At 42.3% G+C, this 69379-nt stretch overlaps 8 protein-coding genes across 10 annotated transcripts in view; 5 read left to right on the top strand and 3 right to left on the bottom strand.

Annotated features, from left to right (window-relative positions):
* Nucleotides 1-12645: 12645 nt before the first annotated feature.
* On the top strand, nt 12646-21682 carry prkacbb (protein kinase, cAMP-dependent, catalytic, beta b). 2 transcript variants are annotated; one of them, XM_062404552.1, is made up of 10 exons: nt 12646-13079; nt 16566-16627; nt 16702-16830; nt 17424-17522; nt 17607-17689; nt 17782-17908; nt 18003-18098; nt 18285-18407; nt 18496-18660; nt 20104-21682. In XM_062404552.1, the coding sequence occupies exons 1-10, from the start codon at nt 13034-13036 to the stop codon at nt 20227-20229; spliced, it is 1056 nt and encodes a 351-aa protein (XP_062260536.1). In that variant the 5' UTR covers nt 12646-13033; the 3' UTR covers nt 20230-21682. The 2 variants fall into 2 exon arrangements, with proteins under 2 accessions (XP_062260536.1, XP_062260537.1); XM_062404553.1 differs by having other exon boundaries at nt 15883-16627.
* A 625-nt stretch (nt 21683-22307) lies between these two features.
* On the top strand, nt 22308-23864 carry exosc4 (exosome component 4). The gene is made up of 3 exons (XM_062405335.1): nt 22308-22530; nt 23104-23310; nt 23405-23864. The coding sequence occupies exons 1-3, from the start codon at nt 22360-22362 to the stop codon at nt 23762-23764; spliced, it is 738 nt and encodes a 245-aa protein (XP_062261319.1). The 5' UTR covers nt 22308-22359; the 3' UTR covers nt 23765-23864.
* A 484-nt stretch (nt 23865-24348) lies between these two features.
* Nucleotides 24349-29283, top strand: gpaa1 (glycosylphosphatidylinositol anchor attachment 1). The gene is made up of 13 exons (XM_062403711.1): nt 24349-24455; nt 24812-24932; nt 25459-25638; nt 25770-25881; nt 25979-26126; nt 26351-26452; nt 26594-26790; nt 26877-27073; nt 27178-27331; nt 27444-27515; nt 27597-27790; nt 28131-28301; nt 28384-29283. Exons 2-13 carry the CDS (start codon nt 24859-24861, stop codon nt 28625-28627), a joined length of 1845 nt encoding a protein of 614 aa, XP_062259695.1. The 5' UTR covers nt 24349-24455; nt 24812-24858; the 3' UTR covers nt 28628-29283.
* Nucleotides 29284-29788: 505 nt separating this feature from the next.
* LOC133967974 (ranBP-type and C3HC4-type zinc finger-containing protein 1-like) lies at nt 29789-37924 on the bottom strand. Its single transcript, XM_062403713.1, has 9 exons — nt 37445-37924; nt 34156-34330; nt 33429-33521; nt 33204-33345; nt 33014-33104; nt 32631-32916; nt 31279-31385; nt 30780-30878; nt 29789-30679 (listed from the first exon to the last, which is right to left on the bottom strand). Exons 1-9 carry the CDS (start codon nt 37712-37714, stop codon nt 30626-30628), a joined length of 1317 nt encoding a protein of 438 aa, XP_062259697.1. The 5' UTR covers nt 37715-37924; the 3' UTR covers nt 29789-30625.
* Nucleotides 37925-38478: 554 nt separating this feature from the next.
* Nucleotides 38479-44237, top strand: LOC133967973 (alanine aminotransferase 2-like). The gene is made up of 11 exons (XM_062403712.1): nt 38479-38747; nt 38855-38944; nt 39040-39148; nt 39444-39577; nt 39682-39925; nt 40012-40091; nt 40196-40332; nt 43295-43469; nt 43583-43738; nt 43837-43949; nt 44086-44237. Exons 1-11 carry the CDS (start codon nt 38619-38621, stop codon nt 44174-44176), a joined length of 1458 nt encoding a protein of 485 aa, XP_062259696.1. The 5' UTR covers nt 38479-38618; the 3' UTR covers nt 44177-44237.
* A 39-nt stretch (nt 44238-44276) lies between these two features.
* Nucleotides 44277-51743, bottom strand: dhx30 (DEAH (Asp-Glu-Ala-His) box helicase 30). The gene is made up of 19 exons (XM_062403709.1): nt 51552-51743; nt 51097-51233; nt 50905-51015; nt 50529-50795; nt 50290-50439; nt 50060-50212; nt 49474-49944; nt 48412-48795; nt 48216-48294; nt 48019-48123; nt 47747-47922; nt 47403-47609; nt 47227-47308; nt 46917-47110; nt 46649-46808; nt 45720-45877; nt 45503-45606; nt 45264-45403; nt 44277-44857 (listed from the first exon to the last, which is right to left on the bottom strand). The coding sequence occupies exons 1-19, from the start codon at nt 51721-51723 to the stop codon at nt 44598-44600; spliced, it is 3510 nt and encodes a 1169-aa protein (XP_062259693.1). The 5' UTR covers nt 51724-51743; the 3' UTR covers nt 44277-44597.
* Nucleotides 51744-53400: 1657 nt separating this feature from the next.
* On the bottom strand, nt 53401-60171 carry wrnip1 (WRN helicase interacting protein 1). Its single transcript, XM_062405276.1, has 7 exons — nt 59525-60171; nt 58117-58311; nt 56767-57005; nt 56021-56244; nt 54746-54901; nt 54186-54265; nt 53401-54072 (listed from the first exon to the last, which is right to left on the bottom strand). The coding sequence occupies exons 1-7, from the start codon at nt 60128-60130 to the stop codon at nt 53791-53793; spliced, it is 1782 nt and encodes a 593-aa protein (XP_062261260.1). The 5' UTR covers nt 60131-60171; the 3' UTR covers nt 53401-53790.
* Nucleotides 60172-69159: 8988 nt separating this feature from the next.
* mylk4a (myosin light chain kinase family, member 4a) overlaps nt 69160-69379 on the top strand; it is a 10334-nt gene continuing 10114 nt past the window's right edge. For both annotated transcript variants that reach the window (XM_062405295.1, XM_062405294.1), the window contains exon 1: nt 69160-69379. This exon is cut by the window's right edge and continues 545 nt beyond it. The gene's annotated coding sequence lies outside the window, so the exon portion shown is untranslated.

Here is a 69379-nt window from a genome sequence, read left to right as displayed (position 1 = left end):
TTGTTTCCAGTGAGTGATTGCCGAGTGTGAGGCATTAGTTATGCTGACTGCAGCGCCGTAAATAATATTTTACTGTGGCGAGGACGTGTGTGTCTGGGAGCATGACATCTGGGTTTTAATTCTGGGAGGAAAAATCCCGTATCTGCATGATCCTACTAACGCAAGCCATCTGAAGAGAATACAGATGAGAGATGGTCGCTCTCCTCTCCCACAACCTCCTTCTACAACAGTGCATGGCAACACACGGTGACCTTGGCTGATTAAACATTCCTCTCTGGTCTGTGTTTTTCAAAACCCAGCCTGCGCTCTGCGTCTCTATACTGTGTATGAACCGAGCACCTGCAAATGTGCTGGACCATGAGAAGGGATTTGAGATGAAATATTCTAATAGTGGTCCGGCTTGTCTAAGAGCTTATTTGTGGTTCTGTATGCATACATGCGCTTTTATGCATACATGCATGTGTTTCAAGATCAATATGATTTCAGTGCACGTGGTCTGTGGGGTTTATTATCACTCATTTTAATGAGGTAACAAGTGATAGGGCAACAGCATCACTAAGAGTAATGATCCACTAGGAGAGTGCAAAGACCGCCACCAGATGGCTCGGTGGGGAATGTCTGGAATACCAAACAAGCTTTTACAAACAGAATCCTTTCACTTGCAAGGCTAGGTAGCATAGTGTCGGCCATGTTTACAGAAATAGACTTGAAACAGCCTATGAGAGGGTTTGAGCCAAGAAAGGGAAGCAAAACGGATGATGTCGCTCGCTCTGGTCCACGCCACACACTCAGGAAACACATCATGACTTACACACACTACAGACGAAATAACTCTCTCACACGATTGCCACGGCAGGCTAATATCTGCAGGAAAATAATGATGTTCAGGGGTCTCTAATGTGGGGGTGCTAAATGTCCGCATCACAACATTTCTCATTGCAGTGCTGGAGATATCGTGTGGGAACGACTGATCTCTGGTTTAATTTCATAGCAAATTGTTGGCTCTTTGAAGCCTCTAGTCGCCACATGGTGACACTGGGAGTGGTCTGTTCAATACCTGTTATATTGTCACTAGAGCTCCGAGTCCTCCAGCAGCCTCCAGACCTCTGTGAGATTGGAGAGGAACAAAGGGAATATGAATTAAGTCTGTAACTGAGCTGGCCCCTGGCATACGTCTGAATTCTGCAGTGCTTTATGAGCCTTTCATCTGATCCCGGTCTGATAATACTGGGTCTTAATTACAACGGTAGCAGGCAGACCTAGGCTCCAGAGAAAGACGTTGAACACAGGAAGCAGAGCTATCAGGAGAGTTGAAGAAAAAAAAAAAAGATGGGCTGAGAATACCACTCCCACATTCTTGATTTATAAAGGGAAAGTTGAAGTGAAGCTGAATACTGAAAGATCAGAAAGTTTCCCTGGAATCTGCAATGTCTTGTGCAATACGTGCGAGACGCCCCTGCCGACTCCTCAGCTCGGATTCTGTGCTATTTAACAAGCCATTCCCTGCTGAACACTGGTACCTGGGGCCAAAACTGTCTCCCATGTCTGAGGCGAAATTTAGAGCTATTTGAAAAGTGTAATAATGTGAATGGAGTTAAAGTCCAGACACGGTCACATCTTGTTAAGGCAGACGCAGAGCATGAACTGCAGGGCTGCAGTGGCTAAATATTTAGAGCAGAGGCAGCGCTCGCTTTATGTGCATGAAACACGACCGCAGTCTGATGCCAGAGAGTCATTTAATCAGTGCTCGGAAAACAAAGGAGTGGAGGAAAAAAAAAAAACGGAATAATACAAAAGTTAGAAACCGAACTGTCACATTGCGTAGAGACTCATTTCTAAGACTTACGGTGAAAATAATACAAAAGAAAGCAACAGCTGCCAGGAGGCACTTTTAAGAATATACAGGATATATAGAAAACAGCCTGATAAGACTACAATCGTGTGTGCGTTCATTCTTAGTCTGACCTTTCTCCAGCAGTGTCTCGACGAACCGGCCAACAAACCACTTAACCTGTATCTGGTCTAATCGAATTGTACATTTAGGTACAATGGAAGCTCTGGTAACACAATGATAGGCTGTAGACCAGTTTTTATCCACGTTGGCATGAGATGTACAAGGACACACAAAGAGGACAGACACTACTTCAAACAGAATGAGAGTTCCCCTCAGCGGGCTCTCACAGAGGCTCTGCTGAAGTTGCTGTCTGTGGATTCGACAAGCAGAGCCAGGTCAGGTATTTGATCTCAGTCGTTAACACTATGATGCTTTTAATTGATACAGGTCCGGCCCCGGCGGCTGGTTCAGGTGAAACATCACATTTATCCCCTCTGTCCCCGAGACCTGCTTCTGAGTCGCCTCCGTCCCTGAGGGGAAATCAAACATCTGAGAGTGCAGACTCATATCTAAGGTGTTTTTTTCTACAGGTCCATACCAGCATTTTTGTGTATTGCCCATTTTTCTGCAAACTATATTCTGCTGCAAACCATTTTCCAAAGCATACAACAGCATTTTAGATGAGCCACTGAAAGTTTTATCCTTCGTGGGAGACACTGTCTACTTTCAAGAGGAAAATAATATGGTAGAGATTTGGAATTTAGATAGTAAATCCATTTTTCCCCTGTAATTTATCAATTACTGCGTTATATTAGTTGGAAACTTCAAACCTGAAAGACGAACATTTATGCAAACATAAACATAACCTTGTCATTGCTCTTAATATTCAGAGCTTGAGTAAGCTCCTGGTTACTGTGGCCGCCCAACTAACTCTGAATAAATGATAACTCCAAAGCAGAAAACAATTTCGCTTAAAGGGATTAAACAATGGAACACAATTTGTATTTTTTTTAAATATTTTACACTATGAAAGCTTTATTCTTTTCATAAAAATGAGATATAGAATATAGCTCAGCGTGTGTGTTCTATAACATGTAAATAACACGTTATAACTAAGGGAGTAAAATCTGATTCAAAAACACCTTTGATTTAAAGGTTTAATACTCCATCAAACAATATATCACTACGATGGGGCAACACAAATACAGCTCTAAGGCATTAGGTGCTCATCCTGTTGTTCTAGCTAACATAGCACAAACGCAAACTGCCTAGTCACTGTTCAAATGAGGCTTCCACCCAGCAACATCCAAGAGGAGGGTTTATTTATGAACCCAATACATCTTAGATGAGTATTGAGTCACATCAAGCTATTGTTTTTGTCCACAAATATCTCGGTTTTCATCTCTAGATTTTTCTTCACCAGTACGAGTTTACATCAGCTCTTTGCCATGTACTCCTGGCAACCAGTGTACAGGCCTAAAGTTTGATTTGTTTTTTGCTGGAAACAGCTGCTCATGGTTTTAAAACACAGGGTCTGTTGAGAACAGAGAGACTCAACCGCACAGTCCACACACAGACCAGAAAACCAAAATCACGAGCTAAAAATGTCTGCGAGCTGCGAGCTGCTTGGCTGGATCGTATTTCTCCAAAATTTGAATTCACTTCACTTCACTGAAAATGTGAATTCGGGAGCTTTCTGCACGTGAACAGTTGCTGAGATTCAAAGAAGCCTTCGCTCACTGGAGCTTCCTCTGAGCACATGAAAGCATTTTGAGACAACCCTTTTAAAGTGCATTGCCACGCGACCATTAACCCAACATTCTGACAAAGAATAAATGATGAATAAAAAGTCGGTTATGATGGATTACCTTTCTCGGGGGTAGGTCTCTTGATGTTGAGTGTCACAGCGTTTTGGAAATGAACTGAAACCAATGGCTGTCTGTGAGGTGGAAAACCTGCATTCATCAATCTACAAACATATGGACCAAAGTCAAGGAGGTAAAAGGTCAAAGGCTTAAAAGTCAACCAGGCTTGACTTTTAAGATGTATGGGGAGGTGTCAACAGACTTCCACCGCCTGCGTTACACTGCGTCGCCTGTCGTCTGTGAGAAAGCGGTTCGAAACACTGACCCTGGTGTGCAGAGCCCTGTGGTCGTCCGCTTTCATGTAAAACCATACATGAGTCATGACAAGTCGTTTGTCACGGCGATCGTATATAGCCCGAAACCACGCCATAAACGATTATGACCAGTGTCATGTCTTATCAGTTCTGGCGTTACACAGGTTTGACAGCACCACTGCTTAGGTTTAATATCATCACAGGCCATTTACTCCTCTGTTTGCGTTGCTTTGAAGGATTTATGTCTGGACGACTCTCTGTCCAGTGCTCCTGCAGCAGGGGCTTATGTCGGTCCCGGGAGTGCAAAGATTGGGGATGGAAACAGTTGACTTGAGGGTAACACTCTCACTCGGCCGGGGCAGGGTGGGGGGAGGCAGACATTTAAAAGAGCTTACTGCTGTAGCTCTCACTCTGGCTTTGATTGTCTTTGCTTTGATCTGGTTTGGGGCGGCCATGTTGTGCAGTGTTATCCTCCCATAATCTGAAACGCTGCAGTGGAAAAGACACTGACTGGATTTCTGTGTCTCCGCGCTGCCTCGACCAATACCCCCCCCCCGCAGAAAGCATGAATCACCTTATCTATGAAATAAAACTGGAGACAGATCTTCTGAGGGAGCGCTGAATACATTATAAATAAAAAAAAAAAACACTTGATTCAGTCTGTCAAGTAGGAAAATGATAGTTATTTGAAATCAAATATATAAATACGACACTCACAAGGTGACTCAGACCACTTCTTTTCTGCTGTACTCGGTTTTTCGACTCCCTCGTGCGTGCAGTGCTTTGTTAATGAGCCGACCTTCCTCTTTATAAAATGCAACATTACCTTCCTTTCAGCAGCTAAAACAGTGAACCGCAGAGAAGCTGGTATGTGCTGTTTTCCAAGGGGGGGGGGGGGGGGGGTGTTTTGAAGTGCGAGCACTAAAGCAGAACTTCAAAGGGATATTGTGCATCTTTCCCAAATTAGCTGCCTGAGCAACTGTCTGAGCACTTTTAGGCCGTCCTCTGTTGGTAAGAATACATTATCCTGCGGTTTTGAAATTATAGGCATTTATGTTGTAGTGCGCCACTGAGCCTGCCACAGGACAAAAAGGCGTAGATATTCCCTGCATGGAGGCACAAAGGAGAATGGGTGCAGAGAATTGAAACGGAGTAGAGTTATGTTTTTCAGATCAATATTTCCAGACAGACGTACAATATATGTGTATGTGATACCTTCTCCGTGTGCAGAGCTCACCCAGCTTGGAGCCAATATAAGAACCTCGCTTGAAAGTACAAAAAAAAAAAAAGAGGGGGAAGCAAAGATATGAGGAGTGTTCTGCGCGGCTCTTGCTCCAAGTCAAATTCTTAACATCTTAATAAAAGCAGATAAAAAATGAACTACATGATAGTTTCAATAAGACTTTAGGCCTTTGCAATGGGTCATTTGAGCCAGTTGGGCCGGGGCCAGAGAACATATGCAACATAAATATATTCGGCGAGAGAGCTGTCACGCGTGTTGACAACATTTGGAAGACCTTCTGCAGTTCGCACATGATTTGTATCACCTGCATGTCATTAAACCGTGAGCATTGGTTAGCAGTGTGAGCCGCGATAAAGACAGGACCTACATCACGCTGAAATATCTGATCGCTCTGCAGCTGAGGACGATGCAACACAGTCCCCTCGGTGCTGTGAGGGAGTTTTTTTTTCTTTTTCCATCTTAATTACATAAACAAATGCATGATTAAAAGTTGTACTGAAGCTCCGCGCCAGCTGTGTGAGGCGAGCTGACACAGCTGTATACATGTGTCTGTGCACACTAAATCAAATGTCCCATTGTGCTCATCTGGAATGAATTAGACTGCGGGAGGGGGGGGGGGGGGGGGGGGGGGGGGGACCTGGAGGCTTTGATATACCGAGGAGGAAATGGGTAATGTCCTGGAACCACATGCAACATCCTAATAGGAGCTGGTGACTGATAAGAAGGAGATAACCAGATCATCACTGTCATCTGCAACCTGTAACCTCTTCTTTCCCACTCGCACAAGCTCTTGTTTTTTTGTTTTGTTTTTGCACAACCTTGAAAAATTGTGCTGATATTAACAAATTAACGTAGATACAATGGGGACCAGTCTGAGACTTTCCTAAAAAGCCTGAGACCACTTTCCTATAAGTGGTCTCAGGCTTTTGGACTCCTCTGTGCATTACATCAGTTCGCTCTCCCTTTTTAAAATCAGCGACACCACAATACATCATGTTCAGCAGTCAACAGCCTCATGCAGGCACCGCCACACCCACCCTGCGTGCCCAGGGTCCGACGGTTGTGCTCTCCAGGCCTCAGTACTCTAAAAAATGAGACCCAAGAATTTTCCATTATCATTTTCCTGGTTTGAATCTCAGCGTGAGGATGAAAATGTAGGGATCCAGTGACAACTAGAAGCTGGATAACTGCAAATATCAAACGGCTCACTCACTATAAATTCAGTTGATGTGCTGTGGAGGAGAGCACTTCAGCCCCAACCACTGGAGTGGAGTTGGTCGGCCGCCAACAGAGGAAATCTGTGGTTCTAGCTCCTGTGTGAATGTGTATGGCAGGGTGTGTCTGAAATACAGCCGCCCCACGCAATATTTCACTCGCCTCCACAAATAAAGGCTTAAAATTGCGTTAAAGTTACAGGATGTTTCACGCTAACCAGCTAGATTCGCCTACAACGACAGAATGTTCCCAATTATCGCCCCTGCGATTAAATCAAGTTGGATGAGTCAGGCTGAAACGATCCATGGTTACGGCTCCAAACAGACAGGATCAGAAAACAGGAAAGATATGGCTTTTCATTCATTCATTTAAGCACATCAATCATTCCCTTTGAAGAGCAGCCCAGTGTGTTTGCAAGGAACATAAGAAAGCCAATATGGAGAGCAGCTGGTCAGTCGGGATGAACACGACATGCTGTTTGCCGGGAAGAACACAGAGAGAGACGGAGATATGAGGAGATAAAAGAGTGAAAACAGATGAGTGTCCCGCTCAATAACAGAAATACCTCCTCACAGGCTCGCACATATTCTTTTATGAAAAACAAAAGGAGGCACTATACTTTATTGGCTGACATAAAACCTCTTGGAAGACTGGGGTTACATAAAGCTCTACGTTTTTTTTTTTTTAGCATGAGCATACCACAGCTCTTACAAGACAATGGGGCATCATGTGTTGGCCCCAAAAAAAGTGCAACCTAATTAGAAGAGAAATGCTCAATTCACCCGGTTGACAACCCGCACGCTTACATCAGCCAAAAGCCCAAATATCCTAATGAGGACATCTGAGCAGAGAATTCACAGCCGAAAAAACAATTGATTTAAATTATGAAATTGCATCCAGTCACCGTGACTGTGGCCAAGGCTCAGACCTCAGTATCCACAGAGCTGGCCCACGTTTTATCCACGGATTATGCAACAGAGATCTGCTGCCCTCTTGTGTACTTCAGTGTAATAGCACCTGATGCGAGCACATCGACGTCCGTCAATAACGTTACAGCGGTTTACATCACGCTTTGATATATCAGGCTGACACGAGAAACAGTACGAGAGGGTTGTTACTAAAATAAATGTTAATGTAACATACCACAACATGCAGTTCGATTTAAGTCTAAATTGTTCACAGCGGGTGGCAGCAGGGGGATGGGAGTAAAAAACTGTATTTTTTAGACAGTGTTTTAGAGAACATTCATTTTGTTTGTCTCTAAAAATCAGAATCTTCTTTTAATGTGAACATATTTCTTCCGAATAGCCCCATTTTTATATTACTAATTTTTTGGTAAATTTGGCTGCATATCTGTATTTATGTGTTTATGCAGGTTAGTTTATATGTTTGAGACTAATATGTACCATGATTGTTTTTATATTTATTTAATGTTTATTTTTTTTATTTTGTGCTTGTAAAGCAGTTTATAATCTCTGAAGTGCTACATATATAGGCTTATTATTAGCATTATGGTAAGGAGACATTTTAAAACTCCAGATTTAATACCAAAAAACTATACGTTCAAAGTTGGAGAATGCACACGTAAACCTATTTGAGCAATAGTGTACCAACCAAGAAAAGGGCACACAGGCGATTGGGCTGTGCAGTGAGTCTGTAATCAAACACCAATCACTAGACACCTTATCAAAATATGACAGCTGGCTCTGAGTGTGTCAGGGACAGAGGAACCTCCCTTCCCACATAGTAACGATAATAAGACCCACGGTATCTGCATGAGGTTGTGCAGTGACCTTAGCCTTCACATCCACCTCCTAGCTAGCTGTACATTAGCTGCACACTCTTACAGTCACTTACACATCATAAGCAAGCAGTCGTAGAAATAAATAATCTTAAATTGTACTATTCTTTTCTACTTGTGAATGTTAAAGAGAGTACCACAGTGTAAACAATAATAAACTCATGTACCAACAGAGCGAAATACCATTCAAATAAGTACAATTTTAAAGTTTCAGTGTGTCGAATTTAGTGACATCTAGTGGTGCTCACCCTCCCCTTCCAAACATGACAGTTGTCTTCAGTTGTCATAAAACTCAAAAGGTTTTTATTTTGTCCAGTTTTGGCTACTGAAAAAAAACATGGTGGCCTCTGTAGAGAGGAAACGCTCCTGATCGTAATATAAAGTATTTAAATATAAAGGGCCCATCCTCGGGTAAAGAATTTCGATGATGACACACTGGAAAAAAACCTCAATAAGATTATTTCATATTCAATTTCTGCCAATAGATCCCTTTCACTCAAATCTTACACACTCGACCTTTGAAGCATTCAGTTTTATTTAAAATCACTTTGGATTTAACTGGATATTCAACTTTAGTGATTATAATACTACAACAACAAATAAAAGCATGATACATAAAAACTTAATGTTGACAGCCTCCACTCTTCAAGCAATATTACACAAATTAAATAAGGTTGTAAAAAAGTCTTGCTATTTAAAATACATTTTCAGGAGGGAATTCAAGGGAGAATCTTTAACCCAGTCTCCAAGAAGAAAAGGAACAAGATGGTTGAATAAAAGCTCTCACATGAATGTAGAGAAACAGTAGATTTCCATCGCTGGTGTAACGGAGTAGAATAATAAACCTGGTATTTCATCAGCAGCAGTTGGTCTCAGTTGAACATTCTGTTGCTATAGCAACCACAACACGGTAGAGTTCCACGTCAGTAACATTTCAACTGACATTCCTACATCCACCATTATGTCAGATTTGTCCTTCAGTGCAAATATTGACAGACATCAGCTGGCATCTGCCTGCAACCTGTTCCTGTTGGAGCAGAGTCTGTGGGAAATATACCTTTTATTACAACTGTTCAATAAATGTTTATGATTTGAGATGTTAATTGAGTTTTACTAGGATCACGTGAGTGCTAATCAAGCTAGGCTAATGTGCTGCTAATTCAACATGGGTGGAGCTATAGTGTGGTTATTTAACTCCTTTTATTTGTACTCTTAAGACATGCGATTTTATATTCATTACTTTTTACAGGGACTTATTTATACTGTGTTTAAGAATCAGTGTTATTTCAATTGTACATATGTCTGTCTTGCCCTGTGTAAACATTCAATCTTATCTCAATACCTTTTATATCTTACATAGAGCTCTTGGTGTATTTCTTGTAAGGTGCAATTGAAATAAATTTGCTTTGTAAGTCAAATTGCTTTGCCCTCAGTGAATCAAGTTTTGTTTGCTTTGGATTGTATCTCATAACTTTCTGATTTGTTATAGCTACTCTAAAATGTTTTGTGTTGTATTTGTTTGAGAACAGCTTTCAGAAAACAATCCATGCCAGGCTGTCGTTAGCACTTACAGGAGAGTGTATAGTTATGATCCTACTCACATAATGAGGGCGAAGCAAAAAGCATGAGGTGGAAATATTCAAGTAAATTACTAACACCTCCAAAAGTTTCTTCTTTACTGGATTAAACTGATGTATTCTCCACCACAATATACTTCTATAGAGCAGGCATGAACACAACTTTATTAAATTGGCTGTATAGCTGCACCTGGTGGCTCATAGGGATTCAGATTTATTGAATTTTTACTGCTTGCAGTTAAATGAAGCTAAACTTCGAGTGAATATCAGAAAGACAAATTGATTTAGACTGTGCTGTTAAATGGACATTTTCAACAAAGACACCAGGATAAATGTGATTTTAGCCCTTAACCTTGCAAATGAAAAACGTACAATTCCAAATGTTTTAGCATTCATTTATTATATTTTAGATATGAAAAAGTTTTTTCACGCGTAACAACTATGTGTTTTATTGAATCAAAGAAGTGAAGATTTATGTCAAGTGGGTTATTAAATGACCTGTTGTGCCGTGTCAACTTAAACATGAATACAGCAGAACCACCTCTCAGTCTATCTAACAGTGGCCATTCAGCTGCAAGTACTTTATTTTTGATAATTTAAGGCCAAACATTTTCTGCACTTCATTTAAAGAATAATGCAGGACCTCTTTGTACCTGCATTTCGAGCTACAGTAAAATAGTACAGACATATTCCTTTGGTCTCCCGATTATTTGAAATGCATTTTTATGAAATTCTTTCAAATGGAAACACGTACCTATATGCCTAAATGCTTTTATGCCCTGGATGTGATAGCATTCAGTATGTGCGGTTATTATAAAGTGTCAAAGTTATCCCCTAATAGCAAGAGTCTTGTAATGTTTGAGCCATAAAACACACTTTAACAGCTTCTTTACCAGTGATCAAAATTAACTACTTTTACAAGCACTACGCAAAAACGTTTATAGGTATCTTTACTTATTTCACTTTAAACTTCTAACGATTCTACTTTAAGCCCTTTTCTTTAAACCTCTTCTTCTGAAAGGCGTACACCTTTACATTTATTTGCAAGATATACTTAAATAAAAAGTAAGATTCAAAACAAAAGAAACAGTAATGCTTTTCATACCATTACTTTACTTGGGAAGATTTGAGATCTTCTCTCTTGTCCTTTAAGGCAAACTTTATTTTCTGATGTTTTTTTTTAATAGATTATATCTAAACCTTTCAAGATGCATAAAAAAAGCGAATGAGATGCACAAGACATACAAGTTTCAAGGAGTGGTTAAATATGTAATATCTAAATATTTAAACGCTAAATCAAACTCGCAATAGTTAATTATTCTTTGAGCCGTAAATCACTTTTAAAAATAAATATGAATAGTTAGATAAGCAGTATTTCAGTTTATTTTAATTTACTCAACTGCTTTACATCAGAGTCTAGATTTGAACGTGAGAGTGAATGGTTGTTTGTCTCTGAATGCTGGCCCCGCGATAAGCTTGGGACCAGGATGTACCCACCTCTCGACCCCACGACTCTCAAAGGATTAGCAGTAGAGATAATGACACATTGAAGAAAGAAAACCAACTTAAAGAGGCAGATGGTCGCCAACATTCCACTAGAATGTTGTGGGAACTGTTGGATTCTCTTTCATTTTGACCTTATTATGCAATTTCAGATAATATATGTCGTGATTTGCCGCTATTCAAATAAAATTCAATTGAATTGTATTGAAGAAATTACTTCAGCTGGTCAGACACAAATAATCTAAGTTTGTTTAAAGTTAACATTAACACAGTTGGAAACTATAATTTGAATATTAAAAACCTAATTTGCGTGTAAGTCTCTACTTTAAGCGATTTCAAGATGTTAGTGTACATTTATACTTTACTTAATTGGAGTATATCATCACTCAAGCAAAGAATCTGAGTAGCCTTTATGAGATACAATTTCAGGCAACGTGAATAAATGTGTTAATTTAGTAATTTTATCATTTCTTTTTTTGCTTTCCTTTTACAAATACACAAACTTGCAAGTATATCACACGTAGAAGGAAAGTATTCTGTCTACTCTGCTAATAAACTGTGTAATTGTCATGAGATAAAACTTTATAGGAGTATTTTAAAACTAAATGCCTGCTAATTACTAGTATATTAGGTCAAAATGGAAACAGTCTGTGGCTGTTTGTGACATTTTAAAATGCTTGTGTGCAAATTAAGGGCTGCATTAGTAACAAATTACAGATAAAACCAAGTAGTTGCCTAAGATATATTTAGCCACTGATGTGTTCTTTTTTAAATATAACTTTATTCAGAATTATAAAACTAGTATAAACTAACTAATCAAAGATATATCAAGAGTACTAAATGGTGAAGTACACATTGATACAACTTAGCGACTGAGTTTATGACTTGGTATAATAATGCCAAGCAAATCAACAAACGTGTGTACGAATAAATAAGTAAGCTTGTTTGATGTTTTTGTATTTTATGATTTTAACTTTCTGATTCATATTTTAATATTGTGAAGTAAGTTTTTTAGCCAATCTTCACTTCTTGGTGAAAAATTCTGCCAAAATTTTAAGTGTAGCTGTAAAACATTTCCTTTTTTGAGGGGAAATTAAAAGTTTCACAACATAGTAATTATCACTTGTTGCCTGAGGTTATGTTTTGTGACTCCAGGTTTGACTCAGTGTGTTTTCGTGCAGAGACACTAGTTTCAGTCAAGGCTGAATGTTTATCATGACAATTCGAGGTGAGTTTCTTGACTGATAATAAAGTCCTTGCTACCGACTCCCTGCAAAATGTCAAACCCGCATCGCCAGGCGGGTAAAGAACGCGGAAGGAGGGTCTGTGCGGAGCCGGGACCGCGGAGACGTCTCCAGACCTGAACCGTCACCTGGGGAGGGCCCGGGGATGAGGACGTGCTGCGGAGGGGGGCAGAGCGGCAGCGGCTCAGTGAGGAACAAGTGACCGCTTTAGCTTCATGTCACACGGAGGGAGACACGGACGCTACCCTGCCGCTGCTAGCAAGAGGAGGAGCGGAACAGAGGGAGAGTGAGGGGGGGCTGACGGCCGGAAGGGACATCACTCGCGAGCGTTAGATCTCCGACTTATTCCGTTATCGATTTGTGTTCAGCGGTAATCTCCCAAAAGCAGAAGACGAAGAAGGAGACGGGGGCTCGGGGGATATCATCTGCTAGCTTGTAGCCTACCGCCATCTCTCCTCCGCCTCCTCCGCCGGAGCGACCGCCGTGTCTTCCACACCATGGGGAACGCGGCCACCGCCAAGAAGGGCAACGAGCTGGAGAGCGGTGAGTCCCACTCATTTACCTGTTCCTGTTTGTTATTATTATTATTATTCGTTTTTATTTGCGACTCGCCGAGCCTCCTGTGACAGTAGCTGGCTAACCAAGCTATCCCCGTTAGCGCTGTCCCATCCGGCAGCTGGGGAGGGCCGCCTGTCCCCCCCCAACACAACCACCCGCACACACACACTCGCTCTTTAGTTAGTTAACGAACAAAACAATCGTCTTTGGGGTGTTTTGTCTTTTATCGTTTAATTGCACGTTCAGCCATTAAAGGCCCAGCTGAAGTAAGCTAGCAGCGAGGAGACCCCCGTGCATGTTGTGGTTTTCTGGAGGCTTCAAGGGGGGGGTGGGGAGGGGAGAGCACTGACAGACAGTGGTCACAATCTATGAAGGCATATCATAGGGCTGCTAATGCAACGCTGATCGATCAATCACCCCCCCCCCCCCCCTCCCTCCAATATTGGTGAATTCACCTCTAAAAGGCTGTTTGCAGCTGCAGCGCAGGAGGGGATCGAGCTTGATGAACAGCTAGCCTGCTAACTTTAGCCACGAATAGGGGGGGATTAGCCCTTCCGAAGGCCCCTGTCATTGCATTGCCTCTTGGTGGTAGTGCTGCTGCTCAGGCCTGCACACACACAAACACACATACACAAACACACACACCATTAAATCCTTTGATAATGGCTAAAAAAACAACCAGTGTAGCATCAGCTCATCACATCATTCGTGGTGTCGCCCTCCGCTCATGACAATCACCACTTGCTTTTGACTTGTGTTCAGTGTTGCAGCCTCTTCCCGGCACACTTACCCCGGGATGAGACACCAACTCAAATCTCTAATGCTCAACCACAAAACCCTTGAGTGATTGTTATAAATACCCGGTAAATTTTTTACTTGCGGGACTGCTTCTGCCTCGGGCTACGCTGCCACATCTTTATTCTGGGCTTTATAAACAAAGCTGTCCCTCAGTACAGTACCCTGACCAAATATGGTGAAGAAATGACAAATGCCCTCTTTCCATTCATAAAACAGGGAGCTACTACTGTCGTCCTGGCATAGGCGCACGCACACACGCCCACGCAAACACACTTGAATCGTGTCACTCGTGTTTATTTAGAGTCCCCATTTGTGATGTCGCCGCGGTGAACGTCCACCGGGGCTCGCTTCTCACACGCAGCTTGTCATTGCCCGGGGCAGCTTGTCATCAAACCTTCGTCAGAGGATAAGGGGTATTACAAGCTTGGAAAGGTTTGACGTAATTCAGCCTAGGCCAGTGTTACTTGCACTTAAATACTTTGATGTGTGCAGCTGGTCATCACTGACTATCCCATCCCAGTTTATCACAGGCTTCCTCATTATCATGGTGTGATTGATTTTTGCCGAATCAGTTCAAATTAGTAATATATTCCCTGAATATGTCCACCTCCTTCACACACGCTTTACCCTCTTCAAACCATGAAGGGATCCATCTGTGTTCAGTTACACACTTGGTTTTAAAGCAGTCACTTTATGATGCAGTGAAACATTCCTCTGAAGTTTATTGACCTGTTGAGAGAGACCAGGCAGGTGAAGAGAACAGTGCCTGCTCGAGACGTTCAGGCAGACAGCGATGATCAGATCAGCAATACCGTCGAGCATTTGTTTTGAAAGCAGCTATGATCTGGAGATCTTGGGCCGTGGCTAACTGTTAAACCAGTTTGAGCTGACACGATGCCCTGAGCTGCAGATTTGTCGAGAGGGAAGCAGCTCTGACGACCTGCTCACCTACAGGGCTGTTTATACACCAGGCTACCTGTGTTTACTCTATTATCGCCCCCATTAGCTCGACCAGTTGGAATCGCACCAACATGGTCACACTTGGCCGAGGGGAGATTAAACAGCTGCCATCATGACACCTATTCCCCCCCCATGTCCATGTATTGTGTTTCACACTATACTTTAACAGAACAGAGACGTCCGCATAACTAAACTAAGTTATTCTTGTCTTGTTTTGGCATTGTTCTCAGGGAAGTTTTGCCAACTGTGTTGGCTTTGGACCATTTAATTTTCCCTCAGGGCACAAAAATGTTGGAGCGAAGTTTGTGTGAACAAAAACAACTCACATTATTACCGTATGAAGAATATTAAATCAGCATTGGAGTTGTGTTCGAGGCTTGCAACGATAATTTGACTTGTAAAATAGCAGAACAGAACTGAAACAGCTAATATATCAGTTAGTTTATCACAAAGATTTTTCAACATCTGATTAATAATTCATATTTTCTGTAATAATTCAAGAAACTGATAAAAAATCTAAAATGTGAAGATTTTTCACTGTTTACATAATTTAAAAAACTCTGTATTTGAGACTTAAATGGTTGTTTATGTACTAATAAAACTGTATTATCTTTTCAGTTGCCTCTCAACTGATAGAAAGTTGTTGTAATTCTTCTAAATAAGTCTAGCTCAGTTTTCAGAATTAGCTCTTCCTTGCATGTTAACAGAAACTCACAATCTACACAGTAGACAGTAAATCTTGTTTCTCTTTTGTGGATCATTATCTTTCCAGTCTGATCTAATATGCACGACTGAATTTCTACCAGTTGACATTCTGTTCCTGTTCTGACTGTCAGTCTGTTTTTTAACTCCCACAGGTGAATGTCATCTCTGTTTTCATTCTTGTTGCTTTGATCCACTACATATGCTTCATGTTTGTTGATGTGTTTTTACTTGTTGTTCTGTACATGAACTCTATGTTTCTTTCTTCTCTTCCGTATCATCCCATCCATGTGGGTGATTGTTCCTGCAAAACCTTGGTGATCAATAGAGACCTTTGGTATGCTCATTCCTCCAAAAGATGACCAGAATGGCAGAACGGCATTGGTCTCATTGTGTCAGACTTGCTAGTTGTGCTTGCTTTTTATTGTGTGCTTTGATAATGAGTTCCGTGTTTTTGTTGTCCACATTCTCTCAATCTGGATATCTGCTGTCTGCTGTGTTTCCCATACATTGGTTTGTCTCTGCTTACCATTTCTATGCTGTGTTTATTAGTTTTCCACCAAGTCGTATTAAGTGATGCACAAGACGCTCAGACGAATCTGCCCTGTAACTTTTAAGTGTTGTGGTCCCCTTCCCTTTTAAATAAGGCTACTAAACAACACCAAACATACTGAGTGTCTTGGCATGCATCACTTGTCTGCCTGTCTTGAACGTTGTCGTCTTGTGTTTGTATTTTGTCTTTTCTCTTAGAACAAAGTATGTGGTATTCTTAATATTTTATTTATATCCAGATGAGAGTTCACCTTGTCCCTTTGTCTTCTGCATTGATTTGCAATTTAATTTCAATTTACCTAAAATGGTCCTTTCCCCTCATAGTCTGATAGCATTTGGTCTTTTTGCCAGTCCCATCTAATACATGAATGTGTTTTTATACTAATAAACCCAAATAACATTGCTGAGGAAGAACAGTGGGCTAGCTGCATATTAATATGCTCTCCTTTTCTCTTTTAGTGAAAGAGTTTCTTGCCAAAGCCAAAGAAGATTTCTTACGGAAGTGGGAATGCCCACCACAGGTGAGAATAAGTAAAGGCTAAACATAATATTAGCTCTGTCCACACACAAGGCTAAAGCATTGTTATTTCCACAGAGCACAACGGGCCTCGATGACTTTGAGAGATTAAAGACCCTGGGTACTGGCTCGTTTGGGAGAGTCATGCTGGTGAAACACAAAGGAGCAGAGCAATACTTCGCCATGAAAATACTGGACAAGCAGAAGGTCAGTGGCAACCTGTATCATAAATATGCAGGTACAACTAGAATGGCCCTCGGCGGAGCACATACCCCCAGGCACAGTCCCCTTAAATGCAATCAGGCTGCAGCGGATTGCACACATCATAAGATATCCCTTTTTTCATCAAGACCCATGATTATTCCAGAGGGAATTAGTTAAAATATCAACAAAAAACTCACTAGTTAAAAGAAAGTTAAGAAAAAATCCGGGCTTTACCCTTTTGTACCGAGCTGTGCCAGAATTTAATGGGCTCTTTCTTGAAATGTCCCCTCCTTCCACATAGTTTTTTGGGAAAATGGTTCAGCAGTTTATGTGTAATCCTGCTGTCAAACAAACAAACCGACATGGGAGAAAACCTAGCAGAGGTAATAAAAGACTGGTGCCATTATATTCCGCAAATGGTTTGAAATGACATTTTAACCTGTTTTGTTGCATTATAGGATTACCAGGGAGCACAAGTAAAATATCTAAATAAATGACTCAAAGGTTTCCTCATTCCTCTCGGTGTTCTCTGTCTCTGCTGCTCTAGTTAGTGAAATTTGCTCGACAAGCTCATCTTATCTCTTTTCATCTGTCAGGTTGTGAAACTCAAGCAAATAGAACACACGTTAAACGAGAAGAGGATATTACAGGCTGTATGCTTCCCCTTTCTCGTCAGACTTGAGTACGCGTTTAAGGTATGTGTGCTTTTAATAGAATAATATAAATACATTGTCTGTAAAAATATTATCAGCCATTTAAGGGCCTTTTTGTTTTTGTAGGACAACTCCAATTTGTACATGGTGATGGAGTATGTTCCAGGAGGAGAAATGTTTTCACACTTAAGACGAATTGGAAGGTTCAGGTGAGTACATACTTAGGACATGTAATTCAGTGTTTTACTGTGCAGCGTTTCCATTGATTTGACCTTTTATTTTCTGCTGTTTCGTTTTCCAGTGAACCACACGCACGGTTTTATGCCGCTCAAATAGTGCTGACGTTTGAGTACCTCCATTCACTAGATCTCATATACAGAGATCTGAAGCCTGAGAACCTTCTCATCGACAACCATGGCTACATTCAGGTGAACTAGAACATAACGAATGAGCACATCCTGCTCCTGTGCATCATCTGTCCACACCGTGCCCATGCTCAGTATATGTGCTCCTGACTTCCAGGTGACAGACTTTGGATTTGCCAAGAGGGTAAAAGGCAGGACCTGGACGTTGTGTGGGACACCGGAGTACCTTGCACCAGAAATCATCCTCAGCAAAGTATGGAGCTTTTTGTTAAATGAACTGAAAGAAAAAAAACGAAAATCACTTTGTTTGAGGCAAATCTGCTGTAACATATGTTTGCAATCTCATGTTATTATCATCCCTTTTGGCATATGAAACACGTGGAGGTCCCTTCGTTAAAAAGCAACGTCATATACCTGTTATCTTTCTTGACTGTTTCAGGGCTATAACAAAGCCGTGGACTGGTGGGCCCTCGGAGTTCTCATCTATGAAATGGCAGCTGGCTACCCTCCGTTCTTTGCAGATCAACCTATTCAGATCTATGAGAAGATTGTGTCTGGAAAGGTGAGCAGGCAGTTGTTTTTTATTTATAACTTCTGCATGAGGGGAAAAAGATGCAACCGTCCAATAAGCTCTTCTCTCTTTTTTCCAGGTCCGATTTCCCTCCCACTTCAGCTCCGACTTAAAGGATCTGTTGCGAAACCTGCTGCAGGTGGATCTGACCAAACGCTACGGCAACCTGAAGAACGGAGTCAATGACATCAAGGGCCACAAATGGTTCGCCACAACAGACTGGATCGCAATCTACGAGAGAAAGGCAAGACACCGAATTAATTTTGTAGTGACACCACACTGAGCTACCCTGACAAAAGTTAATTAAGAGTTAATTAGATATTGATTGACTCACATTGATTATTTTTTTTGCTAGATGTGAAATTCATGGCTATGATGCTGCAACAGTTTATTTTCCTAGAAACGTGTCTGAGGACTGTGCATCATCTTTTTGTACGGTTCTGGGTTCCAGGTGTTTGAACACTGTTTGTTTTGTGTGGATGTTCACGCACAAAAGTGGCTTTCAGAAATTAGCATCTCAAGGCCATTTTGCATGTTGTTGTTTTGATTAATCAAAGTAGACATTTAGCTCCGGCTTCGGTCCTATTGATCTGTCGATTGTGTTTAACCTCGATCACCAAACAGTCATTCGATGCTTTTACCAACTTCAGACCAACTTTCTGGTCAAATGACTCCTCAGAGCCGAGCCGGCTGGTTGTGGGTTGTTGTATTTTTACATCATGTCACCATTTTTGTTACTATATGTCCTTCCCCGATTTATTGTTTCCTTTATTCTTTAGAGTTATTCAAAAATATCTGCTTCCACAAGCTCTATAACAATGTTAGATTTTTCTGTATCTCTCCACCATCATCATCGTCTTCTTTCTAACAGTCAAACATACGACATGTTTACAAAATACAGAGTTGAGGGGGGTAGACTGACTACTTAGCAGAAATAGTACAGCCATATATCACTCTGGTGTTGACCTTTAGTCAAACAAATGTTTAGATTCCTGTGCATTGGGTGAAACAAAGCAAACATGGGAAGTGCACTTTAGCCTTGAAAGTAGAAATTACATCAACATTATTTTCACTTCAGAAAGGTTTGAAATAGTTTTAACTTCAAGTGATTATTTATTTCTAAGTATTTGTCATCACAAAATATAAACAAGGACTGGGTGAAATTAAATATGAAATATGTTGCTCTAAATATAGAGCATTACAGCTCAATGTTTAGTAAAAATGTTGATTCAAGTTCAAAACAAAAGCCATGACATCAGGAACCTTTTAAAGCTGTTGTCAGACCGTATCTAAAGGCTTGAAGGTTCATGTTGTAACTGTTCTGGACGTCAACACTCAAAGCTGTGAAGCTAAACTTGCTGTCGATCAGAGGGTGAGGACAGGAGAAGTGCTCATGATTGAAGCTCTTGAAGTGTCAGCTTTGGAAACTACACAAAATTCCGACAATCAAAGTGTGGAGGCAGACTGTTTCACACACTGATCATCTGTGGAGCACTTCATTAAACACTCACTAACTCTTTAAGTTGTCATCACTCATAAGCATAACAATCAGTTCTCGCTATTTTCTATTTGTATTTTGACAGTCCTGAGAGATTTGAAGCTTTTTGATTTCTCAAGAGAAATCTGTCTCAGCAGACATTAATTGAAATACTGCATGTTGAAATATGCATTTCTCTTATTCCCGCAGGTGGAAGCCCCGTTCATACCAAAGTGCAGAGGCCCAGGGGACACGAGCAACTTCGACGACTACGAGGAGGAGGAGATCCGCGTTTCTTTAACGGAAAAATGCACGAAAGAGTTTGCAGAGTTTTAGGACGCGGGAACATGGATATATCAGGGAAAAATAAGGGGATCTTTGCACTCTTCTAAAGACTTGGGAAGGAGCAGAGACCATCGTTTTTTCAGATCTACTACATAGTCCCTTCATTCCACAGGGCTGAATGAGGTCGCCATGATCCTTGGGTGCCGATAACCTCTCACTGTCACGTACCCCTGCGTATTAAAGCAGACACACCACTTATTTGTTTTACTTTTCTTTTTTTTGTACCTACCAAATGTTTTTTTTTTTTTTTTTTACTTTGAAGCAGTTAGTCTTGGATGTTGTTATCCCCTTTTAAAATATGACATTTTCTTTGAAATTATGAGGAAAAACTGAGATAATGGCCAATAACAGTCCACACATTGTAGCTGACTTTGTCTGTGGCATTTCCACACACAAATGTGTTGGTTGAAGGGATCCCCCCCCCCCTCGTCGTCAGCAGTGTATATTTAATGGTCTGTTACAAGTCCACATCACATTGGCTATTGTGAAGTACTGGCCAGCTTTCAGACGTAGTGTTTGTCCTATGTGCATATCTGTCAGTTTTGTAAGACATTTGAACACGTCGGGTGTTTAAAGCATGACCAAATAGGAAATATTGGGTGACACAAGAAGAGAGGTTCTTTCCTTTCTTTGCTTTTTGCCTTAGAGAGCCAAATCCTCAGATCGCCCCCCCCTCCCCTCCTCACGAAAGTATCCACTCACTGTCTTCTCTGTATCCTGACCCAGGCACAGCAAGCCATTGCAGAAAAAGACAAAGGTTGTTACATTAGTCAGATGCTAATCCAGTTGTTTGTTTTTGATCCTTTTGGATCTGTGAGTTACATGTAAAATCTGTCATCTGGTATCTTCCTCTCTTCTTTTTTTTTTCGTCGCTGTGTCGAACATTATAGTCATATTGTCCCTAGATTTCAGGTCTGCTTATAAAGACCAATCGTTACGAGTCTGTGGAACAATGTGACTTCAGTAAATTGATCAGAGTGAAGTGAAATCCTTTTGAGGGTTTCCATTGAGTGTAATGTTACGTTAAGGGGATCAGTGTGAATGGTGTTCCGGCTTCGTGCCTCAACATTGTTAGTGATACCTTACAAAAAGTACAGAATTTAATAATGTATTAAATTAAGGATATTTTAAAATCATGAGAAACAGGAATGCAAAACTGTAATTTGCCATATTTTCCCTGTTAACCCCCCCCCCCAAAAAACAGATTGTTGTTTCATTCTTGTCAAAGAATGTAGATTTGCAACTTATAGGTATGCATATTTGAAGGCTTGATTTCAAGGTACAGTTTTCCTCACAATACACTGTCTAAAATAAAGACTGCTCCTTTGTATCACATGTAACCCTGTTATTGTTAAGCTCATTACATTATACGTATATGCATTGTTTCATATATGTTTTTATTTATACACATTAGAGATGCTAATAAATTTTATTTTTAAAAGTGTTGAAGGTGTGCAGCTCTCCTTGCTTTGGGACATTTAGCACGGGGCCACCAGAGATTCAACTGGAGATTGAATGAGAAGGACTAGAATCATTCATGAATGTGACAGGACACTAGCCTCCTGTCTGTGTGTGTGTGTGTGTGTGTTCGTTGGTTGTTTGACATTTTGCCAGAGAATATATTAAAAAATATATAAATATATATATATATATATATATTAAATATATATATATATATATTTAGGGGACTGATAATTATGGGTGTGTACAATTTGGTGTGTCTTGATTGTGGACTGTGAAGATTGATGACTGGTCTCCATTCCCTACCACTAACCGCATATGTATTAATAATAATGTGACATAACTAATTAAAATGTAACATTATTTTTACAGTATTTCATATATCATTATCCTTTTATTTAAATTATATTAACTTTACAGTATAAGTACAGTAATTTATATAGTCATTATACGTTTATTTACATCATTATATTTTACAGTATATTTACGGTATTTAATATATTAAATACTCGTATTTACATATATGTGCAGTATTTTATAAACTCAAATACTCTCAGAAGAGGAGAGAACTCTATCCGCGTTTCCAACTTTGCCTTCTGAACCTTCGCTGTTGCCGTAGCAGCAGACACGCGGGTTCGCTGCTGCTGCATCTGAGGAAACATGGCGGGCATGGAGCTGCTGTCGGACCAGGGTTACCGTCTGGACGGGCGGAAAGCCACCGAGCTGCGGAAGGTCCAGGCCCGTATGGGGGTGTTCGCTCAGGCGGACGGTTCCGCGTACCTGGAGCAGGGGAACACGAAGGCTCTGGCGGTGGTGTACGGTCCTCATGAGGTAGGAGTCCTGGGTGGGGGGGCCGGTTCGTCTGTTCCCATGAACCATATGAATATTATTCACCCACTTGTTTGTTGTGCGTGTGTTTAGATGATCAGCTGATCCAACCTGGTAACGTTTGTCCTTCTGTTTTTAAACCGGACTCAGAAAACAATAGGAGATTTAAATGCAAATCTGGATTATGAGCGTTTTATAATCAGAAGTTAAGAATAAAGTTACTAGAGCCTAAAAATAAACGGCTCATTAAGTCACTGCTCTGATCAAAGGTCTGTGGACACTTGTGGATTTCTTCCACATCAGAAGTTACAACACTGACATTGCCTCCATCTGTGTGGGGAAGGTTTAAGAAGAGACACAGCTCTGACCTCTGACCTTTCCTCCATCCCACACCTCTAAACTGATGTTATTATGGTAGAATGTGTGCACATCACTGCAGCTGCCTACAACTATACAACCTATTTCCACCGATTTCAGCCATTCAAGCGTCAAAAAAGCTCCTCATGATATAGATAAGAGTAGTACATGAATAAAGATAAATGTATTATTAATTGTATATATTTTATCGCCCCCTAGATGCGTGGCTCACGGAGTCGGGCTCTCCACGACCGGGCCGTTATCAACTGCCAGTACAGCATGGCCACGTTCAGCACGGCAGAGAGGAAGAGGAGACCCCATGGAGACCAAAAGTCAACAGAGATGAGCCTCCACCTCAAGCAGACGTTCGAGGCCGCTGTGATGACTCAGCTGTACCCGCGGTCTCAGATCGACATCTATGTCAAGGTCAGGGATTAGAGCGCTGAGCAGGCAAACGTGGGGTTTTGATTGGGATGTGTTTGCTTTACTTGATTCAGTCAAAACCTTTCTTTTCAAACAGATTCTGCAGTCAGATGGAGGGAACTACAGCGTGTGTGTGAATGCCGCCACTTTGGCTGTGATCGACGCAGGCATCCCCATGAGGGACTACGTGTGCGCCTGCTCTGTCGGGTTCGTGGACGAGACGCCCCTGGCCGACCTTTGCTACGCGGAGGAGAGTGGAGGGCTGAGCTCCTTGGCCTTGGCGCTGCTTCCCCGGAGTGGACAGATAGCTCTGCTTCAGATGGACGCCAGACTACATCAGGACCACCTGGAGGCGCTGATCGAAGCGGCCATGACGGCCTGTAAAGGTGTGAGCAAGGTGCTGGATGAGGTGGTGCGAAATCATCTCCAGGAAGTGTCGATGCTCACTGGAGAGTGACGCCTTGGATGGAGTGTCTTGTTTTTTTAATGCATTCATAGCAGTTACTTTGTACTTTTGTATATAAGTGGGGAAGCCAACAATAAATATGTGAACTCTGTGCCCTGTCAGTGTTGCTTATTTGTGAGTGGCTGAATTCATGTATTTGCTAACATGTACAGAAGGTGACAGATTTGTGTGGTTATTGTCAGACACCAGATCCCAGTCCAACCTCATACCAAACATGCAAAGATGGAAGAAAAGACAAATCACTTTCAAATGATTAATCTCTGAGATGCCTTCAATATGTTGTGATGACGTTTCTTTTCATCAACCATGTCAAGAAATTAAGAAAGTCAGAAAAAGCCAAATCTTTTCAATCTCTTGAATTTATCAAATTTATGTTAAACTTGCGCTCATACAAGATTAAAATTAATTTCGCTTGTTGATATCAATTTGAAATAACACCAGTAATAAAGCAATTTATTGATAGTATAGGCAACTTAGACGTCAAAGCTTTGGTATTTCACATCCTGTTTTGTGCTTCGTTTTTTTATATTTGTTGTGGATATGACGTTTTATTTTTGGACCGGAAGTTAGTCCGCCACGTCAATGTTCCCGCAGGAACAAGGAAGTTGAGGACCTTTTATTAGCTGCTGTGAATGAGCTCCACCCCAGCAGGTGGATGTGACCGGCTGTAGCCTGTAAACAGGTTGGTTTTCATACTTATTCCGTTCAGAAGTGAATCTACCTCAGTGTTTCACACAGCAATTTGAATAAACACCTTGGCTATGCAGATGGCGGCTGTGTTACCGTCCAGCGACGTGAGCCTGTTAGCTAACAGGACACTAGCCGCTGCTAACATCAGGCTAATCACAGCTGTCTACAGATGCTGCAGCATAAAACCGACACAGTCACTGATTAATACATCGTCACATTTCACTAACACTAGTGATATTACGGGTTTATGATCGTCAGTGATATAAAATAATCTATATTTCTATTAATTTGCGTATTTTAAATGATAAAGTGACAGTGTGTGTTTGTGTGTGTGTGTGTTGCCTTCAGGGTCCAGTGTGCCACGGTTTCAGGATCGTGTTACCGCAGACGACAATATGGGTCTGCTGTCGGACCCGAACCGGAGACGGGCTCTGATCAACCTGCTCACCCGCCTCAACAGCCCCATCTGGTGAGTCTGCAGCCCGAGAACCCGGGAGCTCCAGCCCCACCTTAACTGCGTCTATTCGTATTTCACTCATTACTTGGTCATATTAAATATTAATATAAAAAAATACTTGAGAGGCGACACTTCTCAAGTGTCGATATTTCCTGTCACTCTTGTTCATGGTGGCTTTCACTGTCTGTATGTCAAGTTTCAGAAGGTTTTACTGTGGAATCTTTGAGAGAATTAAATATATTCAATATGATATAATTAAATTATAGACACTTCCCCTTAAATTCTTAAAAACATACATATAATATTACATTTCATTAAACTCGTTAATGTCTTGTGTTTACATCAAATCAATCGTCAATAATAAATGTCATTAAACCTTTCCACGCCAATGACCTGTACCATAAGACCACGAATAGACAGGCATCAATTTAAAGTACCGCTGGCGTGATGGGGTTTTCACAAACAACAGACACTTTGTTTTATTACTTCAGCCGCTGTATTTTATATCAATTCTGTCATTTCCATGTCACTTCCTCAGTATGATCTGCTACATGGCGGGCGTGGCCTGGTTCATGGGTTTGGCTTTCGAGCCCTTCACTCTGCGGACGTACATGTCAGAGAACGCCATGGGCTCCACCATGGTGGAGGAGCGCTTCCCAGCGGGGGAGAGAGCGCTGGCCACCGGCAGAGAGTTCGCTGCTCATAAGAAGAAAACTGGGTAACATGTTAACGCCTGAATATAATCTGTCAGTTGTTAAATATTTAATGCTCTGTCCTGGATTTAGCTGCCATGCTAAGGCCCATAGTATTTGTTGTTGTGCTGTGGTGTGATCACTTGTGTCTCTGCAGTGGGATTCCTGTGGATTGGTTGGTGAAGACGATGCAAGCTAGAGGGTTAGAGGTGTTTACACAGAGCTTCTCTCGCACCCTTCCCTTTCCCGACGAAAACAAAGAGAGATATGTGAGTTACATTTTTGGTCTCACAATCTTCTCTTTTCACTTTTTACTGATTTTCAAATAATAATCCTACTCTTTTGGTGGATCCCCATTACATTCAGATGGTGAAAGGCACGAATGTATACGGGATCCTTCGGGCCCCTCGAGCTCCACGGACTGAAGCCCTGGTGCTGAGTGCTCGCTGCAGCCCGGGTGATGACAACAACCAGGCGGTGGGACTGCTGCTTGGTTTGGCACAGTACTTCAGGGGTGAGTGTCACTCCCAGTCTGTGTTATAGACATACATATAGTCCACTACACTACACTCTACCTGAATGCAACATTTAAAATGCGTATACTGGACAGTTGGTGCATTTTATTTATCTATTTATTTGTAGTTCATTCAGTTTATGCACTGCAGGTTAACATCAGCTTTTTGGCTTCACACAATGGAAATGAGGATTTCTTGGTTTTCCTGCTGTTTTCTTCCATAGGTCAGATTTACTTGGCCAAGGACATAATCTTCCTGGTGAATGAGCATGATCTGATTGGTATGCAGGCCTGGCTGGAGGGCTACCACCACACCAACACTACAGGTGATCACCTGCTCTCACAAACCACACCAATTAATATCCCTGCTAGCTTTAAGTTCTTCATTTACTCTCGGAGGCGGCACCATTCAACCACTTTCTTTCAGAGCTCATAACAAAACAAATTTCTCAATTGACTTCCTGTAGGAATGGACTGGTCTCCGCTGCAGGGCCGCGGCGGCTCGATCCAGGCTGCTCTGTCCCTGGAGCTCAGCCACGACCTCATCACCAGCCTGGATCTGGTGTTGGAAGGCCTCAACGGCCAGTTACCCAACCTGGACTTAGCCAACCTCTTCTATGCCTTCTGCCAGAAGATAGGAGTCCTGTGCACCATCCAGGGAAAGGTTGGCACATTTCCTCTTCTCTCTTGCGTTGCGTGGATAACCTCTGTGTTGGGAAGGTCACATTACGCTCTTATCTGTTTCTGTAGCTGCAGAGGAACGACTGGGACAGTGTATCTGGCTACAGCCACGCAGTCCAGACCATGATGCTGATGGTGATGAAGCAGGCCAGTGGGCGACCTTGGGGGGATCACGGCTTGTTCCTGCGCTACCACATTGAGGCCGCCACCATCAAGGGCATCAACAGCTTCCGCCAGTACAAGACTGACGCCACCACCGTCGGCAGGTCAGAGCGAGCTTCTATGGACATTTTCTAGTATTTGGCTTTAAAGTATTAATGTGGTTGTACACCTGATAACTGCTGTGTTTGTCCTATTGAACATCCTTTAGACTCCTGGAAGGAATGTATCGTAAGCTCAATAATCTTCTGGAGCGTCTGCACCAATCCTACTTCTTCTACCTCATGCCATCACTCACTCACTTTGTCTCCATTGGTTACTACATGCCCGCCTTCGGCCTGCTCGCCGTCATTCTGTTGCTTCGTGTATCCTTTTATAATCATTCAATTCAAATTTGAAAAGGTGCAATTACTTTCTAAAACTATGACTATTTTATTGTCAATTGTAAGTGTCCAACTTCCCTTAACAATGCTGCAGGCCTTAGACCTGTGGGTTCAACTTGTGACTCCACCACCGAGGACAGAAGATGGCGTCATTGACATTGAGCAGGTGAGAAGCAGATATTGAGTTATTAACTTCGCCAGAGCTGATAAATCACCACTTGAAATTAAATCTGTTTCCTCCCCACAGTCGAATCCAGGAGTGCTGTCTGTGATGACTCCTCTGGTGATCAGCCACCTGACTGGAGTAGCTCTGTACCTGCTGCCGATCCGTTTCCAGGAGCTTGCCGTGGAACATTTCCCGGTGTCTGAGACCGAGGCTGTGGTCCTGACTGCCATTGCTGTTTACACGGCTGGGCTGGCTCTGCCTCATAACACACACAGGTAATTTCTAATCCCTTATAACCTCTAATATCGTTTTAATGCTCTTTTCCTGGTCTGAACCAATGTATTATATGTTCAGAGATACAATGTTCTAAGACAACTTTGCAGCGTGAGATGTACAGTGAAATCCTGTTGCACAAGAAGAATAGAAGAGTGGGTTTGTGAACATGTGAGAACAGTCTCAATGTAAGATATAAGAAGTTAAATTGAACCTGTGTAGTTCAAAACTCCTTCAATCTCTAATTTGAGCAGGTGTTAATGACCATGTGCTACGTGAGCAACCTCAGGGTCACTGTGATGCAGGAGAGTGAGCTGTTCTTTACACTTCTACCTGTTCCAGGCTCCTATCGGGCGAGGGGACGGAGCAGGGCTGGAAGGTGCTGAAGCTGGTCGCAGTGCTTTACCTGGCCGTGCTGCTGGGGTGCACCGCCCTCATCAACTTCTCCCTGGGCTTCATCCTGGCTCTCACCCTGGTGCCGGTGGCCGCCTTCGTCACACCCCACGTCCCAAAGTAAGAAAGGGACACTTAGTGAGATGTAGAGGTGACAGTCCAATGGCAGTGATATTGAGGTCTCCTCTTCTTCTCCACTCAGGGTTCTGTCGGCCTTCGTCTTGGTCATCCTCAGCCCGGCCTGCACGCTCCTCTTCTCCGTTTTTTTCTTCCAAGAGCTGCAGGAAATACCCGTCAGCTTCCAGGAGGGTTGGGTGCTCTACCTGTCGGTCATCTCGCAGGGCATCTTGGACCACTGCCTGTACGGCTCTCTGGTCTACCCACTGATAGCCCTGCTGGTCTATCCTTGCTGGCTGCTGTTCTGGAACATCCTTTTCTGGAAGTAGAGACTGACGAAGCAGGACTTTGAAAGAAACCCCTCTGAGGTACTTTCAGGTTTGTCTTCAGCTGGAAGAACCGAGGTTAAATCCACTGGAGATTGAAAAGCAGATAAATATCTATTCCTGACTTGGAAAGGCTGCAGTGACTCCTCCTACTTTCATTTGTTGTTATTTGTTGAGATTTCAACTACCAACTCCAAGTATTCAATTCTTAAAACAATGGAGAACAACCAGGCCTTCTTGATAAACAGAAACTTTCTTTTTCCAACATTTTAAATATGATTTACTTAACAAAGGGAAGATTTGACATAAGTTACTACTGGGCTGCCTTCTGCAAAAAGATTTATTGTGGTTTCTGTCTTTTGTTTGTGACGCATAAGGAAAAACACTGCACTGTTTTTATGTTTTGTTGCATTTAATGTGTTTTGTTTATGGATGATAATGATATGATAATAATCAACATGTTTATTCTACGGGGGAAACAGAAAGACACCAATTGGTCAATGAACAGCCTGCAGCATGTGAGACATTCATTCACCTGCATCTGTTGAACAAACAAACATCACTACATCTAATATTTTTATACTTGTTCTGATAAATTTCTTTGTTATGTGTTTATTTTATATTTATGAATTCTAAAATAAAAGACTGGAATGTGCAAATGTTTGGAGCATTTTCTTTATTTTACTGCACTTGAATAAAACCTCAAAACTAAGGAAATTATGTCAACTTCAAAGAAGAATATCTACACTGTTCATTTTTGCTCATACATCTAGCAGAGATGTTTTGGAAGATACTTCCAAACGTTACTAGACGGAGGCACAAGAGGGAAAGACAGAAAGTCGACTCAATTCCTCCTCAGAGTGATCCCTACGGATGCGCTCGGGTTCCAGCTCTCAAGTGTTATCAAGAAATTTTACTGGAAGCCAAAAATATCCACCTGCAGGTGTTACCAGAGTAAAATTTGGGGGAACCAACAATGTCCTTGTCTGACATTCTCTGGGAACCATAAATGTCTGAACTGGATTTCATGGCAATTTAATACGTTTAGTGGTGGCTCAACCAATGGAATCCACGAGGACACGCGGCTGATTGCAATTAAAACCTGATGAAGAACAATTTGTCCATCGATCAGTGAATTGTAGAAAAATAGATCAATAGATAGAATATGATTGGTTTAGTTCCATTATGTTTATTCAGCTAATGCAAGTTTTTACAGTATTATGTACTGAAAACAGATCATTCCATCGCTGTCACAGCCCAGAGGGAATCGGGTAAAATTAGATCAACGGATAAAATCTACATCAATTATTCGACGGTTTATGTTAAAAATAATAGACTTGATACACGGTTATAAAAAATAAAAGCACTTGACAACCCTGTAAACGCAACATCGTTACTTCTGTTCATTTTTTCATCGCTCTTTTTTTAATTCCCTCCATTTTGGCACCGACAGATGACACACCTGAACAGACTGGGATGTTCCCACAGAGCTTCACCTTTCCTCTCGCTTCACAGTCGGCAGAAACTGAAAGTACGACGTCCTCTCGACTTCAGACGCAATCACACGAGAAGGAATCACTTCTCTCTTCCCTAAAATAAATATTAAATCTGACTTTGCTGTTTGCACCACACACACACACACACACAAACAAACAAACAAACAAACTCACACACACACACACACCCTGTAAAATAAATAAGAAAGAGTTCTGGCCAAATTCAGATGTATGTCAGGAGCATCATCATCATGAATGGTCAAAGCTTGATGCCGCAGTTCATCCTCCGAGCGTCCACCGTGGTCTGAGCCTGTGTCGTGCTACAGCGCCTCAGACGTCGTCGGCAGCCGGCTCGCTGTCGGACGACTCTGTGCACTCGACAGTCTGCATGGGAGTATTTTTGTCGACATGTATGTGGCGGATGCAGCATCCTCACTCGGCGTGTGTGTGCATGTATGTGTGTGTGAGTGAGATAATGCAGCAGGAGGGTGGTGATGATGGGCAGTCAGCTGCTGCTGCTCAAACCAGGCTCCCCCCGCTCCTCTCTCCTCCCTTTCTCCTTTGTGAGAGAAAGAAAAAAAAGAGGTGAATGTCACTGAGGGGTTGATGTAAAGTGGAGAAGCACAGGTGCATTGAATAGTGGAGATCTGGTGCCGTACCTGCTGGATGTGTGTGTCGGGTCGGGCTGTGGCACAGATTTCGCAGCCCGGACGAGACAGTTTGTTGATGAAAGTGCATGAGGGACACGCCCACTCGGTCTGCGGAGGGGAGGGAAGTTGAGGTGAGGTCACTTTACTTTTCTTCTTAGTCTAACAGCTCAGAGAAAACTTTATTTGACCTTATTAATGTCCGAGTACCTACGGTGGGAGGTCCTATTGTATTTCGAAGGATTTATATTTCCCTTTTTGGGCTTTTTCAGGGACTAAAAGTGATGTATTCTGGAGTAATTTGAAATGGGCGTGGCTAAATTGCTCAACAGCGCCAGTATTATAACCAGATGCACGAAAAAGGCATGAGGAAGTCGACCATTTCCCACATTTGTACTTTCAAAATTATCGAGGTTTTTAACCTGCTGCAGTCTAAGCAGAGTTTAACGTAGATCGATTACAGGATCAATGATGAACTTATAAACAATACAGACTGGTGTCATACAGTTACCTGTGTTTTACTGGCTTTGTTGGTGTGATCACTCAGGCGCAGGTTTTCTAAGTCGAGGACATCTTTGATATCAGCTGGTCTATCGCCTCCGCCTCCTCCTGCGCCGCCTAAAAAAAAGAGAGACAAGTTCTGTGCTTTGTCCTGTGTAGTAATGGAGTATTTACTATTAGTCATGCAGTATTTGTACAGAGTGGCCATTTCCTGGTGTTGACTCTGTACTCGAACACTCGTTTTAAGATGGAACAGTGAGCAGAGGGCAAGATTTACTGTTAACATCCACATCAGCTGAATGATGTGCATGTTTTATGTTTATTTATAAATTGTACGATGCACATAAATTAACATTAAATCTGACATGTAAATCTGTCAGATTTAGAAATATAGGCCAGATCAGGGCATCCCAAACTTTTCAGCCCGCCACCCCCAAAATAACGGTGCCAGAGACTGTTGACCCCCATCGGCCCTGGATGTGTTATATAATGTTGCGCACCGCCACGCACACGCACTATTAGGGCTATGGAAACATGGTCATTAATACGACACAAAAGACCGACAGCATTTCAGCCATGATGTTATTTTATAGCAATTTAAGAAATAGAATAAAACCAGAATACAGGTTAACTCCCTGTATAAACAGCAGGGCTGAGTGAGCATTTACAGTAAGTATAAAAAAGGCGCAGGTGATGTCTGTCTTCATTGTAGTATTTTATAGAAAAACTGATTTTATGTGTAGTGTAAAGGGGCGCCCCAATCTAACCTCAGCATTATCCCTATAAAAGGATAAGATTATAAACAAAAAACTAGACACAATTAACAAAAACAGCTGAGTCTTTCAGCTGCGAAATGGAAAATATCGCTGTTGGACAGTTACAGATTCCAAGACAGGGGACTAGTCATACAAGTGGGAATAGAAGTAGATCAGACTCACTCTGAACTTATTGAGCAAAGTGTTTTTACAGTACTTTGAAGTATCCTGATATGATATATTCCACAGTGAAAATGTTGGACTTTACTTTGAAAAATCTTCAAATCTAGACAGTAAAAATGTTTGATATTCAGTATGTAGGTAGTCAGAGAGGTCTTGAAAACAGGCATATCAGCCTCACTCTGAACTTATTAAGCAAAGTGTTTTTATAGAACTTTGAAATATCCAGAAATGAAGTACTGAACCAAATACATTGCATATTTTCAGACTTTTATGCCAACAATAAAACTCATCAAAGACTGACATAGCATGTACTGCAGTTTGCATACATATCCTTCACTGTAGGAAAAGAAACCCTCTTTTAGCTATCCTATTTCAAATCTTTAGCTGTTTTTTTTTTTAAAAGGTATGAAAAGATCAGGCTGACCCTGGTTGTTGTGTGGTAGCCTCGAGGGCAGCGTGCTATAAGCCCTCCAATCCTGCGAGATGGGTCCATTGCCTGGAGGGACAGGCGGGGCGAGCAGGGCGCTCTCCAGGTCCTGCTGGAACAGCTGGCGGGTAACGCGGGCCTGCCGGGCGGAGATCAGGTAGAGGTACGCCGTGTCCCCGTCCTTCTGCACCCCGTACGACGCTAGCGACCTCGGCTCGGTGCACAGACACTGACCGATCACCCAGCGCTGCACGCGAGGATGGAAACCGTACTCGAGAAACACCTGAAGAAGAAGAAGAAGAGCGGGGGAGGTCACTGGAGCTGCCAAAGCAACTATATGATGTTTTTTATCTCACTGTCAATTCATTGTTTGTTTTAACCTGTTGCTTGAGGGCAGCCACCGTCATGTAGGGGAACACTTTCACTGTGACGCAACAGGACGACGACACATCCTCCACAACCACAGACAGACTGCAACACAAATACAGCATCGTGAGTTGCAAATACACAACCAGGAAGACCCATGAGTCGTAGTTACACTGACTAACTCTTTAGCGCGAGGCCACTCACCTAATCTCCCCTTCTGCGTAGTTCTTTTCAGACAGCTGGATCGTCAGCACCGCTTTTTGTCGAGCCAGGGCGCACACGTGCTGGGAAGCGGCTTGAGTGTCGCCTGCTTCGATGGCCCTGGCGAGCTCCAAGCACAGCTCCTCTGCAAACAACGAGGCAGCGTTCAGGGGCGTCCGTTTTGGAGCATGTTTTGTTGAGAGAGGGAAGAAACGCGGCGACACTCACCAGTCACCAGCAGCGAGGCAGCGCTCCACTGCTCCATGGCTGCTCCCGTTTGGTCCTGTCTGACATCTGAGTCGTACAGGTTAATGTTTGCAACTGTCAGACAGGAGAAGGGACAACAATATCAACCGATAGGAGCGTTTGTTCTGGCTGCGTTTGGCTGATAAAGACCAAACGTGTGAGTCAGCAACACACCTTAATCCCACAGAACTTGACGTCACAGACACACAATCGAGTGATTCCTTACGTTTACTTCACTGAAGTACTTTATATATACGGCTCATGAGTGATTTACAGACATTAAATTGGTAATTTATTTTGACAAACTTTATTGAAGAATTTACCTTGATAGATTTGTAGCAATTATCATTATCTACTTATTAAAAATGTGCTGCTGCTCTTTGGTTTACACAGACAAACTAAAAAAATTGTTTGTTTACTTTTGGAAATGTCCACAGCATTGTGTTATAAATGTTTAACGGACAGTGAGAAACTAATGATATGAACATCCTATTCGCCTGGTCTCTTTGTTTTAAAGATAAGAAAATAGACAAATTTACTTCCATGATGGTGTCTGCTCACATACGGCTGTAATTTATTTATTTATTCCTGTATTTATTTTACCATCTCCACCAAGCAGGTTATGTTTTCATCTGCATTTGGAAAACAAAAAACAACAGCTCACAGACACAGCAGGTTGAGGAATAAAGACAGAATCGGTCCGACTCACCTCTGTGTGCCTCTCTGAGTGATGACATCACCACTGTGGCCCACTCCTCCGCCTCCCGGTCGCAGCGGAAGTTGAAGCGGATGCAGTCGTGTGGTGGAGCCTCGAGTCGCATCTCATGGCAGCGAGGGGACTTGACCTCATACTGCACCGAGCGCAGGTCGAACTCGGCGATGAACTGAGGGTGAACAAGAAATAAACAGATCTCAAAAAGGCGTCGTCGTATTTCTGCAAGGCCACAAGAAAGGAAACGTGGTGCATGTCATTAACTTCTATTTACAAATAAGAAATACAAATCCTTCGGTTTGGAAAAGCAGCAAATGTTTTTCTCCTAACGTGAAACACTTTTGCACGGCCACGATAAAGTGAGAAAAGAGAAATAATTGCCTGCAATATTACAGAAAGCAAGTGAAACCTTCGTTCTGACAGTGAAAGACGTGTCATAGATAAGGGAGATTGGAGGTGAAGGGATTGTCGAGTATAATCTTTTCTTTTCCTGAGGCAATGTAGAGAAACATTAGGGCACTGACGTCTGTTGTGGGTTAGACAAAGACAGCAAAGAGGGATTTGCCTCCTGCCAGACAGTGTGTGTGTATATGTCTATACATACTGTGAAATGACTGTGTATGAAAAGCCTGGCAGCTCAGGCAGACAAGCTAAAAGAAACTGGGATCAAAGCAGTACCATGCAAATCAAGAAGCATCTCGATTGTAGGGAGGGAATCTGTCTGGCATGAGATGAAAAGTTGATTCCAGGCAAAGTCAGATTTTAGGGAACAAAGCGCAGAGTGGATCCGATGAACAAAGGACTGCGAGAGTTGAGGAGGTGAGACTGGCAGAGTGCAAAAGAAGGTCAACGTCAAGAGTGATCATGCGTCTCTACAGCTGGGGTCGAAGCGGCCACAGTCAGTAATCAGCTTTGATACTGAGAGAGAACAAAGAACTTGTCCCTGAGATACAGAGAAAACAACAGGATTTTAAAGAACCTTCTTCAGCACTGCAGGGTAAATTTGTTCTCTAAAATATAGTGAACAAGCCCTGTGTGCGCTTAAAGGGAGACAAATACTGAAGAAACTCAGATACGGTGGTAAAAGGCAAGAATCAGATGCTGTAAAACCTGCTTGTAAATAGTATCCACCATGAGCAATCCACCATGAACTATACACCATGAAGTATACCCCATCAAGAAGTACACAGCATGCATTATATACCATGAAGTATTCACCATGAAGTATACACCATGAAGTATACACCATGCATTACACACCATGAAGTATACACCATGAAGTGTACACCATGAAGTACACACCATGAAGTACACACCATGAAGTATACACCATGAAGTATACACCATGAAGTATACACCATGAAGTATACTTCATGAAGTGTACACCATGAAGTATACACCATGAAGTATACACCATGAAGTATACAACATGAAGTATACACCATGAAGTATACACCATGCAGTGTACACCATGAAGGGTACACCATGAAGTATACACACCATGAAGTATAAACCATGAAGTATAAACCATGAAGTATACACCATGCAGTGTACACCATGCAGTGTACACCATGAAGTGTACACCATGAAGTATACACCATGAAGTATAAACCATGAAGTATAAACCATGAAGTATACACCATGCAGTGTACACCATGAAGGGTACACCATGAAGGGTACACCATGAAGTGTACACCATGAAGTATACACCATGAAGTATACACCATGAAGTATAAACCATGAAGTATAAACCATGCATTATACACTGTTGATGCTGCCTCAAGTGAACTTCAAGCCTCATGTGAGCAAACTGTGCACTGATGTGGTAATTAAGGTGAATTAACCTCTGAACCGTTGCAGGGCGGCTAAACGTCATGTTACACTAACTGCTGCACATTGTTAACTGAATGTAATCATTTCTTTTTGTTCTGTGTTACCGTCAGTACTCAGGAACTCAAAAGGAAGTTTATCACAACAAATACCATAACGCTGCCAAAAGCTGAGAGAGTCTTTCCTTCATTTGTCTGGTTTCATAGTTTAAAAATGTTTCCTTATCAGGTCTTTTCCACAAAGTGCTGGTTGTTGAGCAAGCAACTATTTTACATCCAGCTGGTAACTTAATTAAAGCTAATTTTGCCCACTTTGTATAACTGATGGTGTTTTACCGTGCGCATCACAATTTACATGGTTACTATACGACTATAAGTGTTTCATAAGCATCTATCAAATGCATGGGGGAGTTTGCTGTGCGTGCACTGATCTACCGCCTGAGACCAACCAGCCCCTCAGCAGAGAACAGCAGCAGCAGAGGACACATTCTCTAGAAATAGCATTTGTCATATCAGATTTTCCAAATAATTTCTAATGAAGAAACGATGTCGTGGAAATTCATGTAGTAGTAAAAAGTATATGTGACCAATCCCTGAGTCATTTCCTCCTGCTCGGGGTGAAACAAAGTGAAGGTTCTATCCTAATTCTCTAGTTCCTACTTTTCCATTTTAATCAAGTCTCATGTTGACAATCAAGTAGAAGAGAATGTGTAGTAAGATCAGTGTGTATTAAAGGAGCTGTGGCATCAGAATGTAACAGAGGCACTGTATTTGAACTGTTACGACCAGATAACATCATGTTTATATCCCTGTGGAAAGCCCAGTCTTATGGTATGATGTTTAAGGTGATGAATCATGTGTTGAACTCTATAAGGGACTTTTACAGAGACTTCTGACACGAATCAAGAGTGTGGACTGTCATAGTACATGTGTTACACGTCTGTCATGACACATGGGACAAATTCAAGGCTGAACAAAGCGGTTGTTTGTTGTGGGGACATCAGGGAAACCGAAAAGAGTCACTGTAGAACGGTTTCCTCCCCGATGTTGCTGTTATGATTCTCATAAGCGTGAAGGTGTTGATGGGAAGCGAGGAATCGAAAGTGAAACTAAAAGCGCTCTGAACTCGGGCACTTTGTAACTCAGAGATAATATAAAGCTGCAGGTTATAGAACGTGTATAAACTCGTTAGGAGCTAATCTGAGCTACTGAGAGGAGAACAGTGGACAGAAGTTAAGGTTCAGCTGAATGTCTGACAGCGAGTCCTCAAAGAACACACAAAGTGGAGGAGATCTAATGTGATTTAAAGCCTGAATGTGAGTCTGTGGAGCTGCGTGTCTGTGGCTGACTGCTCCACGAGAGGCTGTGTACGGGCCAGTGTGGATATAAAATACAATATGTGGCTCCTCACTAACATGGAGGCTGCTCTGCTGCTGCACAGGTGAACGGGCTCTCACCACACTGCGGTTTCCGCTCGTGTCTCGCAGCGCCAGTCGGAACTCTCCGGCCCGGCTCGGGTCCATGCTGAGCTGGAGGCGCAGGGTCTCGCTGCCCGCCCCGGGGAGGCACAGCGGCCGGATCCCGGAGTGGCACACCGACACCCGGACGGACATCAGCACGGTGGTGCAGCAGGCGGTCGGCGCAGGCCCGCCGCAGGCAGCCTGCTGGGACGAGGAGGAGGCAGGCACCGGGGCTGGAGGAGCCCAGCCGCCCGAGCTGAGAGCCATGTCGCTGACACCAGAGGCGGGGTGGGGGTGACTGAAGCCCCGCGGCGGGTGGGACTGCTGCCCGCTGCTTGGGTGCGGTCTAGTCGGTCCACCGGTGCTCGGGGAGGGCGCGTTGCTTCGCGGGCAGGTTGCGTGTTTCTCCTCGCCGCGCAAATTCTTCCATTTCTGCCCGAGCTGAGCACCGAGCTACACTCACACAACAGGAAGTGCAGGAGTCCGTCTCTTATTTTTGTCCGGAAAGAAACGTCACTGTGAAAAATCCAACTCAACAGATATGTTATAAACACGGAAGTACTCAAAATATAAAATTACATTACTAAATATTTACTATGTATTCATATCAAAACCATCGAACAACATATAAACCGTATTATTTTGTCATAGAAAGGAGTTTTAACTGTATGAATTTATTTGAAGCAGCCTTATAAATATGCCTTTATTTTTTATCAAATTCACTGTTATAGGTTGCTTCCTTGTATGCTTTTCAAATTAAAAGCCCTCCAGCTTTTTGTGAAAATAAATGCTTTACTTTTTAATGGCACCTATAGTGGCACCCACAATGTGTATGTGTGTGTGTGCACCTTCTGATCTGAGACCCCACCAAAACTTACTAAGCTACTAATAATCCTTACAATTTAAATAGGGACTCACTGTCAGGGCCTGTCAGTGGTCGGGCCCTAAAGATTCCATTTAGCTGCTTCTGGAATGGTTTGAATTGGACTGAGCTGAGTTTCAACTAAAAAGTTGTTTATTAAAGGGTTTTTATCATCTATGGAAAATATGGTTAATCAATAACATAAAACAGCAGACTCTCAGGAGAAGATTTCTCAAAAGTCTGTAAATAACTGACATATTGCACACTGGTCCCATCTTTATATGTTCTCGTTAGTGTGGTCTGGATTCTATGACTGGTCTTCCACAAACAGAGATGTCCGTGCTGCAGGAGATGAGTCCAAATTTGAAGCAGATGAGGCAGTTGGAGTACGCAGTCCTGGCAAGACAAGCAATCCGGATCAGGGAAGAGCTCAAACAGGTCAATACGTTATATAGTACTATAATAATCTCTGATATATGGTAGCTACGGTAAATTTTTTCCAAAATGTGTTACATACATACATGGAATCCCCGCTTTGTTAACAGGGAGTGAGAAAACCATACAAGGAAGTGATAGATGTCTGCTGGGGCGACCCGCACAGCGCAGGAGTCAAACCTCTGTCGTTTGTCCGACAGGTAATCAGTGACCTTCACAGGCTGCACTTTTAAGCTGTGTTTCCATCTGACCTTATAACCTCCGTCTTTCTCTGATGTGTTCTCATCTTGTGCAGGTTCTCGCAGCGTGTCTTTACCCTCAGCTTGTGAACAGTGACAAACTGCCTGTGGACGTCAGACAGAGGGCCCAGAGGCTGCTTCAGGAATGCTCTGGAGGGAGTGTAGGTAAGGGTACGGGTCGAATGTAGTAATGCAGTACTGAAGTTATCAGAAACATAATTTTTCAATGTTTTGAACACCACTAATGAGATTTTATTCAAACGCATAATGAATTTTAAATTTGTGTTATTGCACAGTGACCCTGAGGTGCAAATTACAAACCACACAACGCTATGAGCTTCTAGGGACCTATTACAGACAAGTGTTTGACCGTCATTTTATATATGCTGCAGTCTCATCACAACTTTTTTTTATAAGTCTATTTTGTGACAGTTCATCACAATCTGTGTTATTTCTACAGGTTCCTATACAGCGACAAGAGGGATTCCAGAAATAGTCCAGAGAGTCTCTGAGTTCATAACCAGACGAGATGGTGGGGCTCCGTCCCCCTCTGAAAACATATACATCAGCCCAGGCTCACAGTGGGCGCTCAATGTAACAACCAATATTTTTATTACATATATTATTAAAACAATCTCCTCTCTCTTGTAAATTATCACGATCTTCATGCTCACCCAGTTTTTTCCTGTGCCTACAAGAATATGCTCAAGATCCTGGTGAACAGCGAGGCTTCTACCAGAACCGGCGTTTTGACTCCAGTGCCGTGTCACAGCACAACCACATTGTCCTTAGAGGGACTGGGAGCCGTCATTGTTCCCTATTACCTGAGTGAGCGGCAGGGCTGGGAGCTGCAGGTGGAGGAGCTGAAACGATCACTGGAGGCTGCCAAGGGAGTGTGTAATCCTGTGGCTCTGTACGTCATCAACCCTGGAAATCCATCAGGTAATAAAACAGAATGGAGATCATCCTAGTGTATTCATACTAATATAATCAGTATCCCATTGTTGTTTTCCTGTGTTTACCTGTAGGTCACATCCAAAGCAGGAAATCCATGCAGGAGGTGATCCGATTTGTTTCAGAGAAGAGACTCTTCCTTCTGGCTGATGAGGTGGATGTTTTAAAAGTGTTATCATCTATCCGAGCAAAATGGACAAATTCATACAGTCAGTAAATACAGGTGCACAGTAAAGTGAGACTGTCTGCTTTCCACAGGTTTATCAGGAATGTGTTTACGGGGAGAACAGTGAGTTTGTCTCCTATAAGAGGGTCCTGGCGGAGATGGGGCCTCCTCTTTCAGACACAGTGGAGCTGGCTTCCTTCCACTCAGCGTCCAAAGGCTACATGGGAGAGTGAGTGAGTTACTTTGTGTCGTGTGATCAGTGTTGTGCAAGTTCACATCTCTATTGAACTAGTTCAAAGTTCAGTTCATACAAGTAAACATGAATAGTTCACGTTCATAGTTCACCATTTAAATTCTGAACTAGTTCATAGTTCAGTTCATTTCATAGTTTTAAGGTGGAAAGTGAGAATGAAAGACTTGTTGAAGAAAACCTTATCCATCACAACCCCTTGAATTTACTGTCGGAATGTTTTTCAGACCGTGTGTAAAAATCCCTCAGATAATAATAAGCGGCATCGGATCTCGGATGTAGTCGCTAAGTCTGCGTCTCTGCTTTCTCTTGCCATCTGTATATGAGCTCGAGAGCTGTTGTGTTGCAGGTATGGCCTGCCCCTTTAAGGAAAGTTTGTAGTGTGTGACGTAGTGCCCCTGGGTATTGTGGGAAAATATGCCAAAAGTGTGTGTGTGTGTAACGAGAAGTGACGGACCAGCAAGAGGAGTTGCGAGTGTCGCTCCTGCTGTCCGAGAAAACATCTCCTCCTCCTTCTTCACGGAGCGGTCCGGACGGCTGGTTACCGGCCAGACAGCGAGCCAAGATAACCAGTGACAGGGGCGGCTCCTGGTGCAGGCGACACAGGAGACTTATCATGACGTGATACATGCAATTTAAAACAATACATTACCGTCACACCGTCATCCTCTAACCCCGGGGACGAACCGGAGGTAGAAGCGCTGCGAAAAGCGGTCGGCGTCCTTTCCTCGCCCATGTTAAATACTCTGGCTGTTCGCACCGGCAGCGTAGTGCAGGAAGAACCCGGAAGCGCCGCCGCCAAACACACACACACATCTTCTGTGGGCTACAGGCTTTTGCGTAGGTCAGTCACCTGTGCAGAACAGCATCATTTACCCCTAAACCAGCGCGGAGAAATTATGATGATGAAAAATTCAATATAACAAAATTAAATGGAATTTTTTTTTTTTTTTTATTAAATGGGGAAAAAAAATTAAATTGAATTAAATTAAATTAAATTAAAAAAATTAAAAAAATTAAAAAACTGCGCGCGCAGATTCTGCGCAGAAGACTACTGCGCACATTCTGCGCAGAAGTCTACTGCGCACATTCTGCGCAGAAGTCCATTGCGCACATCCTGCGCAGAAGTCTACTGCGCACATTCTGCGCAGAAGCCCATTGCGCACATTCTGCGCAGAAGTCCATTGCGCACATCCTGCGCAGAAGTCTACTGCGCACATCCTGCGCAGAAGTCTACTGCGCACATTCTGCGCAGAAGCCCATTGCGCACATTCTGCGCAGAAGTCCATTGCGCACATCCTGCGCAGAAGCCTACTGCGCACATTCTGCGCAGAAGTCCATTGCGCACATCCTGCGCAGAAGTCCACTGCGCACATTCTGCGCAGAAGTCTACTGCGCACATTCTGCGCAGAAGTCCATTGCGCACATCCTGCGCAGAAGTCCATTGCGCACATCCTGCGCAGAAGTCCATTGCGCACATCCTGCGCAGAAGTCTACTGCGCAGAAGCCCACTGCGCACATCCTGCGCAGAAGCCCATTGCGCAGGAATTGCGCGCGCAGTTTTTTTTTTTTAATTAAATTTTTACATTTTTTTATGTTTCTATATATAATTAATTTTATTTTACATAGTGTTAGATATTTTGCATTTAATAGGAGAAATTCTGTCAATTTTAGGACCTCAGCTTTAAGCGCACAGGGTTGGATTCGAACCCGGGTCTTCGGTTTGAAGGACGGACACTTTACCGCCTAGGCCATACAGCCTGATAGTTGCTTGAAGGAACAAAGCACTATAATAAGATGGACAAATTATCGTGTGTGTGTCTCTATGCTATCCCTATCCCTATTTTATGCTGCTTTTGATTAACACTTCAGAGAAAATATATACTTTATTACATATTTTTGACAGACATTTTTTTTTTGATTTTAGATACTGGATGATTTAACATACTTTAAAACCTATTGTTAGAGAATAAACCAGTACTGCCCCCTGCTGGCTGCAGGGTTCCTCTGCGGCTCTAGCTTGGTTTGTGCAGCTTGTGATTAACTAAAGTTGTCCACAAAGAGAAGGGTATTTGCTGATGTCACCACCCGTGGCTCCGTGGACAGGCATAATATAAAACATCCTCCTGGATGGCTCCCTCTGTGAACAGTCAGGCGGCTGGGTGAGCATCTGTTTACAGTAGAAAAGATTTATTGGGTAGGAGTGTCAGAGTTACGAACAAGGAGTGTGTCGTGTTCGTTTGACTTTAATAAAGTTACACATAAAGAGAGAAGTTTCCTGTCGTCTATACACAAGGACGCTACAATATGAACGTGTTCACCGTTCAAATTCATTTTGTGTCATTAAGTTGCGTTCAGTTCATCGTTCTCATAAAAGTGAGCGTGTTCAATGAACGCGTTCTTTTTGCGTACGTTCATGCACAACACTGCGTGTGATCATCACAAAACTATGAGCAAAGGTCATTCTTGAGTTGAGAAAACAATCTCACCATCAGGTTCAGAGGATGATGAAGATGGGAAGGCGTGCAATTATATTAAGCCTCTGATTTCACCTAATTATTTAATAAATACTTTTATAACTTTGCTGTGGTATGCAGCATAAAAAGTGTAAGTGTGCATTAATGTAGTGTTTGTCAGCAATTACAACTAGAATCCCTAAATATACAGATTTTTGAGGGCAGAAGAAGATATTGATATTTGGAAGTAAACACTTTCTGATCGAGTTGCATCAGCCGATGTAAATATTTGAACAATTTCTAAATTCCACTGGATGATGTTGTGAAACGCTTATGACAAATAAATAAATGTTATGTGTTTATTTAACAGTTTACCCATAAACTTTATCATAAATAGATCAAAAGAAAAACCATTATTCTATTTATGTAAAATAAAAGTTTTCACATCTGCACTGTTTCATCTCTATTTGGATTTGTGTCACCAGGTGCGGTCTACGTGGTGGATATGTGGAGCTGGTAAATCTGGACCCTGCTGTTATGATATACATCTACAAGATATTCTCCAAAGACAGCTGTGCACCAGTGCTGGGTCAGATGGCGCTGGATCTGATGGTTAACCCTCCACAACCAGGAGATCCATCATACCCTCTGTATGATGAGGTGAGCACAGAGATTACTGTACTATTTAGCAGGATGTTTAATTGCCCGATTTTCTTTTGAAAATTACTAATAATTAATGTTTCTGTTCTTGCCTACAACTCCCCGTTCTGCAGGAGAAACAACACATCAGGACCGCGCTGGTTCATAATGTGAAGAAAGCACGTGCGGTTTTAAACAGTCTGCCGGGTTTCTGCTGCCAGCCAGTGGAGGCAGGAATATTTGTTTTCCCCAGAATTCATCTTCCACCTAAAGCCATTCAGAAAGCAAAGGTTCCAATACAATCTTACAGAATGCACTACAAAACCAGAGCCATGTAATTAATTTGTCACATATCTGTGATCAAATGTGATACTCTTCCATATTTTAGGAAGTGGGATTGAAGCCAGACACGTTCTACTGCACCAGGCTCCTAGAGGAGGCTGGTGTGATGGTCAGTCCGGGTTGTGAGTATGGACAAGAGGAAGGCACCTTCCACATCAGGTATAAAACTGTAGTTTAATCGTATGTGTAAATGCATCATTACATAAAGTTAAAGTGGACTGTTTCAAAGAGGAGTTCAATATATTTGTTGGAACATTTTACACCTCAGGCCTGTAACCCTGTGTTCTTTCTGCAGATTTTGCATCATGACGCCTGAGGACATCATGGAGGAGGTACTAAAACGTCTGACAAGCTTCCACACACAGTTCATGGAAGATTTCTCTTAAGTAAATAAACACTTTAACAGTTGAAAGATTCCATGTAGACAATAAAAAGAATCCAACAGTTTTTCCTCATGTTGACATTTGAATATTTATTACAATAAATATGATATTTACTTCAGTCATTTTGAATAACCTCTGGCCAGACAATGTCTTTATTAGTTAGATAAAAATACAACCACTGCTTTTCAATTTATTTGCTGAACAATTAAATTAATGAACAATTAGGTCCAACATCCAAACCCATGGATTCCTCCCACGTCAGTTCAAGTTGATATTTTACCTCAAGAAGCAGAGGACATCCCACAGTTCAGCACATTAAGCTAAAGTACTTGGACATTTAAACAAAAACAAACAAAAGAAGCCATGATCCTTCCTCTGTACCAGTCAGAGGAGCCGATGTACAAGTGTACAAAGCTCATAGTCTTCAATCCACCTCACTGTCGCTGTAGTGATGCCGAGGTAAAGAGCTTGAGTCTGTGTTGTTGAGCAGCCCGACGAGCAACGATATGAGCTTTCCATCTTGAGAAGAGTTGGTGATTGCGTTGCTGGGATTGCTGAGATTTCGGTAGAGCATGGTCTGGACGGAGGTGCGGAGCTCCCACAGCAGCTCCCACGTCTCCGCCGTCAACTCACAGTGCATCAGAGAGCGACCGGGAAATGACACCTCCACTTTGTCTCCTCTCACTAGGACACAAGAGTAAAACAATCTTATTTAGAAAACACATTATATTTTTGCATCGTCACTGTTCAGACGAAAATGCATTTAGAATGCACAGTCCAGACGTGAGTAAAGGTTTTTGGTCATTTGCAGCTTTTAGCTTGTCAGGGACAAAGAATGACAAAAGAAAAAAATAATGATTTACGCAAGTCTACAAGTTGCTGAATTTACAGAAATTATCTTTTTAATAATTTCCCAATTTGGGATCAATAAAGTACCTCAATTTATCTATTATTCCTCATTCTGGACTGAAAATGACTATCGTGAATTAGGTAAAATAACAGCTTCTAAACTTCAGGCATAAGCTAACAACACAGTGTCAGACTTAAAAGTGATATGAAGCTGTATTTTGTCAGCAGTGACATGTCCTACCTGTCTCTGTGATATCACAGTCTGTGAGCAGCAGCAGTGCGAGTGGATGGACAACAGACGAGTCTCTGATGAAAACGGTCCCGTCTGTCTGGACTGCAGAGAAGTAGGTCAACCAGCGACTAGGGAACTCTTCTTTCCCTCTAAAATACCATGAAGGAACATACAGAAAGGCATTAAATATAAATACACACTATTTAGGTCAACACCTGCTGTAGCTGAATTATCAATCATGCTCTGACCTGTTGACTGAGGAGCGGTGAAGATGCACCGGTCCAGTGAGGGTTCGGAAAAATACACCGTTGGGACGAAAACGTCCTCCTTTGGTCACGACACCTTTCTTCACCTAAACAACAGTCAGGATGAAACGTTTCAGAAGACAAAAGACAGAGGACAAAGGAAAGATTCTGTACAAGATACATATTATATTAGACTCTATTCTAAGAAGTTGCCACATACCTGAATGAGGTTGGGATAAAGTCCAGCCAGCAACACAGCTTTAAGAAGCTCATCCTGGTTGCTGTGTTCATTGTAGAGGGACATGTGACGCTGACACTCACTGGCACGAGACACCAGCTCAGCTTCATGCAGGTTCTCACTGAACTGAGAGATGAGACCTATGACACAAGGGGAGAAATGCTTTTGTGATGCATTTGTTGTCTTTATCAATCCTGTCTTGAAACAATCTTGCTTTTTTTCTGAGACAGTTCTTCATACAAGTCCAATCCACAAACTTCTTTAAAAGGTTAAGTGAGTAGAATTTAGAGACATCTGGTGGTGAAGTTGTATGCTGCAGCTTAATACCCCTTACTTCATCCTCCCCTTCCAAACATGATAGAGAACCTGTGGTAGCCTTCAGTTGTCATAAAAACTCAAAAGATGTTCAGTTTGGAAAAAAAATGGCTGCCTCCATAGGGAGGAACCACTCCCAGTGTAAATATAAGTATTTAGATATAATAAGGGCCATTTCTAGGGGGGAAAAACAACACACTAGTGAAAACATTACTAGGATTATTATATATATTCAGTTTCTGTCAATAGATCTCTTTCACCTAAATCTTACTCACTGAACCCAGTCAGAAAGGTGAGAGTTCATCCCTAACATAATCTATTAAATTCTCCATATATGGATTTGTCTTGATTCGTTTATGAAAAAGATTAATTCACAAAAAGGTTACCAAAGATTAAAAAATAATTTGAACCAACTGCCGTTGGAAACTAGTTCGGCACTCAGAATAGACCATATCTCAGCCAGTCCCAAACAGTCCCCTTTGGAAACCAAATTTGAGTTTTTGTTTAAATCAAGATCCTTGAATTATTATTTTAAGATTTAACAAGATGTTGATGGATGCCCGATCTCACAATGGTAAAGAAAGTGACACACTAACCGTTGATGAAGCGCAGGCCGGTCCTGGACAGAGTGTGTTCGTGCAGGTATTCCTCTCGGTCCTCTCTCATGCCCTCCTGCTGAACTCTCTTCCAGCCCAACACTGCTCTGCTGAACACCAAATAATCACTGTGGCTGGAGCCAGTCAGACGCTCTTTGGCCTGAACAAACAGAGCACAGATCATCATATTAAATATCCAAGAAGTCAAATATGTTGCATTTTTATAATAACATTGATTAATAAACATGTGGGCGTGCGGACAACTCACCTTATTGACTAGCGCTCTGTTCTGCAGGCTGTTGTAGAACGGGTCCCTGGTCAGACATGCTGCAATAGACAACATGGGCAGAGCACATCTGAACATGGCGCTCAGGACCAGCAGCTTGCCCAGCCGAGGGTCACATGACATACAGGAGACACGCTCTCCTAAAGGCGTCAGGTTTTCAGTCTTGTCCAGAACTCCTGCCAAAATAAAAGCATTGACATCAATTTAATGCAACCATGCAAACGCCTGCAAGTTAAAATAATAGGATGTTTGAAATATCCTCACACGATACGGAGCACAAGCTGCTGCTCACCTATGTCTTGTAAAGTTCGGACAGCATCTCTCACAGCTTCTTGCTCTGGACTGTCCAACACTTGAGATAAGAAATCTTCAGCCTGCAAACATTAAACACAACAGATAATCATTCAGTATGAGAAATACATTACAGGAGTAAATAAATACACAAAGGCCATTCTTCTACACCAGTACCTTGCAGTTAGGACTGTGAATTTTGGCCTGCACTACTAAACTCTCCAGCGGTGTGCGCAGGATCTCAGGGATTGGGAACGGATTCATGGATTCCAGTTGTTCTCGTGGGAACAGGTGGTAGGACTGTCCTGGTTGACATCGCCCAGCTCGCCCTTTTCTTTGAGTGACATTCGAGTGGGATATCCAAAATGTGTCCAAACAGGAGACCTAGAAAAAAAAAAATTCCTGCTTAGTTATTTTATACCATTCCACCAGATAATACCACACCTTGCAAATCTATACTTTTGAAGATGTAAAAAAAAAAAGGTTAATGACCTGGTAAATGCAGAAACTATTATACCAACCTTGGTCCGTGGGTCATATTTCTGTTCTTTGTGAGTTCCTGCATCCACCACATGGACAATGTCATCTATGGTGATAGACGTCTCAGCAATATTGGTGGCAAGCACAATCTTCCTCTGGCCACTTTGGGGGTGCTGGAACACAGCCTGCTGGTCGGCCACTGCTAAACTAGAGTGCACTTAAAGAAAAAAGGAGAAAATGATAAATGTTTTCTGCTCATAAGGAGAAATCCTATTGTGACACTTAGAAGACAAGTCTTCGTCCGTCCTCTTACATGGCAGGATCATCTGTGAGCCACGGTTAAAGTGGGGCCTCTCCTCGAGTTTCTCCTGAACTTTCTTGATGTCCTGCCATCCAGGGAGAAAACACAGCACTGCACCTGAAGCATGATGGGAAAGGAACTTTGAGAATCATAAACAAGGCCAATGCTATAAAAGCTAATGCAAGTTAAAAAGACTGTGGCTAAATTACCTGGTTCTCCATGTTTGTCAATGTTTTCGATGACATCAGCTACTAAATCAAGATCAGGTGCAACTTCATCTCTTCCTCCCTTCAAAAAAACGATATAAAAATCTGTCTTACACAGGACACAAGATAATATTTTGCACCAAAATGTATGAAAGTGAAAGTAAAAAAAACAACAAATCGATTCAGAGTCGATAATCACCTGCTTGTTTGTCTCCCTTCTCTCCTTGATTGGCAGTCGGCGTCCCAACTGTCTCAGCACATCCTCCAGGTAGTTGTCCTTCACCGGGTGCATGAACCCTGGCACTTTCACTATGGGACAGCCTCCGAAGTACTGGGCCAGCCTCTGGTTGTCCCCAGTAGCGCTCATGAGAACCACTCGTAGGTCGGGGTTCTCTTTCAGGCTGGAGCGCAGTAAGGCCAGCAGCAGGTCTGTGTTGATGTCTCTCTCATGGACCTCATCCACCACCACATGGCTGATTCCCTTCAGGGACGAGTTGGACTGCAGCTTCCTCAGCAGGACGCCCACGGTGAGGAAGAGCAACGCTCCTCCGCTGTGCTCAGGGGGTCGGCTCTCCAGTCTCACCTTCGCACAGAGATTAGTAATATGATTGGTTATTGTACAAAAACAGTCAACACATTTATCCTCAAATGTGAATAATCACAAGGAACATTTCAACAGAGGAAATTAACTCTACACATGGAATCCAACCAGACACATGGAGTCTAATAAACTCTTAAAATAAGAGAAGAGTAAAAAGATTATAACATTACCAATTTGGTCAAAATAAAACATTTAATTTTTAAATCTGCATCTTGCTTACAGAATAATGAGGACCTTAGATATAGGCATCAACATTTGCCCTGATAAATATTTTGTTTAGGACTTTAAAGGGGACATATGATTATTCCACTTTGTCAGTGCTTCTACACGTTAATTTGGGTATCTTGCATGTCAACCGTCCCAAACACTATGGAAAACAACAACTCCCGCAATTTGTTATGGTTTCTCTATGTCAGAAACGTCATGCTTGAGTGACTGCGAATGAGATTCCATATGCTTCCCTCGTCACAGGCCCTCACAGCCCTAAAATGTGAACTAAAATCACCATCATTTAAAGATTAAGAGAAAATTCACAAAATGGCGACCATCACTTTTCAAATATCCATCCATCTCTTTATGGATGCATGTTAATCCATCTATTGTAAGGGGTCCCCAAGTAATTTTACATCTAAAAGCAGAGTTCTGTAAAATTGATTCTACCTGATATCCCACAGAGCGTTTTAGAGCTGGGCCCATCTCATCAGCAACACGTTGCGCCACTGACACAGCGCTAATCCTACGAGGCTGGGTCACCAGGATGTTGCAGTTCGCACCCTCCCCGCCTCTCACACACTCCTCCAGCAGGAAACGGGGGATCCGCGTTGTTTTGCCACATCCCGTTTCCCCGGCAATCACGACCACCCGAGAGGATCGCACTGCTGAAACCACCCTCTGACGGTGGCTGTCCACCGGGAGCTCCACACTCAGTCCAGGGTTCAACTGCTCCCACTCCTCTTGTAGGTGGATGCTGAGCTGCTCGGCCTCCTGCTTGGACAAAGGTCTGTATCGTCTGCCCGTGATGGCGTCTGTCACAAAGTCATCCTCCTTGTCGACATCCTCCTGGTTTATTGTCTGCTCTCCGGTTGCCTCTTTCTCCTCCCATAGCTTCTGTACTTCTGTTGCCACTGGGTACTGTGAGAAAAACAGTAACTTTAGCTTTTACAGGAAAAGACAATATCACCAAATGGGCCATGACGGTGGTTCCCAAACTAAGGGTTGGGACCTTCAAAGAGACCCCAAGTCTCACCTGTTCAAGATACTCCCTCATGTTAACCTCCAGGTATTTAGGGATTTCCAGTGGGAGGGGGCGTCTCTCCCTGTCCCCAGCCTGCCTCACCTCATCATGGTGGTACTTAGCATGAGTCAGCGGATTGTTGTTTTTATCCAGCAGCTGGAGCTCCTAAACCAGGTGACATAACACACATGAGCACAGAGCTGACATGAGAGGGTAAAGTATTTCAGTGAAGTCGTTCCCACCTTCAGCTTCATGCACGCGAGCGCCGCAGCTTTCTTCTCTGCCGTCACTCTTTTGCTCGCTGTGGCTGTGAACGTCATCTTCTCCGGCCAGCTCAGGGTCAGTTCACACTTCTTCTGCTTCCCTCCTGTTGTTCTGAAATTCATTACCTCCTGTAATAAAAGATGACAGATTTACAATGCAATGCACGGTGAGCTAAAAGTGACCCGTTCTCAATGGGGCAGGGGCGAGAGCTACGAACCTTGAATCTGTTAGACGACGTGGCCACCTGGATGACCCGGATAAGTAGAGATTTAGGTTGAGGAAACAAGGACAGAGCTTCATCACCTGAGGAGTCTTCTACAAAGGGCAGGGATTGTTTTGGTGCATCTGCTTTGGATTTAGACAAGTGGAAGTCATCTGTCCAAGGGTCTTCCTCGATATCATTAAAGGTTGAACGTATCCCTCCTCTCCCCCGACCAGCTCTCCTCTTGGGGAGCTGATTGTTTGGTCCAATAACACCCAATTCCTGCGTACGGAGAGAAAAGGGGGAAGGTTTGTGGAGAATGAGCAAATTACTACAGAGAAGTTAAATAAAGATAAAGAAATGCATGTCCACCTTTGACAGCAAGTCTTACTTTGAGCTTGAGACAAGCAGCAGCTGCGGCGAATCGCTCTGCATCGCTCTTCTTGGAGGCAAAACCCTCCTCTTCGATCCTGTGGGGCCACAATAGTGTGACAGTAGCTTTCTACAGAAACAGGATACAAAACTTATAATCAAGACATTACCCCCCCCCCCCTCTTCCTGGATCATCGTGACTGATTCTCACCTTGACCCCTGCGTGTTCAGTGTAACTGTACTGGATGTGACGGGACAGATCACTGGTTCCCAGTGAGCGAGAGATGGTGTTACTCAAGAGGCTTTTCGGATGTGGAAACTCCTTGAGGAGATCTGTGTTGAGGTTATCTGAACAATAAAAAGAAAAAGAATAGGTCAGACAATTAGCCCACCTCGAATAAACAGTGCTTGTGGAGAAGTGATGTAAGGTTCTGTTTTGCATCAAAACTGCGAAATTCAGGTTTAATGTTCTGTGATTCTTTCTCCTTTCGAAGCGGTTTGATTTGATATGAGGTGTTTGAGCGTTTAAGCGTCACAGCTGTGATAACTAAGCGTTCATTCACTTGTGTGCGTTTCAGGATGGATGTCCTTGAGGTTGAGCACTGCAGAGGTCTGTCAAACCGGTTAGCCACTAGCTAGCTTAGCTAGCAGCCGGTTTTCACTTACTTCGTTTAGTCTGGAAAAACTCTGCACCGGGTTCCTCGAGGCTTCCGGGTTTGGTGGTGTACCACCGCATCTCTGTTGTCCAGTTGGACGCTGTCGTGCCTCCTTTATAAACACATTTTGGGACTTTGCTCAGTCCTCTCAGCCGCATGAGTAAAGCACCGGGTAGCGCCATTTTTAAACTACAACTTCTTCTTTGCGGCAGTGAGCGGAAGTGGAGAGTCGCGGTCACAGCGACACCGACTGGCGAAGAGAATCATCTAGTCATTGTAAAACGTCTATTAGTCGTGAATAAATAAAATGTGAATAACATTCCGTTAATTTTTGTATTATTCAGGTGTATGATTTACACGACAATCGTATTATTATCACAATATTTAACATATCCTTGATTGACCATCATCATTTTTTAAGGGGGATTACTTTTTATCATAATATCAAATACTTTTTCAATGATAAACCTACACCATATAACCTGGAAGATCTTTATTAACAGTAGACTTGACGGTGTATTTTAGCTTCCTCTTGATTATCAGTTTGAGTTTTTTCCTTTTTTAAGTTGCATTAATATATATTATATAGGGTTCATGAAGTAAAAAGGAAAAACCCAAAGCCCCACAAAACATTTTTATCTAAACTAAGGGGTTTGGGATCCATTAAATAAACCGAATTGCCTTAACCATAATTTAGAAAATCCTCAAATCATCAACCTTCTCCTTAAACTGAATATATGTTTTGAGGTATAACAGGGGCCATAACCTCTATGTAATAATATTTGAATAATGCTCGGGTTCCAGTAAATTCGAAATAACTGTCACAACCATAACTCTATACAAGGTTGCATTTAGGGCCCATCTGAAATGTGAATAAGACGTCATTAACAAGACTTGTGGGTACGTTACCATCCTGACCCACCTTATTCAACCTGGCCTCGTCAGTAAACATGTCCTTGAAAAAGGTGCCGGTCTGAGAGTTTCTGATATAACAGCAGTCAATATAATTATGAAATGTTTTTAATGTACCTAAACATGTAAAGAAACAGACATTCTACAGTTTATTAGACCCCGAGCCTTTAAGTTAAAATCATTGCTGATATGTTTTAATTCTTTGTGATTCGTTCTGTTACACAGGAATGACATTGCCCTGCTGAAGCTGGAGAAGAGCGCTGTCACAATGAGAAGGTTCAGCCGGCCTGCCTGCCTGCCGCTCCGTGGTGCTGCTCGTTATGTCACAGGCTGGGGTCGTCTCTACTGTAAGACCCTGCTGCCTAGTCTGCTAACACCCGGCTTACGAGGGGTGCAGGGCATTTTACTGCTCAGGGACAAGCAGAGGAGCATCACATGTTGTTTAAATTCTCAGCTGTTACTACAAGTGGGTGCAATTTTTTCTTTTAGCTAGAGGTACACAGGCGACTTCACTACAGCAGGCCCTGCTTCCTGTCGTGGATCACAGCATCTGTAACACAAATTATACCATTTCACACGTGTCGTCATCCTCTAGGGCGACTCGGGCGGCCCTCTGAACTGTGAAGGCAGAGACGGGAGGTGGTACGTCGAGGGAGTGACTAGTTTTGTGGACGGACGTGGATGTAATACTCCTTAGAAGCCCACAGTCTTTACCCCTGTGTCCTTGTTCATCCCCTGGATCGGCGAGGTGAGGGGAACCACATAAACGTCACTTTACATGAAGACGAATACTAAATATCATGGAGGTCCATTGTGACATGTACCAACTTAATGTTGTGTTGTTTCCTTGCATACAATGGCCAAAAACTGAAGAGACTGAACAATCAACTGTATTATTAAATGTACATATTATATTTGTCTTGTATTGAATCAAATGGGATATAATAGTCACACATAAAAATACATTTTAATTAGTTTAAACAACGTATTACATTTTTACATGACAAGACAGAAGCAAATCTCAACATACACATATACTCGACTATGTAGAAATACTAAGGTATGTTGTGTAATTTCAGTTTGGTCGTTATCTCCACAAGGAGGGTTAAGTTTTCACCCCTGTCCGCTGGTTTGTTGGTTGGTTTGTTTGAACCTTTACATCATATCCTTTACAATCCAAAACAATTGATGAGACTCAGAGTGTAAAAAGATTTGAACAGAACATGTGAACAGGTGTGAACAGGTTCCTTTAGCTTTGAAATTGAGCATTTTTGTTCACCTAAAAAGATGCATTATAATTAGCAGCGTTTGTTTCATTCGTTATTTTATGTGTATACTCATGAGTCTGAGGGTGTCCAGGTGAAGAAGTCAATGCCCTGCAGCTCCTTAGGTAAGTACTCCTGCTCCACAGGGTTGCCGAACGCTGGGTTGTATTTGTAGCCTTTAGCGTAGCCCAGTTGCTTCATCAGTTTCGTGGGGGCGTTGCGGAGGTGCAGGGGGACGGGAGGCAGGGGCCCTTTGTGGTTCCTCAAACAGGCCTTCACATTACTGTAGGCTTTGTAGATCTCCACGGACTTTGCTGCTCGTGCCAGATACACCACACACTGAGCCAGGATCACCTGATGAGCCGCAAACATCAGTTGGTGAAATACAACTATTGTGTGAGGCATGACAGTTCGATGTCTAGGTGGAAAACTGTGTAAAACCATCACTAACAGTCAGGCCAGCCTACCTCGCATTCAGGCATCCCAATGAAGTGACAGGCCTGGAAGGCGGACACAGCCTGAGGAAGAGCAGATGGATCTGCCATACCTGAGAACAACATCCAGTCAAAATGCATTTATTAATCCTATTTTTCCACAACGTTCCAAAGTACTTTTTCACAAAATAAATAAAAGGCAATAAAACACAACAGGACCAGCTCACAAAGAATAACACAAAAGCCAAATAAAACGATGCAGGGGGAAAAAAAAGCAGAATATTAAATCAAGTAATTAATTGAGGGAAATTATAGAACAGCGAAGGCGGACTGAACATGCCTGTGGATTCATGACAGGCCCCACAGCTGAGGGATCTCACCGCATCACCCCTCAGTAATCTCTAATTATGAGCTGAGATTTAGGGACAATGTAGAGGCCCCTGTCTGAGAGAACACAGCCTTTACTCTGACTCAACGTGAACTACAGCGTCGGTGATGTATCAGTCAAATCTAATATTATCCATGAAGGATATCCATACATATTGCGTTGAATAAAACACTGGGGATGATGTCATGCAGTAATTTTCACGTACCAACGTCCTCGCTGGCAAAGCGGACCAGCCTGCGGGCCACGTAGAGCGGATCCTCGCCGCCCTCCAGCATGCGGCCCAGCCAATACAGAGAGGCGTTCTCCTGGGAGCCTCTCATCGACTTGTGCAACGCTGAGATACTGTTGTAATGCTCTTCACCTTCGAGCAACGCAGAGAAACAAAAAGACACATCATTGGATATCGGGATAGCTAATGAACGTTTATTAAGGCTGAGGGCTTGTTTGAAACGTATTTAACCTAGAAAGAATATTGTATATTTTTTTTCTCCCTTTGTTACATAATTACTCAGTTTGTTGACTGTTTTTTGATCAGTTATGGTTAACCTGTGTGGTAAATAAAATAAAATAAAAACTATCAGGCCTGAATTAGGAGAAATGAAACAGATTATGCAGGTGGTATTAAAGCAACCCTTTTCCACAGTGCAAAGAACATGACCTACAGATAATCTGATAAACTTATTAAAGTGTAAACGTATGGCAGAGAATGTAAAACCATAATGAAGGGTCATTATTCAGACTGAGAGGCAGTGTCATCACCTGTGAAACTGGGAACAGTAAGTCTCAAAGTCTTGGGACAGCTGAATGTTACGCAACAGGACAGTGGACCATCAAGTATAACACACACACACACACAGACACGCAGACACGCTAACACACACGCAACTGCAAGCTCGACCATCAACACAGTTATATCTTTTATAATTTCCTGAATTTCACATGAAAGCCCCATGACAATAAAGTCATAACAGCTAACAGGGGGTAATATGATCAGGCATTTAACCTCCAGTTATTTAGACGTTATATAAAGGGAAAATACTGATGACAGGTGTTACAGCGAAGCTGCTGAGAGGATTTCTAAAATATGGATTTGTAAAATATGTCGTTATGTGTTAATGTTCCTCTGAGAGTGTCTCACATTTCAGCAATCATTAATACTGCTTCATCAGAGAGCTCATTACTCCATCAACCCTAAAGAGTAAAGAATCCTTGGATCTGTGGTTGTTTATCCGCTACATGATGTGATGTGATGAGTTCTTCCTGACTTGATGCCCCAGCCCTCCACAGAATGTAATGGAAATACATTCAGTAGCTTTTGTGTAATACTGCTAACTATAAGACCAGCTAACACAGAAAACACAACCTCATTTCTGGACTTAATGATTTGGAAGTAACTACAGTTGATGCTCTAATAAATTTAGGTGGACCCAGATTCTAACAATTTGTGGGGTTCATAGATGATAATTACAGTCACGCTTACCAGCTTTATCGTAGAGAATGTGGGACCTCTGTAGACCTTCCTTCACATGCTCCTCCGTCACCACTATTTCTTGAGCAGAACCGTTCTGCGCTGACGGGCTGGACCGGGTTAAGCTCACCTGCGCCTGCACAGCGAGCTGCAGACTGTTGAGTCCCGTTCTTGCGTCACCATCACAGAGGTGAGCTATGGTGTCCAGAGCTTTTTGCTCGATGGATATTTTTGGCCTGGGAAGTGAAAAGATATAGAGTGTAAGTGTGGATATTTGATACTGTAGTCACTTCACTCTGTAATTTTACAATAAGGACAATGCAGAATTGTCATATTACACCTGAGGAAAAAAACAATGCACATTCAGGTTACTGCTTGTCATTGGCTATGATTTAGTAAATTGCCCAAGTATAGCAATCATTAAAAGCACAGTGATTAGACTTCTGAAAAAAATATGTGTCGATGTGTGCTACGGGATCAGATTTCAGTGAATATCAAATCTTAAATATGACAACTATTCGATCACTATCACATTTGATCTGCAGCCAGCAGTTAACAGCTGCAGCTCATATGCAAATTATTTTCTGTCAACATATCAAACGATAACAGATTGTGGAAGATTGCTGGGGCTCCAACAGTTACTGGTCCACTCCTCCCATTTATTAATTCACTGAACACTGTAAGCCAGGAACAAAAGAGGAGACTTGTAGGGTCGCTCCCGATCATGACATTGGGGACATTGTGGATTCGGCTCTTACTCGTGTCCTTCGCTTTGGTCTTGATCTTCAGGATTTGATAGTTCTCGTCCTAGGACTCTGATACGGAGTGTGGCCACGGCCCGGTCCAGGATCGAGCCCATCGCCTCCACAGACAGCCTCTCCAGGACCAGCACCCTGCACCTGCTCAGCAGGGCGGCGTTCACCTGGAAGGACGGATTTTCTGTGGTCGCTCCAATCAGTGTGACTGTCCCGCACTCCACGTGAGGGAGGAAGGTGTCCTATGGAAGCACAAACATACTGAGTGAAGAGAGAAGAGAGAGACTAATGTGACATGAGAAGAGATAACCACCATCTCTGAAGGGACGATAAAAAGTAAGTATTTGTTTCAGTACTTTCATAATGCTTCCTCCACTAGAGAATGCATCTTAAGACAATGTCACTGACAAAACCTGCATCACTATGATGTCTATTTTCATGGTGAGCTCGGCAGTAAGGGAAGCAAACTATTCAAACAAATCAAATCTCAGTTTAAAACCTTGTGAACAGTAAAGTTAGAACATGAAGCTTTAGATGTTTCTGATGACTAAATTTAAAGAATAACAAATCAGGTTTTAGTACAATCTACGTCTTCTTTAAGCGACTCACATAATAGTTGATTTCCAAGAATCAAACAGAGGAATTAAATGGGTATTGTTTGAGAGGGGATCAAGTGTTGGGCACAGACTCATACTGGTGCTGCTAAGAGAGGGAGTAGACGTGTTAGTCTGAAAGCTAATTATAACTTCATATTTATTCTTACAGAGAACTTTAAACTGTGGTTTACCGAGGAGGGATAACATCGTAAAACATGATCACGTAAACAGACTAGATGGAAACTGTACGACTGAAAAGAAATGGAGGTTAAATATAAACTTAGTACCGAGAGGAATGCCTGTTGGCCCATGAGCAGCTTTTTTCTTTTGGCTTAAGCAGCCTACAGATGAGTCGTCGGCCCACTTTGATAAACACCTCTATGTTCGGTGGGGCGGTGTTTCTCATTCTAGGCTCATTTCATGCAAATGCAAAAATGCATTGTGGGGCTTTTGCTTCCATTGCAGTCAAACATTTAATCTCTACCAGCAATTCATAGCAAAGCACTGACTTAAGAAATAGACCAAAATCATAACAAAAGAGGAAGGGTTGAGCTGAAAAGCAGGAGAGCAAAATATTTTAAATGAAGAAGATGCATGGAAAGGTCTGGGTGAGTAAATCAAGGATAGTTTTTAAATCCCAGTCTATCCCTGACCTGTATATAATATAGATTATAGGATATGTTACAATTATAAGTCATTTTTAAACATTTAGTAGTGGAATCTGAGTTTAAAAACTAATACGGCCTCAGTGCTTCACCTGTTGGGACTTATTGAAGCGGTGAATTTCATCGATGAACATGATGGTCTTCCTCTTGCACAGTCGCAGCTCGTTCTGCGCCTGCTTGATCACCTCTCGGACCTCATTGGTGGAAGTGCTGGTCGCCGACAGACTGACAAAACGAGCCGTGCCATTCTTTTTACTGGTGCTGGCAATTATGTGAGCCAGTGTGGTCTGAAAGACAGAATCACATACACAGAGTAATTATATTAAAGCCTATTATCAGTTAGAAGACGAATGGGTAAAATTACATTTGGAATTAGAAAATATTTGCTGCTCATCAACGTGGGATCATACTAATTGTTTTTTTATATTTGGCAGCTTTAATCTCTATTGTGTCAGTTATACATTTAATTTCCCAGGTCAAATAATGCCCCTTGCTTTCAAAGCCCCATAAATCTGCTCCTCACTATAAAGCCATCTGACCCAGCCTCAGGAATAACAATTCACTGATGAAACCTGACCACTGTCAGACAACTGACGGAGGGAGTTACAGACGTTAAGTATGAGTAAAGCATGTTGACAACATCTAAGTATGGCCAGCTGCTGTACAACAATCTGTGCAAGTACCCTGGCAAAGTTAAGAAGTCATTAACGGTCTATATTAAGGTCTGACAAAGGGAAGAGGAGCGAGAAGCAGCCTGGCCGCCACAGACTGAATAATTCACTCTCTTCAACTAGCTGTAAAAACTCAGATAGTAAAAACTAAGACAAGGGGCTGCATTTCAACTATCTGAAGAAACTGGGGATATTAAATGTCAGTAGCAAATACATGGAGCCCTACAATTGGAATATTATTCACCTCCATTGACTATGGGTTATAAAGCCAGTTTCGTAAATGAATAAATCATAGAAAAATACACTAAACATACACTAAACATGCTTCTTTATCAGCACTTATTAACAATTAATTTAAAGTTATATGCATAAACCAATCAAGACCATCCTAGCAAAGCTGTGAAAGTTATTTTGCTGTTTTTTTAACAACCCTATTTACTCTTTGAACATGTAAACAAATGCAAGGGTTAACTGAGATCCCTGATGTTGCTGTGGAGCTGTGATGATTTATAGACTTAACAGATTTCAATGTCTCGTTTCTACATGTATATGATCGAGTTTATCATGAAATTATCGTATTATTTAAAATGCAAGCTCCAGGTAATATTTGGTTATTTTTCCAAATATTAAAACAATTATTTGATCATCCAAATTGTTGCAGGTGAATTTTGATTCAATCGACTGATAGTTAATCAATTGATAACTTTCTGCAGCTAAAACAGCGAAACATTGCTCCTTTAGTTTTAGGTGATTTTACTGTTAGTTAGAAAACTGGGATACATAATAAATCAAATCACGGGGATGGAGCTTCATGCAGGGAGCACCACACCTTCCCACACCCCGGCGGCCCCCACAGGATCAGGGACGGAATCTCCTGCGAGTCCAGCAGGGACCGGATGAGAGTCTGTTCTCCCACAACCTGGCTCTGACCGAAGTATTGATCCAGGGTGTTCGGTCTCAGAGTGTCCGCCAGGGGCTTGTTCAGGGTCAGCAGCGATGGAGCCGGTGGTGCCTTCACGGACACAGATGTGTGGCCCCTCACGGTCTCAGTCCCTGCAGCTGGTTCAGGGTCAGCCTCCTCCACTGGGCCACGTTTCTGCCCCTTGTTGTTGACAGGACTGTGTTTACCATGGGACAAACCAGCGCGTTCACCTGGTTGCGGTGGTTTCAACTTGTTGGCGTGGAACAGAGAAAATGACCCAGCCCCCGGTTTGTTTGCAGCGGGACTGGCCGGTGCAGACCCGCCACTGACCCGGGACTTCTTCAGAGGAGGCTCGCTGCTGTCTGCCATGGCGGACGCTGGACTGTCGGCCGCACCTCCCAGCAGACACACGTCCAGGTGTTTGTTGATGGTGGTCGGTGTGAAGTCTTTCAGACAAACCGGACACTGAACCAAGTCTCCGGCAAAGGAGCTCATCTCGTCCGCCTGCGCCATGTTCACTCCCCGCCAAACTTCCAATCACGTGACCAAACACTGTCCTAATAATAAACGGTTTAAAATATTTTAAAACTTTACATTCAATTTTTTTTGTTCTATTTTAGAAGCTAACCGTGACGTTCATTATAAGGTTTTATTAATTCATAATCTTTTACTTAACAAACCTATGATTCAGTTCCGGTCCTGGTGCGTTTACGGACACACGAGGCAGTCCGACACCAGCACTCTTCTGCTATGTGGTGCGTTTGGGAAACAAGCTTGGTGCACGAAGTCAAATTCATCCGCATTTGTTCACCTTGTATATTGAAAAACACCTTTTGTCACTTTTTGTGGATACTTTCTCATTTGAATTTAAAGATGTTGTCGGTTATCCAGGGTAAATTTTATTTCACACATTGTTGAATTTGCCGGACACACTGTGCTATCACACTTAACTTTATTTATAGATTTTGATTTTTTTTTTAAATATTTGCTTATTCTAAGGAGCATTTCCTTTATTTGTTAGTAAAATTTAAAGTTTTTGTAATGTCACATATGTTTTTGAAATGTCTAAGCTACTTTTGAAAGTGTTTTGATGTGAAATAAAGAATTTGGAAATGTCTTGTTTCTGACAGTTAATTATTATCATGTTTCGTATCTATGAATGAACATATTTTCATATATGGTCATGAAATTAACTATATGCAAACTTAAAAAAAAGGGCTTGTCTATTGACAAAACACGACAAAATAAAAAACATGTATAGACAGGAGGTGCGCATTCACTTCTGCGCAGGAGTGGCGAATTTGTGCATGTTAAAGCCTCAAAACACCTATTCATTTGCCTGAAAAAAATAATAACAAAAAGCCAATTCAGTTACTATATGACTTGAAGACCTCAAGCCTCCTGGAAAGTTATAATGCACTACTTTTTTACAACAATTCTATAGTTGTACAATGTCCTCGTACTGTTAATGATGTACAATTTAAAGTAAGGAAAGTCATTGTTTAGTTTAACAAAATTCTGACATGATTTAGTAGCTGCTATTTTCTTTAATTTGGTGATTTGCCGCACTTTTCCTCAGTCGTTCTCCTTTTCTCTGCTCAGATTAAAGATCCAGCCAAGAGAAACACACCAGAGGGGTCGACCAGGCTGAGGAGACGGAGTGAGGGCTCACAAGGGAGAGGGCTGGCGGCCAAGGGTCCCCCTCAGGGAGAGGGGCCAAGGTGAAGTCAGTTCATCATTTTGCCAACAGCCGAAACATGACCAAGCTGGCCCTCCTCCCCTATTTAGAGAAGGTGAAAGCCATGCGCTGCTTCTGGGAAATGAAGTGTGAACTAGAGGTATCCATGCAGTTAATAAATTCCTCATAATAGGTCTGTTTAAAAATGTAATAATATGCTTTTTGAGTCCACCTTGAGTCTGCTTGAGCCGCACCAGAGGGTGCTAATGCATGTTTTAACAGTAGAAATGCTGTTACATACCAGTGCATTCACCAATTCGAAAAATCCAATAAAAAACAGATAATATTCCTGTTATATTTACTGTAAAGATTAAAAAACATAAAAAATTTTACCTCCACCAAAATCACAGGAAGCAGATCCAGGATTTTTTATTTTCACTATCTTTATGAACATGAGATATAAAGTTGGGCATTTTCTCAGATTTTCCAGAGAATAAATGATTAATTTTGATGAAAACAATTAGGCATATGCAGGGGACTGATAATTATGAGTGTGGAATTTGTTACAGTTTAACCTGGTACAGTAGAACTTGGACTGTGCAGTGGTGTGCCCTCATTCTACTAACATTCCAGTTAATGATGATTAAATATGGTCTTTCGTAGTATAAAATGGCCAAATCTGACACCATGTGTAGTGCCTACTCAGCAAACTGCATCCCTGTCAACATAGATTTCGGAAATGTCCCTTTTATCTATTGCCAAATAGTGATGAGCAAGATGTTCCACAAATAGTGTATAACACATAGACTGAGATTCACTTTTTACATGTGACAGTTGTAACTGTAGTAGTTTTATGTAACACATAACTGAGACACTGTGAGTAATTCCTTTCATTTGAGCGGCGAGTCCACAGCTCCCATCCGAAAGTGAGCTCATTTCTGCATTAGGCAGTGCCATTGGGGAGGCCAGGAGAGTGTGGAGGATCCCAGACATGCTGCACATGCCACTAGCGGCCAGATGATGCCTCTCAAAGTGTCTAATTGTTGCACAAAATGCAGACTAAGTGGCACAGTTCAGAAATCCTTAAATAGGACAGACACTTATAACTCTCTTGTGTTTACACTGTTTGCTGTAATCAAGGTTTGGAAAACAATAAGGGATCATATAAAAGTCAGAAAGCAGGGACCACAGAGTGCGACCCCTCACATGAGAGTTAGTCTGACATTTGCAGCAGTAATCCAATAGCACAGGCTATTTATTTACACCACATCCCAAGTGTCTGTGATGACAGGGACACTAAACCCCTGTCATGGTTCTCTTGGTTCTCAATGTCAGGGCCGTGTTTCAGCTAAATTGTGTTTTCCATGGACTCTTGTTCACATAGTTCATTCACAGAGAGGAATGTGGGAATAAAGTAATGAAAAGGGTGTAAAGGAGTGAGGTGAGACGGAGTGAGATGAAGCTCTGGCACCTGTCACTCCTTTGTCCCAAGGACACACTGCTTGTCCTTTAACTCTGAGAGTTGGGGGGGATGGGGGTGGGTGTTGACTGAATTAACAGTGGCTGCAGAGGATAGTATTAATATTTGGGCGGTCCTTACCCAGAGAAGAAGCTGTCATCTCCTCCATCGCTCCTCCACTCCACTCTCTTCTCCCTAAGCTCCACGAGGGCCGGTGTGTGGTTAAAGATAGGAAGAAGAAATAAAAAAAGACTGCAGGAGCAGCATGAGGAGTAAAGTTAAAGCCATGGAGAAATTTGTCACTGGCTTGGATGCGTGGCTCGTCAACGGCATGTGTTTGGTTGCCTCCTACCTCTGGCACAGGCTGTGGGATGTACTCTGCTACGAGAGGAGGCACAGAGCGTCTACTCCACCTGCGTCTCAGGTACTGATTCGACCTCAGGATTAACACTCAGACATTCGCTGAGCAACACAGGTCAACAGGTTTGAATGCAGCAGTGATATTAACCTTGTTACAATTGTAGATGTTGATGGATCAATTTCACATTTTCACTTGTGTATTTTACTGTTTGTGGACCAAGCATTGCCGAAAGTAGTTTTGTTGGTGTCATATTTATGTGTTTTGATATTAGTTGATGAAGATGGGACAATTTTTAGGACAATAAAAGACTTATTCTATCGCAGTCCATTGAAAATCAAGTCCAACTGAACAATATGTTCTCTTCAAACTCTTGTCTTGAGGATGGTAGTTAGAAGGAGGAAACCATTTCTTTGCAATGTCACCTTTTCCATATGATAATGGAGAGATGAGATCTACATATTGAGCATCATTCATTTATATATAGCATATCAAAGCAACTATACCTGTACCTCATGCCTTTATCAGTTACTCATATATCATTAACAGATTTGGACTGTCCTCAGAGGGGATAGCTGCAGATTTAATGACCTTCCTTATATAATAATATTACTGTCCTCTTTGTAGTAACTTGTGAAGCTGAATATGTTTTTATTTTATATAGTATTTATAGAGCTGTTGTTGTTTTGCATTATTTTGGCAGGACGGAATGTCCTAAAAGCTTAATTAAGCTTGGATGCATCTGCAGTACATGTACACGCGTGATAGATATGTATGTACTTTAAGGTAACAGATGAAAAAGGTTGGATCTCTTGGATCATTTCTTATTAGATTTAAGTGTCCCTGCTTTCAATTGATTAGTTATGTCTTTTTGTTCATGTTAGTATTATCAATCTTCACTTTCTTAAATTCTGTGGTCGACATCCAGCTCACAAGTCTTTTAACACACATGTTGCCAGCAGCAAGCAGAGGCTAGGTGCTGTCATGATTTATCTTTGCATCAGGTTTCTCGAAGTGTCTGCCATTTCTAAATAACTGGGATAATACTGGCATGTCCTCTTCAATCATAACTCCACTTTGCTCCCAGCCAACAGAGAGGCTCGTCTCGTAAGTTATTCATTAAGAAGCTTAATGAGGATTTCGCTGTGCACAAAGCCATCTTTGCGTTGCCTTTAAAGTGTATTTCATTTGTGCAATTAAGTGCTTGCTTTACACTCGCTATGCTATGTTCTCTCTAAATGTCAAATTTAATTAAATAAATTAGCTCAACATATGGGGATTATATCCTTGCAGCATAATTCTCAGTATCTGAGTGACAGGTGAGGCTGCTACAGCCGTGATGCACGAGTGGCTGGAGTTATGCTATGGACATCAGCAGGCAGGATAGAACATGAGATAAGGTGTTGGTGGTGTTTATGAGTGGAGGGATTTGAAAATGAGCTGTGAAGGAACAGTGAGCTCTAGTGGTGGAGCGTGACACAGACACGACGGAGGCTCAATGTCATGATTCTGCTGCCATCTAGTGGTCAATAAATGACATGGCTGCTGTGATTCAGCATTGTAGCACTGTCATAGTGCTTGACAAAATAAAATATAGGTTCGAGCGCATGTTATAGGGTTAGCTATTTCTTAATAAAGGTAAGATACGAACCTGCGTTACTTGTTGACATTTTTGAAATGCGTATTTATACTGGGTATGAATGTATTTGCTGCACATGGAATATATATACTCACATTCTGCAGTTATCTTTAATTCTGTGATAGTGTGCTGCAGGGACAAGCTGAAGCCCCCTCACCCGCTCTTGTTTCCATTCCTCTTTTGGCATTTAAGAGATCCACACTGACATTTACGGCAGGAGATCCTCGAGTATACAAATAGGCTTTCTTTGAATTCTGTCACTAACCTCAGATCCATCCTTAATGTATGGGGCTCCTTATATTTCCATACTGCTAATAATAGTGCATCTGGAAATATCTTGCCAAAAGAAGAAACACTGGACTTGAAAGTATTTCTCAAGTACAAGTGGGGTTACTTGGGTCTACTTTTCAAAAAACCCTCGTGACACAAGATCCAGGTTGTTATCTTCACTTAAATATGAATACACTCAGATATCCAGTGGTTAATCAGTTAGGTGTTTTTTATTCCGCAGTTTTTAAGTAAAAAAGCCACAAAAACATTGACCCCATATCCAGGAAGTTGTCTTACTGTGTTATGTGACCTTTTCTAATCCCCTGCCTTGGACAACTATTTTATTGTCAACATCTCTCAAGGAAAACCACAAGATGCCAACTCAAATAATAATAAAAAAAAGTACACAATATCACAAAGCTGATGGAAAGTTGCTAAATATCTTACTACTCTTTTAGATATTAAACAAAGTCTGCAGCTGAGAATATTCTATTTCAAAATGTCAGAAGTTTTGGAGAAATTTAAGAATTAATTAAAAGTGAAGCAGTTCCAACAAAACGTTCTATATTTTTGAAATGATGAAATATATTGGAAAACCTTATACATCTATACATTTCCCCAATGAGATGATACTTTCTGTGTTGTATTGTGTAGTGGAAATTATCAATGAATTTCTGAACCCGAGAAGAACATTTGAGTTTAGTGCATTTCACTGGTTATTCTTGAATGATCACAAGCAAATACAAGTGATGCATGTATACATTTTCTAAAGTATTATCAGGGAAATATATTTAAAATATGTCTCATTATACACAATGGTACATTTTACTTTATTATCATATATCATGAAGTGTCATTTTATGGTCCCACTTCACCAATGTAAAGGTAATTTAACTACTTTATACTTTACTGGCTTAATTGACTGCAGTGCATGATTTACATGTTTAACAATGATCTGAAAAGTAGCTGTTTGAAATAATGTGTAGTTATTTTCCATCAGTGCAAGTTACAGCAGTTAATAAATAGTTTCAAGTTATGTTATGTTATGTTTATCGGATCATGTCCAGTTCCAAACAGCATTAGTGAACATCAGATGAAAATCTCTCAACAACCGTGTACTTCTAGACAGATGTACAATGTCCTGAATCAGCACAACATAGAGTCTAATGTTCTCTAACTCTGTAAAACAAAAACCAAAAAGCCCTGTGACGAGCAGCAGCAGAATGTGCTCACATGCCAAGAGAAAAGCTGAGATGACAGGGAAAGAACAGAGGAGACGTCCTAGACGTTAGAGCAGGGAGTAAAGTTTCATGGCTGCCACACACATTCAAGCCCGCAAGTTTCCAAGAGAGAGCATAGCCAGAGCTGGCAGGCGGCGCGTTGTGCGAGTGGAGACCGGAGGGGTGACTGGACAGTAGCCACGGCACACAGACCCACTGCTTCCCAGGACATTGTGTTCTCTGTGCGGGAGGTGCTGCTCCATTTTGAATAGTTCACCTTCTCCCAGACGCCGAACAAACAGGCCACAGCTGAGGTCATGGTATTCAAACATATACCACATAGCACATGTATGGATTAGTCAGGGAAAGAAATGTCAAACTGAACACAACTACATTTGAGCGGCTGTTTTTGCAGTTTGTTTTGTCAGTTACAGACAATACTACTCAACATGTCACATGGTGTATAAAAACAATTATGCTTTAGGGAAAGTGTAAAGCTTAAAACAGTTTCTGTAAAATGATCCAATACTGATTTAAGTGTGTCTCTTATTTATTATTATTATATCCAGCTTAACCATCCACTTATTATAAACTACATAAAAAAGACTCAGTGATAATCCAGGAAATCCATTACTTGAGTTAATTTAATGATCAATTAATTGTTTTAATTAACAGATTAATCATATTTCCTACTACACACATTTGTTTTTTGGTACATCTGTTCAGATAAAGAACAAAAATGGTTTTTCGCACACAAACAGACAAACAAATCAGAAATCATTTTTATAATTTACTGGAAAATCTTTCAAATAGCAGATAATGGATATGACTATTAACTGCAGTGCTAAATGTATCTTAATGATATTAAGTCAGATTTATACCTTTGGTTTCAGAATCATTCGGTAAACTAATCATCAATGTGCTTTTAAATTTACCTTTAAAGTTCATACCACAAAGTCAACGAGGACACACACACGCCCACAAACACTGAATTATTCGTCACATTTTTCACAGTCTTTCCAGGGAACTTCATGCATTTGACATTGTCTCCAGGGATCCTGATCCTTCCCCTGTGACATGATCTAACCTCTCTAATCATGCACCAGTGAGACAGGGCCGTGATTCCTCAGCTGCCACCTTGTTGCATACACATGCCTCCATGGGTTTGGCAGAGGAGGTGATAGAGCACTTTGAGCGCTGGTCAAGATGCTGTGATAAAGTCCATGTTGGCTTTGTGTAACAGTCTGTTTATATCCCCTGCAGCGTTTCATAACCCTAAAGAGCCCGTCTGATAGGCTCGTGGCAATTGAGCCATTGACGTATATATAATTTTTTTTTCTTTCTTTTGACACCTTCTGAAACAATCACTGAAAATTCTTCATGCAGCTTGAGTGACAAAAAACGCCGGTCGGTGTGTTCCCTGCACAACACGGCATCAGAAAGTCGACAATCCCTGCCCGACAAATTGACACAACATGCTGCAAATGACCTACGTTGTCTGTCATCTGCTGGCATCCAGAGACAGGTGTGGGCGTCCCAGTGACTGATTGATGGCTGGTTTCCACTCCCATCTGTTTCTGCCCCGTCAGAATCACTTGTTTTTCCCCTTGTAGTCATCTAACATGACTGAACCCAGAGGGAAATTGAGACTTCAAGGGGTCAAGCTGCTCTTGCACGACGCAGTTCGGTTCTTTTGAGACAGAAAGTGACATGCGGCCTTGTGTGCGATGACTTGTCGGGAAACACGAGCTGACAAGTAAACTCCGTCCCTTCCGTCACATTACCCTGTGCAACCCTGCTCTCGCCGCCAAGTTCATGTCCCTCCTCGGGCCTTTCCACCGCGTAGATGGCTTTGGGCTCGAGCCACCGGGGTGATGCGGGTTTGGCTGGGGTCACCGTGGCTCAGTTTTGCAATCCCTGCCTCTGTTGTCACAAAGCATTTCATGGTGGCTTGAGCAATGCGGGAGTCTCCCCTCGGCTCTATCATCTGTGAATTTATGGCGGCTAAATGAGTTTGGGACGAGCGTGAGGATGAAGTCGTCAGGAAATAGCTTGAATAGACAGCAGCGAGGCTTTCGCAGACCTTGCATAATCGGGAGCCTGTGAGTTGATTAACACGTCTGTTATTACAATAAATCATATTTTGACTTATAGGGGACACGGATTACGCTCTAATTACAAGAGCTAAGGTAAAATTGAAGCTGTGCTCTTTTAATTGAAGTTCTCAGTAGATGTTTGTGTCAGTGAGCAGGCAGCGTATAAATCACAGGTGTCCTGTCTCTTCTTTCAGCAGAAGGTCCCCGGGAACCACAGGGTTCCTCACGTTTCAACACTGGGTGCATGTTACAGGCGTTCAGGAGATACGAGGGCATTGGCATTGCAACACGCTCCTCGTCCACATCGGTGCTCAGACAGAAACGCAAGCAGCGCTGCTACATAACCAGCAGCTCGGTGGTTTTAGTCTCCTCAATGCCATTACGGTCATTAGATTTGTATTTTTGTTTTTTAAGTTGTCAACACAGCTTCTATTTTGAATCTCAACGTATTCCTCCGCTTAAAAAAAACCCACCTGGGAGCTCACTCTTTACCCGTCTCCTTTCGTGGACACCTGCTCAGTCCTCTCCAGAACGGGAACCGGACACGTCCACCTGTTACAGCGAGTCATTTGAAAAGGATTTTATTTTTTTTAATGAATGAGCATTGTCCCACTTGTCTTACACGTTGAAGGAGGACTGTGTACAGTGACCATTTTGACACCCAGCAGGCGAGTGACGGTGGTGGGCTTAACACTTGAAGGCTCTCAAATGTCTCATAGCCCAAGCATTGCCAAGCCCCCACCCCAAACACTTGACCCCTGCTGACGTAGGCTGTCCATTTACATTTAGGGACACCGGCTCACTCCATTCTTAATACCATTGCTATTGTGGAGAGAAGGAGCCGGGGATGAAGTCTGAGAGAAATAGATTCTTTTAAATGATACTTTCCAGAGCTTATTCCACAGGGTTTAACAGTTTTAAATATATAGCATAGCTGTCAAGGGCGGTGCACTGAAAGGTAGAGCTGGCTAGGATTTATTCTTTGACACGGACGCTGCCGGTCCTATTTTTGTCTGAAGTTGGCGTCTTAACGTGATTTTAA

This window comes from Platichthys flesus, chromosome 14 (assembly GCF_949316205.1).
Source record: "Platichthys flesus chromosome 14, fPlaFle2.1, whole genome shotgun sequence".
Taxonomy (NCBI): Eukaryota; Metazoa; Chordata; class Actinopteri; order Pleuronectiformes; family Pleuronectidae; genus Platichthys; species Platichthys flesus.
The sequence above is the reverse complement of the archived record's forward strand: the minus strand, read 5'-3'. Positions and strand labels throughout refer to the sequence as shown.

Bases quoted from the DNA above. Each gene is read 5' to 3' on its own strand.
- prkacbb (XM_062404552.1), top strand. From the start codon at position 13,034: ATGGGGAACGCGGCCACCGCCAAGAAGGGCAACGAGCTGGAGAGCG. The intron at 17,690-17,781 runs GTGAGTACATAC...TTCGTTTTCCAG, and splicing joins AGACGAATTGGAAGGTTCAG to TGAACCACACGCACGGTTTT. The intron at 17,909-18,002 runs GTGAACTAGAAC...CCTGACTTCCAG, and splicing joins ACAACCATGGCTACATTCAG to GTGACAGACTTTGGATTTGC.
- exosc4 (XM_062405335.1), top strand. From the start codon at position 22,360: ATGGCGGGCATGGAGCTGCTGTCGGACCAGGGTTACCGTCTGGACGGG. The intron at 22,531-23,103 runs GTAGGAGTCCTG...ATCGCCCCCTAG, and splicing joins TGGTGTACGGTCCTCATGAG to ATGCGTGGCTCACGGAGTCG. The intron at 23,311-23,404 runs GTCAGGGATTAG...CTTTTCAAACAG, and splicing joins AGATCGACATCTATGTCAAG to ATTCTGCAGTCAGATGGAGG.
- LOC133967973 (XM_062403712.1), top strand. From the start codon at position 38,619: ATGACTGGTCTTCCACAAACAGAGATGTCCGTGCTGCAGGAGATGAGT. The intron at 39,578-39,681 runs GTAACAACCAAT...TGTGCCTACAAG, and splicing joins GCTCACAGTGGGCGCTCAAT to AATATGCTCAAGATCCTGGT. The intron at 40,333-43,294 runs GTGAGTGAGTTA...TTGTGTCACCAG, and splicing joins TCCAAAGGCTACATGGGAGA to GTGCGGTCTACGTGGTGGAT.
- LOC133967974 (XM_062403713.1), bottom strand. From the start codon at position 37,714: ATGGCTCTCAGCTCGGGCGGCTGGGCTCCTCCAGCCCCGGTGCCTGCC. The intron at 33,522-34,155 runs GTGAGTCGGACC...CCTGTCTGACAG, and splicing joins ACTCAGAGAGGCACACAGAG to TTGCAAACATTAACCTGTAC. The intron at 31,386-32,630 runs GTCAGCCTGATC...TCTTTTTTTTAG, and splicing joins GCTACCACACAACAACCAGG to GCGGCGCAGGAGGAGGCGGA.
- dhx30 (XM_062403709.1), bottom strand. From the start codon at position 51,723: ATGGCGCTACCCGGTGCTTTACTCATGCGGCTGAGAGGACTGAGCAAA. The intron at 48,295-48,411 runs GTGATTATCGAC...GTTTTTTTGAAG, and splicing joins GAAGGGAGACAAACAAGCAG to GGAGGAAGAGATGAAGTTGC. The intron at 46,809-46,916 runs GTGAGTTGTCCG...CTGTTTGTTCAG, and splicing joins ACAGAGCGCTAGTCAATAAG to GCCAAAGAGCGTCTGACTGG.
- wrnip1 (XM_062405276.1), bottom strand. From the start codon at position 60,130: ATGGCGCAGGCGGACGAGATGAGCTCCTTTGCCGGAGACTTGGTTCAG. The intron at 58,312-59,524 runs GTGTGGTGCTCC...TCTGTCTTTCAG, and splicing joins GGCCGCCGGGGTGTGGGAAG to ACCACACTGGCTCACATAAT. The intron at 56,245-56,766 runs GTAAGAGCCGAA...TTCACTTCCCAG, and splicing joins GACCAAAGCGAAGGACACGA to GCCAAAAATATCCATCGAGC.
- gpaa1 (XM_062403711.1), top strand. From the start codon at position 24,859: ATGGGTCTGCTGTCGGACCCGAACCGGAGACGGGCTCTGATCAACCTG. The intron at 27,332-27,443 runs GTATCCTTTTAT...ACAATGCTGCAG, and splicing joins CCGTCATTCTGTTGCTTCGT to GCCTTAGACCTGTGGGTTCA. The intron at 27,516-27,596 runs GTGAGAAGCAGA...TCCTCCCCACAG, and splicing joins GCGTCATTGACATTGAGCAG to TCGAATCCAGGAGTGCTGTC.